This window comes from Scyliorhinus canicula, chromosome 3, assembly GCF_902713615.1.
Source record: "Scyliorhinus canicula chromosome 3, sScyCan1.1, whole genome shotgun sequence".
NCBI classification, from domain to species: domain Eukaryota; kingdom Metazoa; phylum Chordata; class Chondrichthyes; order Carcharhiniformes; family Scyliorhinidae; genus Scyliorhinus; species Scyliorhinus canicula.
The window spans coordinates 75,374,584-75,446,672 of NC_052148.1; the positions used below are offsets into that span (position 1 = coordinate 75,374,584).

At 46.8% G+C, this 72,089-nt stretch overlaps 1 protein-coding gene and 1 non-coding gene across 4 annotated transcripts; one reads left to right on the top strand and one right to left on the bottom strand.

The window, feature by feature from the left end:
• Nucleotides 1-16,309: 16,309 nt before the first annotated feature.
• Nucleotides 16,310-60,018, top strand: taf1c (TATA-box binding protein associated factor, RNA polymerase I subunit C). 3 transcript variants are annotated; one of them, XM_038790755.1, is made up of 14 exons: nt 16,310-16,497; nt 18,826-18,922; nt 31,549-31,658; nt 32,130-32,225; nt 32,818-32,888; nt 33,916-34,163; nt 38,852-38,977; nt 39,844-39,961; nt 42,923-42,994; nt 44,663-44,798; nt 45,726-45,854; nt 51,156-51,333; nt 57,748-57,885; nt 58,313-60,018. In XM_038790755.1, the coding sequence occupies exons 1-14, from the start codon at nt 16,360-16,362 to the stop codon at nt 59,578-59,580; spliced, it is 2,925 nt and encodes a 974-aa protein (XP_038646683.1). In that variant the 5' UTR covers nt 16,310-16,359; the 3' UTR covers nt 59,581-60,018. The 3 variants fall into 3 exon arrangements, with proteins under 3 accessions (XP_038646683.1, XP_038646685.1, XP_038646684.1); XM_038790756.1 differs by lacking the exon at nt 16,310-16,497 and adding an exon at nt 17,914-17,932; XM_038790757.1 differs by lacking the exon at nt 18,826-18,922 and having other exon boundaries at nt 16,425-16,497.
• Nucleotides 56,244-56,350, bottom strand: LOC119963997. The gene has a single exon (XR_005460239.1). It is a non-coding gene; the product is annotated as a U6 spliceosomal RNA (small nuclear RNA).
• Nucleotides 60,019-72,089: the final 12,071 nt, after the last annotated feature.

A 72,089-nucleotide genomic window follows, 5' to 3' on the forward strand; every position in this document is an offset into this window, starting at 1 on the left:
CCGGCACGACTCCTGGAAGGGGCCGCTCTCGATCTTGTGGCAACAAAGACCTTAGCGCTCACAATGATGGCCGCTTCCCGTAATGTGCAATCCTACCCCGCCAGCCGCGCGACCCACCCATCCTACCCCTCGTGGACCCTGCAACCGACCCCCCCGACTGGGGCCGCCCCCGCGCAGTATACCTGTGCTGCTCGCCGCACCGCGCACCCTGGGGTCCCCGCTGCTACTTCTGCGGTCAGCAGAAGCACCCCCGCCAGCGCTGCCCGGCCTGCACCGCGACCTGCAAATCTTGTGGCAAGAAAGGCCACTTTGTGTGTCAGTCCCGCGCAGTTGCCGCTATCGCGCCTGAACTCCCCCCGTCGCCTCAGCTGATCGCGCAATGGGCCCTGCCGTCCGCTGCCCCCGGGGCCACGTGCGATCAGTGGGCACCTCCATCTTCCTTCTCCGACTCCACGTGCGATCAGTGGGCGCCGCCATCTTTTGCCGCCCCGCCATATGTGCGCCATGGGCGCCACCATTGTAGAAGTGGATTTCATTTGGAACTTCGCTGATAGGGTTAATATAACAGTTCTGAAAAGCTCTGTGAAAAAGATGTCAACAGGTCATGGGATGGAAAAAGGGGAGTGTGGCTTTAGTACTATTTAATGTTCTGACCGGCATCTGTGAAAGCAGAGATGTCAGAAGGTCATGGGATGGAAAAAGGGGAGTGTGGCTTTAGTACTATTTAATGTTCTGACCCGCATCTGTGAAAGCAGAGAGGTCAAAAAGTCAAAGAATGGAATGAATGGGAAGCGTTACTTTATTGCGGAGATAGCGCAATTAAGCTCGTTTGACCAGTTGAAACAAATAAACATTGAAATGTAAAAGGAATGGGCTTTGGAATGAGTTAGGCCACATGGCCATGGGATAAGAAAAACCTTTGTAATAGCATTAATAGTGACTTGTGCTAATGATTATGTCAAAAATAACCTCCCGACCTCGAAGAATAATTCCATATATGTACATGTTCTGGATCCTTGCCAAATCATAGGTGTATCTAGGAATTTAAGGGGACCACCCCTAAGCTGTAAAATGTATAAAAATACAGTCCTTATTCTGGGATTTTGGCACTTCTCGAAGGTGGTTACCCGACTGCTTAGAGATTTGTCCCGGCCGTGAATAAACGAATATTCGTTACTGACGTGTTCGAGTGTTTTACTTCTGGACTGACGATCAGATACGTGAAAGCGCAATTCACACCATCTTCATCCCCCGACTCCATGTGCGTTCCATGGTCGCCGCCATCTTGCCCCGCCCCCACAACGTGCGCTCCATGGTCGTCGCCATCTTGCCCTGCCCCCGCAACGTGCGCTGCATGGGCGCCGCCATCTTCTTCCCCGCAGGTACTCCAGACACCGCCATTTTGTCCTACCCTCGGAACGGGACCCGGGTCGCTGCCGCTACTCATCGGACGCTTCGGTCGATCGCCCGCTACTCACCTCCATGACGCTCGACCAATCCCGTCCTCGCAACCTGGCCACCGCCTCTACGACGGTGCTTGTCAACGGCCACGCGACCTGCCTCATCGACTCCGGGATCACGGACAGTGTCATCCATCCGGACACGGTAAGGCGCTACTCCCTCGCGGTCCATCCCTCCAACCAGCGATCTCCCTGGCCTCCGGAACCCACTCTGTCCCGATCCGGGGCTTCTGTCTGGTTGAACGCATCGTACAGGGCGTTGACTTCCACCGTTTCCGCCTGTACGTTCTCCCCAACCTCTGTGCGACACTTTTACTGGGCCTGGACTTCCAATTTAACCTCCAGAGCCTCACCCTCAAATTCGGCGGACCCCTACCTCCCCTCACCGTTTGCGGCCTCACGACCCTCAAGGTTGACCCTCCCTCCCTCTTTGCCAATCTGACTGCAGATTGCAAGCCCATTGCCACCAGGAGCAGACGGTACAGCACCCAGGACAAGACCTTCATCAGGTCCGAGGTCCAGCGGCTGCTTTGGGAGGATATTATAGAGGCCAGCAACAGTCCCTGGAGAGCCTAAGTGGTGGTGGTTAAAACTGGGGAGAAACACAGGATGGTCTGGACTACAGCCAGACCATCAACCGGTAAACGCAGCTCGACGCGTACCCCCTCCCTCTCATATCTGATATGGTCAATCAGATTGCACAGCACCGGGTCTTCTCAACAATTGACCTGAAATCCGCCTACCACCAGCTCCCCATCTGTAAATTGGACCGTCCCTACACTGCCTTCGAGGCGGACGGTCGACTGTATCAATTTCTTAGGGTTCCCTTCGGCGTCACTAACGGGTCTCGGTATTTCAGCGAGAAATGGACCAAATGGTTGACCAGTACGGACTGTGGGCCACGTTTCCGTACTTAGACAATGTCACCATCTGCGGCCACGACCAGCAGGACCATGACGCCAACCTTGCTAAATTTCTCCATCGCATCTCTCCTCAACCTCACTTATAACAAGAAGTGTGTGTTCAGCACAGACCGCTTAGCCATCCTCGGCTACGTAGTGCAAAACGGAGTACTGGGGCCCGATCCCGACCGCATGCACCCCCTCATGGAGTTTCCCATCCCCCACGGCCCCAAGGCTCTCAAACGATGCCTGGGGTTCTTTTCTTACTACGCCCAGTGGGTCCCACAAGACGCGGACAAGGCCCGCCCACTGATCCAGTCCACACAATTTCCCCTCACGGCCGAGGCACAACAGGCCTTCACTCGTATTCGCTCAGACATAGCCAAGGCCGGGATCCACGCAGTAGACGAGACACTGCCATTCCAAGTAAAGAGCGATGCTTCAGATGTCGCCCTTGCTGCCACTCTAAACCAGGCAGACAGACCCGTGGCATTCTTTTCCTGCACCCTCCATGCCTCCGAAATCCGACATTCCTCTGTTGAGAAGGAGGCCCAGGCAATCGTTGAAGCGGTGCGGCACTGGAGGCATTACCTGGCCGGCAAGAGATTCACTCTCCTCACTGACCAACGGTCGGTAGCCTTCATGTTTAATAACATGCAGCGGGGCAAGATCAAAAACGACAAAATCTTGCGGTGGAGAATCGAGCTCTCCACCTATAATTACGAGATCTTGTATCGCCCCGGCAAGCTCAACGAACCCCCAGACGCCCTCTCCCGAGGTACATGTGCCAGCGCACAAGTGAACCAGCTCCGTGCCTTGCACGAGAGCCTTTGCCATCCGGGGGTCACTCGGTTGTACCACCTTATCAAAGCTCGTAATCTGCCATACTCCGTCGAGGAAGTATGGACAGTGACCAGAGACTGTCAGGTCTGTGCGGAGTGCAAGCACTTCTACCAGCCAGACCGCGCGCCTGGTGAAAGCGTCCCACCCCTTTGAACGCCTCAGCGTGGATTTCAAAGGGCCCCTCCCCTCCACCTACATCCTTAGTGTGGTCGATGAATTCTCTAGGTTCCCCTTTGCCATCCCATGCCCGGATATGACGTCTGCCACTGTCATCGAGGCCCTTGATTCCATATTCGCTCTGTTTGGTTTCCCCGACTATATCCGCAGTGACAAGGGATCCTCGTTCATGAGTGATGAGCTGCGTCAGTTCCTGCTCAGCAGGGGTATCGCCTCCAGCAGGACGACCAGCTACAAACCACGGGGAAACAGGCAGGTGGAGAGGGAGAACGGGATGGTATGGAGGGCCGTCCAGCTGGCCCTACGGCCCAGGAACCTCCCAGCCGCTCGCTGGCAGCAGGTCCTTCCTGACGCATTCCATTCCATTCGGTCACTGCTGTGCACCGCAACCAACAACACACCCCATGAACGTGTTTTTGCCTTCCCTAGGAAGTCTACATCCGGGGTGTCCCTCCTGACTTGGCTCGCAGCTCCAGGGCCAGTCCTTCTTCGTAGGCATGTCAGGCTCCACAAGGCAGACCCTCTGGTGGACAAGGTACACCTGCTCCACGCGAACCCCCAATATGCCTACGTGGAGTTCCCCGACGGCCACCAGGATACAGTCTCGCTCAGGGATCTGGCTCCCTCGGGTGCCGATCCCATGCCCACACTCCTCCCTACCCATGCGCCACCCTTTTCCCCGGCGCCCCCGACTTAAGCCCCACCAACTCCATCCCTCGTTCCCCTGCCCACACTAGAAGACATGGAAGACTTTGGCTCGCTCCCGGAGTCATCCTGCCACTGGCCAGCACTTAGGCCGTCGACACCGCCTGTGCAGACGTCGCCACCACTGCTGCGTCGCTCACAACGGAACGTCCGACCGCCGGTCCGACTCAAAATGTGACGGGCACCAGGTTGCCCGATGGACACTTCGTTCCTTTTTCCCCCCCCCCCCCCTCTGTAAATAGATCACATTTATGTATTATAGTTTCACGTCACCCCCGCCGGACTCATTTTTTACAGGGGTGTAGCCATGCTGGCCACGCAAAATGGACACTGAGCCAAACTAAAATGGAAGACAGCAGGGAAAGCCTGTTTAGTGAGAACAGACAGCCTGCTCTCAACTAATTAGCATTTTGCAAGCAGCAAACCAGTTTTCTGGCCAGGTGCAGATCTCCAAGCCAAAGGTGTTAATGGCAAAGCGCTTAACATTCTGATGAGGCGGCCCAGATCCAGGCACAAACAATGGCAAAATTTCCATCTCAATGTAGCACTTAATTGGTGGAGTAGACAGGATGGCACCAGAGTAACGAATATCGAAACCACCCCCCAACATCGAGGAAAGCCCCGCATTGGAGGATTTCGAAGGTAGCCGTTTGGAAACGTTCCAATCGGTACCGAAAGGTAGAGCCCGCCTAGAAGGGGGCAAGGACATGAGAGAGGGGTATAAAAGCAAATTCCCCACAGAGCCCGGTCTGTTAAACCCGTGCTCCGGCTCTGACTGACATCTTGCATCCTGACTCCAGCCGTTGAGCACCAGCCGCCGAAACCGTAAGTTCAACGCTCGCTACGCGATCCAAGCCCACTAGACTCCCAAGTACCAGAACGCTTGCTGAAGGCTGCAGTGCCAGACCAGGACGAAGGCCTCGTTCTCTGACCTTGCCTGTTCCTGTTAGATAAGTATTCTGTTCGCTTAAAGTTTAGTTATAGCTTAGTCTCTTAGTGTGTGCATGAGTATTTATTATAACTGTATAATAAATATTGATCGTTTGAACTTTACTAATCGGTGTATCGTCTTTATTACTTTGAACTTGACCTTGGAATACTTGTGACGTTGCCTATACGGCAACTGGCGACTCCAGAGCTAAATAATTACATAGAACAGAGCCTAGTAGTGTTAAGCACACGTCGAACTCGGAGGCGTGTTAATACACTCCAATAAACGCGTTTTACGCCCATAGTAAAACGTGCAACATTTAGTGGCGACATCCGCCGGGACCCTGTTGTAAGTGGAAACACCACAGTGACCAGGACCCTGAAATTTGAATTAGAACTCCAAATTGCAGAGAAAGAAAGAGATCACAAGTATTCAAGGTGTTCAAAATAATAAGCGAAATTCGGAAGTGTGTTTAGTGCATGCGTACTAACAGGGCTGTAAGGTAAAACTGAAAGCTTTTTGTTGCGACAAACTTTCGGTAGTTTTGTGATCGGAAAATAGCGTAAGCCGTACCCTTTTCTCGAAACACCACCCCAGCAACCCCCTGTTCCAAATTATAAAAAGAGAGTCAGAGGAAATGGCCATGCAGGCAATGGAACGTCTGATGGATCCAGCAAAGTTTGTGGTCGCAGCGACCAGCAGCAGTAGCAGAGTAGGCCAGTGTCCCACGTGGGAGCTGGAACTCCGCAAATATTTACAAGGAAAGGGATGGCCCCTTTGGAAAGAGTTTTGTGCAAATGAGGAGACAGGTCCCGGGAGTATAGGTCATACTTGGTGGGAGAACCTCTCTCAAATACACAAAAAGAGTTTAGGTAAAGCACGCAAGCCGATGGCGATTGTGTCCTGTTTGGCACAGTTGCGAGGCGCAGAGGAGGTCATCAGGACGCTCCGGACAGATTTAGAAGAGAGGAATAGGCTGAGTAAGGTCGATGTCAGGGACATCGAGAAAGAAAACCTGGAATTAAAAGGGAAGTTGGCAGAGAAGGATAGAGAGGTGGATGATGCCAAGAGGGCTCATCAGTCTTGTCTAGCTCATCTGAGCAGTTCCCAGACCCAGTATGAGAAAGCCTATCAGGACGTGCAACGTGCCGTTCTGATAAGACAGGAATCGGAAAAGCAGGTGGAGGCATTGCAGAGGCAATGTTCTGATCTCAAAGCAGCTTTGAGAGCACTCCATGCTGCAACGACCGAACAAAGACAAAGCACAGTTGACCACGCGAAATGCAGGAAACAGATTGCGGAATTGCAATCTCTGCTTTCGGTGCAGAATGGCTTCCAAAGCACCTTTGGAGCTCAGTTAGATGGAGAAAACGCCCCAGATTGGCAGGAATTAAGCGAGACAGCGCAGCGTTATGTTCAGGGAACATGTGCGCCCGCAGCTCAGCAGAAACGACAGGCACCCCAACCCCCCACAGCTCAGACCATAACCTCACCCATGAATCCCGTAACCACGCAGAGAAAAGCCGAATCAGAAGGCGCCCCAGACATAACTTACACCACCCCTTTAACAGTAACCCAGCTAAGGGACGCTTGTGAAAAGATCACTCCGTTCCTCCCCACCGCAGACCCCCACCAGTTTTTCGCTAAAGTAAAGCAGCAGGCTACCATGTACGGCCTGGATGAGAGAGAGCAGGTTAAGCTCACCGTGCTGAGCTTAGACCAGAGCGTAGTAGCAGCCCTCCCCGACCCACAAAACGTGGCAGGAGGCAGCCTAGAGGAGATGCACACTGCCATTTTAGATGCCATCGGGTACAATAGAGGTGACCCCGTAGAAGGATTGAATAAGTGCAGGCAGAAAAGATCCGAACACCCCACAGCATTCGCAGGAAGGCTGTGGATTCATTTCAGCGCAGTTTTCGGACAGTTAGATAGAGCGCATTTAACCCGCGAAAACATGGTTAAGTGGACGCGCACAATTATCTCACACGCAACAGAAGCAGGACAGAGCGCTTGCAACAGCTATGACCCCTCAGAAGAGGCCCATAACGAAAAATGGGTCCTGAAAAGATTGTCCCGCGCTTGGGAGCAATCGCTTCAGGCAAAAGGAAAAGTTAGATCCCCAGAAGAGGCTCAGGCTGCTGCAGATATCCAAGCAGTCAGAGAGCACCAGAAGCCCGCATGGGTAAATGAAGGCAAGAGCAGCCCTCAACAGAAAGGACAGGAATGCTATAACTGTGGACAGTTAGGGCATTGGGCAAAAGAGTGTAATGCACCCCAGCGATCTCAGAGAGGCCAGCAGACAGGCACTCTGAACCGCAACAAGGCAAAACCCATCCACAATGTAGCAGTACAGTCAGGACCCACCAATGTGGACGAGACGAACTGACCGTGTTCGGGCTTCCCCACTTGGGTCTGTGACACACTATGGGACTCATCAGGGAGGCCCGTAGTCACAGCAAGAGTCAAAGGGAAGCCCATAGAGTTACTGTGGGACACAGGAGGATCCCGCACCACCATTAACTCCACAACCACGGCACACTCAGACACGTGGCCGACCACATCCACCATTACACTTAGCGGGTTCACCGGACACTCGCAGCAGGGACATATCACAGCACCCGTAGCGATCCAGCTAGGGAACATTAGCACAAAGCACCCCGTAGTTCTAGTAAATCTTCCCCGGACAGCAGAGCACATCCTGGGGATAGATTTTATGAACGCTCATAGCTTGTCGTTCAACCCAGTGAACCAGTGTGTCTGGCGAATGGCTAGATCAGACAGAGCACCAGCCACCCTCACAGTAGGAGACTACGCTAATCGGATTAGCGCAGTGGGAGAGTACTCATTCGACCTGACTACACTCCACACCGACCGACAAATTAAGGCCCTACTAAACAAACACAGGACAGCATTTGCAAGTCACCGTCATGACTGTGGCAGAATGACTGGACAAGTTCATGTTACCGGACAGGACCCCCGACCGCAAAAGCAATATAGATTTCCCCTCGAGGCAGAGGTGGAAATAGAAAAGGTTATAGGTAGCTTGTTGGACCAAGGTGTACTGAGAACGGTAGCCTCCACCAACAATGCCCCTATTTGGCCAGTGAGGAAGCCCAATGGATCATGGCGTCTGACCATCGATTATCGGGAACTCAACAAAGTAACCCCCGCAGTAGCCCCAACGGTAGCTACTAGTCCCGAGACCATGCTCAAGCAGGGTCTCAACGCCAAGTACTTCACGGTATTGGACATCAGTAACGGATTCTGGTCCATACCATTGGCAAAAGCGTGCCAATACAAATTCGCATTCACTTTTAAAACTCAGCAGTACACGTGGACATGCCTCCCACAAGGATTCCACAATTCCCCCTCCATTTTCCACCGACAGCTGGCAAGTGGATTAGAAAAATTTTCCCGACCCGAATGTCTGGTACAGTATGTAGACGACCTACTACTGCAGACAGACACAAAGGCAGAGCACATTTCGCTTCTGGCCGAACTCCTGGAACTCTTAACTGAAATTGGCTGTAAAGTTAACCCGAAAAAGGCCCAAATATTGGACAGTAAAGTGATGTATTTGGGATCAGTCATCACGCACGGCAAACGCGAGATCGAATTCAAAAGAATTGATTCGATTGTCAAATTGCCCCTTCCCCAGAATGTTTCAGCCCTCCGGTCGTTTTTTAGGACTGGTTGGCTATTGTCGGAACCACATAGACGGATTCGCGACAAAAGCCGCCCCACTTTTAGACCTCCTTAAGAAAGGAGCCCCCTGGGAATGGCTTCCGCAGCATACAGGCGCTGTGGAAGAGTTGAAACGAGCCCTTAGTGCAGCACCCGCGCTGCTAGTCCCCGACCAACTTTCCCCGTACGCAATCGAGGTAGCGAGCACCGAACTGACCCTCTTGGCCGTGTTGCTTCAGGAACGGCACGAGCAGCTAAGACCAGTGGCTTATGCCTCCCGACTGTTAGACCCGGTAGAACAAGGATTTTCAGCCTGTGAGAGGCACCTCCTTGCTGTCTTCTGGGCAGTACAGTATTTTTCATACATAACCGGACTAAACCCCATCACCATTCTAACCGAACACACACCCACACAGCTACTACTAGACGGTCGACTGAAGGACGGTTCAGTTAGCCAGATTAGGGCAGCTAGGTGGACCCTACTTTTACAAGGACGGGACATTACAGTTAAACGGACACGCACCCACACATATTTAGCAGACAACCTCCAATACCCCGGACAGCCCCATGACTGTGAAATTGTAGCTCCCCTGCATAACACAGGACCCTTTTTAGCAAAAACACCCCCCAGGAAGATAGGGAGCCCAAAACAAAGCCCCCAGCCCACAGACACGTGTGGACCCTTGAGGATTTATGTAGACGGTTCCTCCACAGTTTTAAATGGTGAGCGTATCACAGGATGCGGCATCTATGTAGAGGACGCGCAGGGGCGCGCTCTCGAAGAGATAGCTCTTAAGTTACCAGGTCACTTAGGCGCGCAGGCAGCAGAGCTAGCAGCCATAGCGTACATAGTGGACCACCCCGATTCTTTCCCCAGCCCAGCAGACATATATTCAGACAGCTTATATGTATGCAATAGCCTAACAGATTTTCTGCCCCTGTGGAGGACACGAGGTTTTGTCTCCGCAGACGGAAAACCCCTTCCATCAGCCCCCTTACTCCAGCATATCCTAGAGAAAGCGAAGGACAGGACCTTCGGCATTATAAAAGTTCGCAGCCACCATAGGTCATCACCCCCTGGGAATGTAAAAGCCGACGCATTGGCTAAGGCAGGTTCCAGGAGAGGACACTTATGGACCCCCCCAGCTAGCGCACCAGCTAGCGCCCCTGTGAGCGCAGTACAAGTCTCACAAACAGAGGTTAAAGATCTCGTGGCAGCACAGAAACAGGACGGAGACCTCAGGGAGGTTTTCAAGGGAAACTTTGTGCCTGCGTACGAGCACTTTAAACACACACTGACCACACATGAGGGTGTGATCATTAAGGACCAACTTTATGTGGTCCCACAGCAGGACAGGAATCAGATGATTGCCTTGTTCCATGACGGACACGGGCATCAGGGAATTGATGCAACAACGAGGCACCTCAGGCAACTCTGTTGGTGGCCTAATCTCAGGAATGATGTCACACACTACATTGAGAATTGCCTGATTTGTGCTCAGAATAACCCGGAGCGGTATTCTAAGAAAGCACAACTTCGGCATACTCGCCCAGTTAACGGCCCTTGGACAAACCTCCAGATCGATTTTATAGGTCCATTGCCCCCTTGTAGGAATGGCTATAAATACGTTCTGGTGGTCATCGACACCTTTACCAAATGGGTAGAGGTATTTCCCTCACGAACAAACACAGCTAAGACAGCTGCAAAGATCCTGACCCACCACATCTTCACGAGATGGGGTTTACCCCGAAGTATCGATTCGGACCAGGGATCTCACTTTACAGGACGGGTCATGAGGAACGTCCTGACAATATTCGGAATCAAACAGAACTTCCATATTGCGTATCATCCACAGTCCAGCGGGATTGTGGAGCGCATGAATCGGACCCTAAAAACTACCCTTAGGAAAATGGTTCAAGAGAATAATTCCACATGGGATTCAGTGCTCCCCTTTGCACTTATGTTCATAAGGAACACTGTCTCCACATCTACAGGATACACACCACATACACTCATGACCGGACGCCCTATGAAAGGTACAGAATTCCTTTTAGGACTGGACATGACAAGCCCCGAAGTGACGGCCCTCACACATGAAAAGGCAGTTAAAGATCTAGTTGAGACTGTGAGGTCTGCACAGCTCGCAGCCGCAGTCCAGCTAGGGAAACGCCGACAGCAACGGACTGCCTGTTTCAATAAGACCGTACACACCACAGAATTCCAGGTTGGGCAACAGGTAATGTTATCTGTTTATAACCCCAGCAGTTTTTTGGCTCCAAAATATTCCGGTCCCTACTCAATTTCGGACAAAATTAGCCCCTCCGTTTACAGGATAAAGTATCCTAATGGGAAGACCGCGTGGTTCCATATAAACCAGTTAAAGGCATATGGAACACAGGCCAACCATGCTCACCATGTCCTGCTGGATGCAGCAGAACACTTCACCCCGCCCACCAGAGACACTTTTCCACCATCCCCCTCACAGACCAGTTCATCAACGGACTCGCCCACGACTCCGCCCACAGACCACTACAGACCACGCCCCGACACGCCCACAAGCTGCCACAGCAGAGACAGCAGGACTGACACTGACTCTGAAGACAGCGACAGCACACAGCCATACAGCCCACACTGCACCAACTACGACCCCGACTCCAGTGACCCCATGGAAGTCACTTACCTCAAATATCCAGAACCACCACCCGACCCCGACTACCCCGACAACACACTCGACACTACACAATGGCACAGGGACAATTCCTACAGACTTGTCCGCAATGATGAAAGTGACCCCCGGTCACACAATTCCAAAGTTTCATGCCTGATCCACACAAGGGTGTGGGATCCGGGAGAGCAGGACGACACGGTGTCTGACTCCCGACACGGCAACCCCTTTGTGACCCTGTTCACAGAGGCAGAATCAAAGTGAGGTGTCCAGATGATGTAAGATAGGAATCGTTTGAGGGAAACGATGTCCTTTCTGATGGAACCTGCACGTATGTTTGTCTTCGTTTTATGTTTGTTTGTCTCAGGATTGTACATTGTTCAGCTGGAGGATGGACATCTTCTTTTCAGCTGAAAAGATTGTGACCACCTCACATACACGTTAGCTTGTCCGCAGATACTTTTGAGAACTTCGGTTTGATTGGAGATCCTTTCCAAAGTTGTAAGGCCACACGTCAAATAGCTTGTCCGCAGATATCTCTGAGAACTTCAGTGATGTCCTCAGTTGGAGCATCTTGGCTCCCTTGGTTTTTTTAGGTGCCCCTCTATTCGGCGAAATAGAGGCTGCAAGTCATGGTCAATACATTCGTACCCGTTTCTTTCCAGGTTACTCAGGCAGTGGACAAACGGCACTGAGGACCCGCCCTGTCTGAGAACCAACCCTTGGTCAGCCAAGCTCGGGTATGGCACAGCACGCCCTACCCGGGGATCCCATCCAACTCGTACCCGTCGCGGCCCATACGCAACTCATTCGGATGTTTGTTTCAAAGTTTGTTTTCATTTTACGTTAGGTAGCCCTTCGGCCACCATCCCACATGCTATTTACATCCGGGAACATTCGGATGGTAAATCAGCAAAGCCTGCGAGACGGCTCGCAGAAGGAAGGATTGTTAGGTGTATGCTGGTCTTTAAATTCGCTTTTTGAAAAAAAAAATGAGGGGAGTCACAGGGTGTGACTTAGCCAGTCATTTTAAAGGGTCAATTGGGTTTTGAAAGACAGATGCACTAACAAGTAAAGGTCTTAAACTGTGTATTGACAGATACTGTGCTTGATCCCAAAGGTTTCAAAGGACGAGACAGAGGTCGAAGCCAGGATTGTCAATACCGGAGGAAGAAGGAAGAGAAAGAAGAACAACAAAAGATGATGGAAGCCCACTTATTACTGTTTAATGTCATATGTATATGTGTGGAAACAAGACACGTTTCCCCCACAACCCCCACCGTAAATGCTTCAATTACAGCAAACCCCCAGTGCTCAGCTCTGATCAGCGAGGTTCAGACCTGGTGTACTAAATTCATGACGTGGTACTCCATGTCCTATATAATCGAATCACTGTTGGTGATCGCGATCCTCATCATACTAGTGCAGACCCTCAGGTTGAGGAAATGGAAGAGGAGAGCCTCTCGTTCCAGCACCTCACCCATCTATAGAGTTCAATCCCCCATCTTCGGATTCCACCAAACCCCTCAACCCCTCACTGATTACAACACTCTGTAAATAAAAATTCAGCCATGTATTATATTGTTCCATACTCGACTGCCGAGTTGGGAAGTGTGATGTTGTGGTGTGAATGGTTAAGGTTTTAGAGTGATTAAATGTTTAAGTTAAGGTTAAGGTTAATAGTGATAGGTAGAGGTTCCCAGTTGTAGTAATGCATGTCCCTTTGACATAGGGCCAAGTAGAAATGTTAGTTAAAAAATTTTTTTCTCTTCTTCCCATAGTTTAAGATAGAGTAGAACAGGAACTGGCAAGAGGTCAAAACACAAGGAAGGCAAAGTACATAGGTGATCCTTCACAATAGTATGATTGTGAGGATCACAAGGAGGGAATGTAGCCATGCTGGCCACGCAAAATGGACACTGAGCCAAACTAAAATGGAAGACAGCAGGGAAAGCCTGTTTAGTGAGAACAGACAGCCTGCTCTCAACTAATTAGCATTTTGCAAGCAGCAAACCAGTTTTCTGGCCAGGTGCAGATCTCCAAGCCAAAGGTGTTAATGGCAAAGCGCTTAACATTCTGATGAGGCGGCCCAGATCCAGGCACAAACAATGGCAACATTTCCATCTCAATGTAGCACTTAATTGGTGGAGTAGACAGGATGGCACCAGAGTAACGAATATCGAAACCACCCCCCAACATCGAGGAAAGCCCCGCATTGGAGGATTTCGAAGGTAGCCGTTTGGAAACGTTCCAATCGGTACCGAAAGGTAGAGCCCGCCTAGAAGGGGGCAAGGACATGAGAGAGGGGTATAAAAGCAAATTCCCCACAGAGCCCGGTCTGTTAAACCCGTGCTCCGGCTCTGACTGACATCTTGCATCCTGACTCCAGCCGTTGAGCACCAGCCGCCGAAACCGTAAGTTCAACGCTCGCTACGCGATCCAAGCCCACTAGACTCCCAAGTACCAGAACGCTTGCTGAAGGCTGCAGTGCCAGACCAGGACGAAGGCCTCGTTCTCTGACCTTGCCTGTTCCTGTTAGATAAGTATTCTGTTTGCTTAAGTTTAGTTATAGCTTAGTCTCTTAGTGTGCATGAGTATTTATTATAACTGTATAATAAATATTGATCGTTTGAACTTTACTAATCGGTGTATCGTCTTTATTACTTTGAACTTGACCTTGGAATACTTGCGACGTTGCCTATACGGCAACTGGCGACTCCAGAGCTAAATAATTACATAGAACAGAGCCTAGTAGTGTTAAGCACACGTCGAACTCGGAGGCGTGTTAATACACTCCAATAAACGCGTTTTACGCCCATAGTAAAACGTGCAACAGGGGGTGAATGTGGTGATCTACCACTGTATATATGTGTGTGCTTGCATTAGGGGATGTATGACAGTACCTGTATTACAGGTTTTCCGGTAAGCCCCTGCCGGCTAGCTCCACGCACAGGGAGCAGTATAAATATTCATAAGTTTCCCTGAGATGCCATTCTACAGCTGCAGCCGAAGAAATAGCATCTCACTGTAATAAAGCCTCTCTTGTACCGAATCGAGTCTTTGTGTGCAATTGTTAGCCCCACACACTGGTATTGAGGACTATTGTGGAGGAGGTGTTGGTGTTCATTCTTACTGATTGTGGTCTGTTGGTCAGAAAATCGAGGATCCAGTTGCAGAGTGGAGAGCCAAGTCCTAGGTTTTGCAGCTTTGATATGAGCTTGGCTGGGATTAGGGTGTTGAAGGCGGAGCTGTAGTCAATAAATAGGAGTCCTTGTTTTCGAGATGTTCTAGGGATGAATGTAGGGCCAGGGAAATGGCGTCTGATGTCGACCGGTTGCGACGGTATGCGAATTGAAGTGGGTCAAGGCGTTCCGGGAGTATGGAGGTGATGCGCTTCATGATCAGCCTCTCGAAGCACTTCATTACAACTGGCGTCAGGGCCACCGGGCGGTAGTCATTGAGGCACGTTGCCTGGTTCTTCTTTGGTACCGGTATGATGGTGGTCTTCTTGAAGCAGGTGGGGACCTCGGAGTGGAGTCGGGACAGGTTAAAGATGTCTGTGAATACCTCTGCCAGCTGGTCCGTGCAGACTCTGAGTGCACGACCAGGGATCACGTCCGGGCCCGTCGCCTTCGCGGGTTCACTTTCAGTAAAGCCGATCTGACTTCGGAAGCTGTGATGGTGGGTATGGGTGAATTATGGGCTGCTGGGGCACTCGACAGCGGACTGTTGGTTACCTGCTCGAACCGAGCATAGAATGCATTAAGTTCATCGGGGAGGGATGCGCTGCTGCCAGAGATACTGCTCGGCTTCGCTTTGTAGACCGTTATGTTGTTTAGTCCTTGCCACAACCGTCGAGTGTGTGTCTGTGTCATATCCTGCAACTGTAGAAACTGATCATCAGTCACTCATAACTGTCCTAAAAAAGCCTCTTCATGGACTTTGTGACTTCGGAAGACGCACTTGGAGTGGCTCCCACTGGAAATCTGACCATTTTACTGGTGCCACGGGTCTTTAACTTTGCTTGCTCCTTAAGAGGGACAAGGACCCGACTGAGCGCATTTAAAACCAACCCATCTCGCTCTTAAACTTGAACTGCTCACTGAGATTGGAGCCTTGCCCTCCAAATACAATTTTAGAGGGTCAAACGGGCTTTGTAAAGAGCCGTCAATTGTCAAGCAATATACATCGCCTTTTAAATGTTATCCTTTCCCCCTCCCCTGAGCCAGAGGTGATAGTATCTCTCGACGCTGAGAAAGCATTTGAGAGTGGAATGAGAATATTTATGTGAGATTCTCGGGAGATTTAGATTCAACCATAAATTCGCCTCGGATCTGTTTGTTATCAATGCCCCGACAGCCAGTATCCATAAGAACACTTTATATTTAGACTACTTCACCTTGAATAGGCGCACTGGATATGCCTGCGCACTTTCTCCACTTTTATTCACCCTGGCAATAGGATCTGAACAATACTTTTCACCCGTACCTCCGTACAGGTGACAATAAACAAATCCAAATCCAGATCTGGCAGCATTCGTGGAGAGGGCAAGTTACCACATCCACACTGCCACACCTGCTGCTGAGCTTTCCCAGCAGTTTCCTACTTTTATTTCAGATTTCCAGCATTGAGCTTTATCTTGACTCTAAACAAACCCGGCAGTCCCGCCCCCGCGCATTCATGCCAATGCAGATCGAGGCCACCCCACTGACGGAATAAGGTCAAAGATCCCGCTCTCGAGCAGGTTTCCCTGGTAACCCTGTTGTTTCCCGGCCTTCATCAACATGGCGCTTGCAACGATCCTCCCTTGAGGTCACGGCCCGGGATCCGCTGCGATTGGGCCAAATCCCGTCCACAGGCCCCGCCTCTCATTGGCTCGTCAGAGGGGCGCTGGTCGAGTCCGCCTCGTTCTTGCGGCATGCGCAGTAGCGCCGCCGTAAGCGTGTGCGGCGGCTCAGGGACGGGTGCCTTTAGGGGTCAGCGCTGCTCACATGGCAAGCGCATTTCCGTATTCCCTGTTTCCCAGTTTTTACAGTCCGGGCCCCTCCGCCAGGAACCCGCGGGACCCAGGGGGCTGGGGCAAGTATGAACAGGTCCAGCCCTTCTGTGTGGAGACCGGGGAGCAACAGGTGAGATGTTTGGACACAGGGTGAATCCTTTTCAGGATGACAGAAAATGCTGCAAAGTACTAAGCAGGTCAGACAGCATCTGCGAAGAGGAGGGAAACGGAGTTAAACATTTCAATTAAGTATTTGTTTCAATCACTAGCTTTCGGAGCATTGCTCCTTCCTCAGGTGAATGAAGAGGTATGTTTCAGAAACATATATAGGCACTGTGCAGGGTAGCATGGTGGTTAGCATAAATGCTTCACAGCTCCAGGGTCCCAGGCTCGATTCCCGCCTGGGTCACTGTCTGTGTGGAGTCTGCACGTCCTCCCCCTTTGTGCGTGGGTTTCCTCCGGGTGCTCTGGTTTCCTCCCACAGTCCAAAGATGTGCGGGTTAGGTGGATTGGCCATGCTAAATTGCCCGTAGTGTCCTAATAAAAGTAAGGTTAAGGGGGAGGTTGTTGGGTTACGGGTATAGGGTGGATACATGGGTTTGAGTAGGGTGATCATGGCTCGGCACAACATTGAGGGCTGAAGGGCCTGTTCTGTGCTGTACTGTTCTATGTTCTATGTTCTATACCTCTTCATTCACCTGGGGAAGGAGCAGTGCTCTGAAAGCTAGTGATTTGAAACAAACATGTTGGACTTTAACCTGGTGTTGTAAGACTTCTTACTGTGCTCACCCCAGTCCAACACCGGGTGCATCTCCACATCATTTAAGTTAATGTTTGGGGAGGGAGAAGTCAACACCACCAGTACCAACTCCCAAACATGATCAGCAAAACAATCGCCTAGTTTGGTTGAGAAATGAGAGCTGTTTACTAAATTGGAGGAACTGCAATTAACTGCCTAAGCTGGAATAGGTGTTTGGGATCCTGTAGGGTCATCTAGAGAAGCTGAAAGGGCAGCTACATGGGACAATGCCAGGGAAAGGAGAGTAATTGAATGCAGTTTGCATTTTTGGCCTCCCGATTTAAGGAAGGATCTAAATGCTTTGGAAGTGGTTCGGAGGAGGTTTACCAGATTGATACCTGGAATGAGCTAGTTGTCACATGGGGAAAGGAGGGACAGGTTGGGCTTGCTTCCACTGGAGTTTAGAAAAGTGAGGGGTGACTTGATGGAAGTATATAAGATCCTGGACGTTTCGACAAGGTGGACGTGGAAAGGATGTTTTCCTCTTGTGGGCAAATCCAGAACGAGGAGGCCCTGTATTAAAATTAGGGGTGACAGCATCTGGGGAGACAGAAGGGAGCTAATGTTTCGAGTCTGATGACTTTTTCAAAGCTTTGACAAAGAGTCATCCAGACTCGAAACATTAGCTCTCTTCTCCCTCCACAGGTGCTGTCAGAACTGCTGAGATTGTCCAGTATTTTCTGTTTTTGTTTCAGATTCCAGCATCCGCAGCAATTTGCTTTTAAAATTAGGGTTTGGACTGAGATGAGGAGAACTTTTTTCTGAGGTATGTGTGACATTAAAACTCTCTGTCTTGGAAGGTGTTTGAAGTGGGGTTAGTCAATATTTTTAAGGCGGAGATCGATATCTTATTGTTAGGTAAGGGAATCCTAAGATTTCAAGTGTATGGCATGTGGAACTTGAAACACTAACAGATCAGCCATGATCTTACTGAATGACAGGGCAGACTTGAGGGGTTGAATGGCCTACTTATATTTTGTATGTTGGTAAAAGGTGAACCAGGGTGTCCTGAAGCAATTTTTCTTTTAAACTGAATGGGCAAAGGGAAAATCTGCTTCATGGAGAGGATCATGTTAGAATCGGTCAAAGGTGAGTGAAAAGGAGGGGGGCCCTTTTATTCTGAGAAGGGTAGGGAAGGTAAAAGTACTTTATATAGTACAAATATATTGGATATTTGTATACGGTTAATGGAAAATAAGTAGCATTGCTCACAAAATTAAGGTTTTACACAAGGGCATAGTTTTAAATTCTGTGATGCTAAGATGGAAGTTTGCAGTATTGCTGACCGATCCTAAAGGATGCAAAAATAATTAGTGCAGATGAATCTAAATCTTTTTCAAAAGTGAGACATGTTGTTGAATCTTTTCAGCTTGCACTCATCAGGACATACGTAAGAATGCTAAATTTCAAACACTCGCAATTTATATGACCAAAAGATGCTGATTGGTTGTCAAATTGACACTGGCCGGGGTGTTTGTAATGGTGAAGGTAGTGGGGAATGATAGACTCCCCAAACTTGAGTAATTCAAAAAAGGCTTGAACATATTCCTTTTCTTTGCAGAACCAGTACCTGCATATGAATACATACATTGTAGGGTCCATCCTCGAATCATGATGTTTGAATGTTTTATTTATATATGCATATAACCATTGTTCCAGGAAACAGAATTGAAATGGTCAGCCCTGAAAAGCCTGAAGCGAGAAAGTTGGGAACCTTTGGAACCTGTAGCAGTTCCACTACTTCCCGCCAAAACAGGTAACAGAAAATAGGTTTTATGTATTAACTAAAATATTAGTAACATGTGTGAGTAGAAAACAAATAAGAGACTATCGGCGGGATTCTCCGAGCCCGCCCCGGGTCGGAGAATCGGCGGGGGCGCGGGAAATTTCCACTACGCTGCTCCAACGTCGGAACTCGATTCTCCGACGACCGCAGAATCGGTACCAATTGCGCCCGCGTGGTCCTCGTGGCGGCAGACGCTGCTGTGGGCGACTGGCCCAATGTCCACCGAGTCCTGCCGCCGTGGTTCCAACCTGGTACCACACGGACCCGCGGCCGCGGTTGATGTCCTGGTGGGTGGACTTCCACGCGGTCCAGGCCCGTGATCGGGGGCTTCCGATCGGCAGGCGGCTGCGATCTGGAGGGGGCCGACCTCCTTCTGCGCTACCCGCTGTAAGGTCCCCTGCATGTTGCTCCACGCCGGCGCCGGGACGGCAACCACGCACATGCGCCGGCGCGGAGATGGCAACCATGCGCATGTGCTGGCGCGGAGATGGCAACCAGACGTATGTGCCGGTGCGGAGACTTCTGTCGCGCGCATGCGTGGACCCGTGCAGGGCCGCCTTTCGGCGCCGGAGCAATGTGCAGCACTCCGGCGCCATGCTAGCCCCCTGAAGACCGATGGATTGCTGGGCCAAGAGGCCCGTTGATGTCGGTGTAAACCACTCCAGTGTTTAAGCCGGCGTCAACACATCCCGGCCCATGGATGAAATGGATTGTAGTGAAAGCACTTTGTAATTTATCTTGTCTTTTCATTGCCACCACCATTATAACTGCAGAAGTTTATTGTGCAGGTTTCCATCATGTGATAACCCAGGTCAAAACATGTGCTGAAAATCTAAAATAAAAGCAAGAGAGTGATGTAAAATCTCAGCATGTCGGGCAATATCTGGAGCAAGAAGCCAAGTTAACCCTTGAGGTGATGACCTTTCATCAGAGATGGAAACTGAAAGGTCAATAATATGCAATATTAACTTTAAGCATTAAATTGTTTTTTTTCTTGGTTATTCCTGACCTAGAGGCTTTTCACAGTAACTTCATTGCAGTGTTACTTGTGATAATAAAGATTATTATTAAGATGTGCAGGTTAGGAGGATTGGCCATGCAAACTTGTCCCTTAATATCCAGGGATGTGCAGATTAGGTTACGGGATTACGGGGAAAATGCGGTGTGGACACTCGTAAATGGGCAGAGTGCCCATTCGAACGGTTGGTGGCTGAGTGGCCGCCTCCTGACTATAGGGATTAAAAATAGAACATAGAACTGTACAGCACAGTACAGGCCCTTCGGCCCACAATGTTGTTCCGAACTAGTCTGAAACTAAGATCAAATCAACCTACTCCCAATTATTCTAGTGCACTCCATATGCCTATCCAATAACTGCTTGAAAGTTCCTAAAGTGTCCGACTCCACTCCCATAGCTGGGAGTGCGTTCCACATCCCAACCACTCTGAGTAAAGAACCTACCTCTGACATCCCTCTTATATCTTCCACCATCAAACTTATAGTTATGCCCCCTTGTAACAGCTGCATCCACCCAAGGAAAAAGTCGCTGAACGTCCACTCTATCTATCCCTTTCATCATATTATACACCTCAATTCTATGATAATCTTTATAGGCTTGCATTAAGCTACTGTGAAAATTCTCCAGTCGCCACACTACGGCACCTGTTCAGGTACACTAAGGGAGAATTCAGAACGAACAGTTCACCTAATAAGCACATCTTTCAGGACTTGTGGGTGGAAACCGGAGCACCCGCAGGAAACCCATGTAGACACAGGGAGAACGTACAGACTCCGCACAGACGGTGACCCAAGCTGGGAATCGAACCCGGGTCTCTGTGAAGTAACAGTGTTAGCCATTATGCTACCGTGTCACCCCAATTCTATGAAAGAGAAAGAAAAACCCTGAGTAATGAAATTTCTCCTCATCTTGACCCTTTATCCTGGAACTGTGACTGATTCTTCAGCTTGGACAAACAGCCTGTTTATATGTATCAGAGTCAAAGTTTTGAATCCAGTATAACTCTTCAAATAAAGTCATATCGGACTCAACATTAACTTGGTTTCTCTCTCCATAGTTGCTGCCAGATCTGCTGAGGTTTGGCAGCATTCTCTGTTTTTATTGTCAATCAGTTTACTGGTCTGTTAACTCTTTGCATCCTCTTCACACCTTGTTTTCCCAACTGGCTTTGCATTGTCAGCAAATTAAGATTCATTAGACTCAGACCCTTTGTCTAAGCCATTGGTATTGATGAAAAGCAAGAAAGAATTGTCCTTTTTGGCAGGAAAATATAAAAGAAGCATATCATCTAAATGGTGAGATATTGCAGAGCTCTGAAATGCCAATGGATCTGGGTGTCCCTAGTGCATGAATCACAGAAGATTAGTATACAGGTACAGCAAGTAGTTAGGAAAGCTAATAGAATGTTATAATTTATTGCGAGTGGAATTAATGCAAAAGTAGAGAGGTTATGCTGCAGTTATACAGGGCATTGGTGAAACTACATCTGGAGTACTGTCTCTACTATGTAAATGTGTTGGAAGCAATTCAGTGGACGTTTATTTGATCAATATGAGCATTTCAAAAGCCATGACATGCAAGGAGGTTACGGTCCAAGTGCAGAAAAATGGGGTTAGAATAGATGGGTGTTTTGTGACTGACACAGACACAATGGGCTGAAGGGCCTCTATCTGCGCTGTAAAACTCTGACTGTATGACACTGTTAGGAAAATAAAGGTAGTTTTAAAGTATTTGTATTAATAAATGTTAAAAATAAGATATAGTTTTAAGTGGGTTTAATTTAATGTTTCCGTGCCAGGAAGGGTAAAACCTATAATTCGATTAATACTGGGAAAAGGTATTTGTATGCGTGAGGGTTGGTTTGAAATCCAACTGCGGTCCTATTGTGCTTAGAGGGGGTTACGGCATGAAAAGTAAATAGATGCTGGCAGGAGTAGCAGTAATTGCTTAGCAACTGTGAGGTTTGTAAGGTAGAAATGCTTTTGAATTTATTTTTAGCTAGATTTGGCTGCAGTTGAAGCAGGACACCAGGAAGTGAACATTTCTCAACTTTTCCAGGAGAAGGACTTCCGGTGGCGTGGGCGCGCAGGGCGGCTGCAGCGCGAAGAGCTCCTGCCGGTGGCCGCGAGTCGCGGCGATTTCGGGGAAATCCCAGAGTTTCCACGCACCCCCCCCCCCCCCCCCCCCCCCGACTACCGTCGGCCTTTGGGGCCGTCGCGAGCAGCCAGCCAGTTTAAAAACCGGTGAAGAACCCCGCGCGGGTGTTGGGGCGGCGGGGGCTGAGGTCCTGGGCCCAGCGCGGCGTCGGGGCCAGAGTAGTGGGAGTGGAGCTACTAGGAGGCAGGCCCGAGTCCAGGGCACCATGTAAGAGCGGTGTCCCACAACGGATGGCTCCCACTAGGAGGAAGAAAGAAGGCTGGAACCTGGTCCCAGGGGAGTTCTGGATGAGTACAGAGGGGAAAGGAAGAGAGCTGGAAGATTTAAAGAAGTTTGGTGAAGTTTTTTTTTCCTCATTGTCTATTAAAAAAAAGAATAATTCAGATTAATGAAGGACAGAAGGGTGGAGGGGAGAGAGAGAAGAGAAAGAAAGTGAAAAACAATAAGCTGCTAAAGGATGCGAAAAGCAGCGTCGAAGAAAGGAGGAAACGCGGGGTCGCCGCTGAAGGAGAATATGAATAAAAGTGGTGATAGGATGGCGGAAGCCGAACTGCGAAGCGGGGCCGCACTATTTACGGTGGAGAAAATGACCCGAGGTGATGGCGGGGGAGCTGGAAAAACAGTTTGCGAGGCACATGGAGGCCTGGAAAAAGGAGACAGCGGCCGCATTGAAGTTACAGGTGGAGGAGGTAATCGCCCCGTTGAAGGTGGCGGTGGCAAAGGCATTGGCCGAGGTGAGAGAGCAGGGCGAGAAGATGAAGGAAGTGGAGGAAGCCATGTCACGACACAGCGACCAGGTCACCTCGATGGGAGATGAGTTGCGGAGGGCTGTGGAGATTAATAGAGGTCTCCGAGCAAAGCTGGAAGACTTGGAAAACCGCTCAAGGCAGCATAATTTGAGAATTGTGGGCTTGCCCGAAGGGACAGAGGGCCCAAGGCCAACACAATACTTCGCTAAGAAGTTGGTGGAGCTGATGGGGGAGGGTGAGAGCTCCTCCCAGTACGAGCTAGACCGAGCCCATCGGTCATTAAGGCCGAAGCCCAAAGTGAACGAGCCGCCAAGGGCAGTAATTATCTGCTTCCATAAGTTTTGCATGAAGGAGAAGGTGTTAAACTGGGCGAAGCAGAAGCGGGAGATACTATGGGATGGTACTACGGTCCGGATCTACCAGGACTTGACGGCAGAGTTGGCAAAAAGAAGAGCGGCGTTTGGGCGAGTGAAGGCGACGTTGTACACGAAGGGGGTACGGTTTGGTATGGTGTACCCAGCGAGGTTGAGGGTAACGTACAACGGCAAAGACTTTTATTTTGAGAGGCGTTCGTGAAGGCAGAAGGCTTGGGACAGACATGAAGAGCGGAGCTGGAAGAGAGACTGTGGACTGTGTTTGAACAGCCGGAAAATGTATAAATGTTATAACTTTCTTTTTACGGATTTGTATTGTAATCTACTTCTCTTTGTATTGTTATAGAGTTTAAGTTAATGGTGGGTTGATGGGCGCTCTGTGTTGCGACGATTAAATGTTATGTTAGTGAATTGTATGGGTTGGATTGTTGGGTTTGGGTTTTTTTTTCTCTGGGACTGGGTGGAAGGGGATGGTATGTCTTGGCGGGGGGGGGAGCCACCCGCACTAGCTAGCTAAAGTCAGTCAGCTAGTGAACGGAGGTGAGAGGAGGGCTGCGGACATTGGAGTCTGGATAGCAGGCGTCAATGGGCCTAGGAGGCGAGCGAGAGGGGGGGGGGGAGAAGGGTTGGATGCTGGGGGATGTTGTTTCTGGGGGAAAGGTAGGGGGGGGAAGGGGTTCGATGTTAACCATGGACAGGGGCGGGTCAGGCTTATGGGGCAGGGCCCGGCGGTATGTTGATGGTGGATAAGAAAGGTGGGGGGGGGAGGGGGCGGGGGGGCGGTGAGAGACCCCCAGTAAGGATAGTTAGGTGGATCGTGAGGGGGCTAGGAGGTTCGGTCAAGGGTGCTTGTGCATCTAAAAGTCTGAAAACCGATGTGGCAATGCTGCAGGAGACTCACTTGAGGGTGAAGGACCAGGTGAGACTTAAAAAGGGTTGGGTTAGCCAAGTGTTTCACTCTGGATTTGATGGAAGAGCTCGAGGGGTAGCAGTGTTGGTCAGCAAAAGGGTACGCTTCCAGATGGAGAAGATAGTGACAGATCAGGGGGGTAGATATGTGATTGTGGCCGGGGTGCTGGACGGGAGATTAGTGGCGCTGGTAAGTGTATACGGTCCCAACTGGAACGATGCGGGATTTGCAAGGAAGGTGTTTGGAGCCATTCCTGACTTGGACACACACAAGCTGATTGTGGGGGGGGAGGGGGGGGACTGGAACCTGGTGCAGGAGCCAAGGCTGGACAGATCACGGCCGCGCTCGCTGGTCCCATCAGGGGGGGGGGGCGGGGCAAAGGCGCTAGCTAGGCTAATGATGGAAATGGGAGGGGTGGACCCTTGTAGGTTCCTGCACCCAGGGGAATGGGAGTACTCGTTTTTCTCAGCAGTCCATAGGGTATACTCGCGGATTGACTTTTTTGTGGTGGGAAAGGCTTTGCTGGCTGGAGTCAAGGGGTCGGAATACTCTGCAATTGCTGTGTCAGATCACTCCCCACATTGGGTGGATATGGTGCTGGAGAAGGGGGTAGTGCAGAGGCCGGGGTGGAAACTGGATGTGGGGCTTTTGGGGAACCAAGTATTCCTGTGAAAAAATTGAAAAGGTAATTATGGAATATGTAAGATTCAACTGTACGGGTGAGGTGTCAATGGCAGTCGTCTGGGAGGCTCTAAAGGCGGTAGTGAGGGGTGAGGTAATTTTGTTTAAGGTCAGGGCGGACAAAGAGGAGAGGTTGGAGCGGCAGAGGCTAATAGATGAGATGTTGAAGGCAGATAGGAGTTATGCGGAGGATGGGGACCCAGCGATGCTGGGAAAGAGGAAGGAACTACAGGCGAGCTTCGACTGACTATCCACCAGGAAGGCGGTGCGCCAACCGAGGCGAGCGAGGGGTGCAGTTTATGAACATGGAGACAAGGCAGGCTAGCAGGTCAGCTCCGGAGGGAGACAGCAGCAAGGGAAATTCTTCAGGTAAGGGATAGGATCGGGAAGTTGGTGATGGCTCCGGAGCTGATTAACAAGGTTTTTGAGGAATTCTACGAGAGGTTGTACAGGTCAGAGCCACCTGGGGGAGACCGTGAGATGCTGGAATTTCTGGATGGGTTGGAGTACCCGAGGCTAGGGCAGGGAGACAAGGCTGCATTAGAAGGAGCAATACTGGAGCAGGAGATAAAAGACGCGATTGGGGGGATGCAGTCGGGGAAGATGGCATGGCCGGATGGGTTTCCGGTGGAATATTATAAAAAATTTAAGGATAAGTTGGCACCCCTGATGGTAGGGATGTTTGAAGAGGCGATAGGGAAGGGAGTGCTGCCTGAAACCTTGGGGCAGGCACCGATTTCACTGTTGCTTAAAAAGTATAAGGATCCGACAGAGTGTGGGTCGTATAGGCCCATTTCACTTCTTAATGTGAACGCAAAGGTACTGGCAAAGGTACTGGTGGGTAGGCTGGAGGGGTGCCTCCCGAAGATGATAGGTGAGGATCAGACAGGGTTCGTGAAAGAGAGGCAGCTGTTTTCGAATATTAGGAGAGTCTTGAACGTCGTTATGGCACTGGCGGAAGTTTAGGAAACAGAGGTGGTGGTGGCACTGGACGCCGAGAAGGCGTTTGATCGGGTGGAATTGGCGTACCTGATGGCAGTGCTGGAACGGTTTGGGATTGGACCAAGATTTGTGAACTGGGTAAAGTTATATAAGGAGCCGAAGGCGAGTGTCCGCACGAACAATATCAGTTTGAGATATTTCTCTCTCCACCGTGGGACGAGGCAGGGATGTCCTATGTCCCCCCCTGCTGTTTGCGCTTGCGATTGAGCTGTTGGCCATCGCATTAAGAAGTTTGGGAGCATAGAAAGGAATAGTGCGGGAGGGCATAGAAAGGAATAGTGCGGGGGGGGGGGGGGGAATAGAGCATAAGTGTCCTTGTATGCCGACGACTTGCTGCTGGATGTGTCGGAGCCAAGTGCGTCGATAGGAGGAATATTGGAGTTGCTGCAGGTATTTGGGTCTTTCTCTGGGTGCAAGCTGAACTTGGACAAGAGTGAGTATTTCATGGTGCTTCAACCGGGGGTGGGGGCAGGGGTGGTGGGGCTGCCATTCCGTAGGGCAGGGACTCCCTTTAGGTATTTGGGGGTGCAGTTTGCCCGGGAGTGGGGAAGGCTTCGCAGATACAGCGTCACTAGTTTGGCGGGGAGAGTGAAAGCCGACCTGGCGAGGTGGGATGGTCTCCCTCTGTCACTGGCAGGTCGGGTGCAGGCGGTTAAAATGAATGTGTTGCCGCGATTTCTGTTTATTTTTCAATGCCTACCGATTTTCCTGCCAAAGTCTTTTTTCAGGGAGATTGAGGAGAGGATTACCTCGTTTATATGGGGAGGGAAGGTGGCCAGAGTGAGGAAGGTGCTGCTACAGAGGGGAAGGCAGGCAGGGGGTTTGAGTCTCCCGAACCTGATGTACTACTACTGGGCGGCGAATGTGGAGAAGGTGTGGGGCAGGGGCAGAGAGGTTGAATCCCAGTGGGTCAGTGTAGAAGAGAGTTTGTGCAGGGGGTCGGGACTGAAAGCACTAGCAACGGCCCCTGCTCCCGATAGCTCCGGTAGTAATAGCTTCATTGAAAACCTGGAGGCAGTTTCGCCAACACTTCAGGTTGGGGGCAGGGTCGAGGGAAATGCCGATCCGGGAGAACCACAGATTTGAGCCAGGGAGGTGGGACAGAAGTTTTCAGAACTGGGAAGGGAAGGGGATTAAGACTCTGAAGGATTTGTTTCCTCGGGGTCGATTTGCAGGATTGGGGGAGCTGGAAGCGAAGTATGGGCTGGAGCAGGGAGAAGTGTTCAGGTATATGCAGGCTCGGGACTTTGCCAGGAAGGAGATACAGAGCTTCCCGGAGGAAGCGGCCTCCACATTGTTGGAGGAGGTGCTGGCGGCAAGTGGACTGGAGAAGGGGACAGTGTCAGCGGTATACAGAGCTATGTTAGAAAAGGATAAGGCACCACTGGAGGGGATCAAAGCGAAGTGGGAGGAAGAATTGGGAGAGGTTATAGAGGAGGGGGTCTGGTGTGAGGTGCTCCGGAGAGTGAATGCCTCCACCTCGTGTGCGAGGTTGGGGCTGATACAGCTGAAGGTGGTGCACAGGGCACACCTCACGAGGGCAAGGATGAGCGATTCTTTGAAGGGGTAGATGATGTGTGTGAACGTTGCGGGGGGGCCCCCGCTAATCACGTTCATATGTTTTGGTGCTGTCCATAGCTTGGGGAGTACTGGAAGGAGGTGTTTAGGGTAATTTCCAAGGTGGTGCATGTGAAGCTGGACCCGGGTCCCCGGGAGGCCATATTCGGGGTGTCGGTTCAGCCAGGGTTGGAAACGGGTGCGGAGGCAGATATCATAGCCTTCGCCTCGTTGATCGCCTGAAGGCAGATCCTGCTGTGATGGAGAGCGGCCTCTCCACCCTGTGCCCTGGCGTGGCGGGGGGACCTGTTGGAATACTTAACCCTTGAGAATGTTAAGTTCGAACTGAGGGGAAGCTCGGAGGGGTTCTACAAGTCATGGGCACTATTTATTATGCACTTTCAAGAACTGGATAACATCGAACATTAGTTGGGCGGGGGGGGGGAGGGGGGCTGTGAATGTTGAAATGTTGAAGATGGCTATGGGTAATCCCTGATTCCTTTTTTTTCTTTGTCATTTGTTTATGTTAAAATGCGGGCTGATGTCTGGGCATCGTGGGAGGAAGGGATCGTTGTTACTGTTATGGGGTTTGAGATATTTGTTGTTGGTTATTTATTGTTGTTGGGTGTAAATTCGGGAGAAAAATTGTGAAAAAGGAGAATAAAATTTTTTTAAAAAACGTTTCCAGGAGAAGTCGGACAGACAAGGGAGCTGCAAAGAGGCAGACTTCAGGCTTCTTAAGACATTCTTTAAGAGAACAGCGACCAAGGTATTGTTCAGGAAAATTCAAGGGGAAAAGTAAACAAAATGGTCTGAGTTAAACAGACAGTTGGAGTAACCAGATGCAAAGTGGAAAAGTAGACTGCAGAGGTAAATTAAACATTTGGTGCCATCTTAATAGAGACTGAGAATCGATGGTTAAAGCAACTGTGAACAATTTATACAACAGTCAAGGCAAAGAAATCTGGAAGGGGCAATTGTAAAGCCTTGATGCTGGATTCTTTGTTGAAAGTGGAGCGGAAGCTTTGAAAGAGTAATTTAGAAAACCTGGAATGCAAACTGCTGATTAAAGCAGTCATTGTGAAAGAAGATTTTAAAGTGTGTTTTTCTGGCAGTGGAGTTTGGAAACGCTCATGTTGACCATCCATGGAGGGGTGGAGTTGGGTGCCGAGGAGAAATCCACAGACACTAACTTGGGTTCAGAATGGGGTGTATATTTTGACACAGCCAGTCTGTGTTTCAAGGGACTTTGTGTTGCACCGCTATAGCTTAAGATATGCTTTATAATCCATGTTAAGCTTAAAATCTGTGTATATTTCTGAAGCTAAATGCGGAGTGTCAGGTGGATGTACCTTTAAGAAATGAGTGTTTATCAAATAGCTGCAGTGATATCATTGTGTGGGTGGAGCTGAGCTCTGGCTCTGCTTTTTTGAGCTGGCAACTGCAGTGTGTTTAGTTTTGCTTTCAGAGTTGGAGAGCTGCATTCAAAGCAAGCAGCTGTGTTATGATCTCTCTCTACAAGCTAAAGAATGTCTTCAGCTCATTGATGATTTCACAGTAATACCTGTATCTGTAGAGAATTTAAACCTGCTGTCATTATTTAAAAAAGGTTTAACTTATGGATATTGTTTGGGAAGTCATTAAGGGTTACCTATAGAGTTCTGTATCTTTTTGGGGGGGTTATCAGGGTGGGTAGTTGATAATCTGTTTACTGTACATTTATAAAATGCAAACTGGATTCATAGAATAAACATTGTTTTTTAAAAGAATACTTTAGATCTCTGTTGCATCACACCTGTAAAGGGGGCCCTTGTGCTCCCCATAACCAAAATCTATTAAAAGTTGTGAGTCAGGTGAACTCCATGATATACTTTGGGGTTCTCTAAACCCTGGCCCATAATAGGAGTAAAGGAGTAATGTATCATAATCCAACCTGTCATGTTTAATAAAATGTTTTTACTTGTTAAAACTAATTAGCGGCCCTGTGACTCTGTTCCTCCACTTTTTCTGAAAAATATTAAACCTTACGGTTTTTTGAGCCAGGGTTTCATTTTGGGATCTTCCCCTCCTGTTATAACTTCTATTAACAACTCTCATATCTGGAATGGGAGGCGTGTCTTATAAGGAAAGGTTGGACAGGCCAGGCGTCTATTCACTGGAGTAAGAGGAAGCTAATGAAATGAAAATCTGATTGAAACCTTTTGAATCTTGGGGGGGGTTTGACAGTCAAAGTGGAGAGGATATTTCCTCTTGTGGGAGAATTGACTACTAGGCGTCAGTTTTTTAAAAATAGGTGGTCACCCATTTTAGACTGAGATGAGTAGAATTTGTTTTTCCTCCTAAGGGTATTGAGTCTTTGGAACGCTCCTCAAAAAGCCGAGAAAGCAGTCATTGAATGTCTTTAAGGCAGTGGTAGATAGATTCTTGATAAGCAAGGAGTGAAAGTTATCGGGGTAACCTGGAACTTAGAGTTGAGCTAACAATCAGGTTAGCCATGATCTTATAGAATGACGGAGTAGACGCGATGGGTCGGGTAGCCAGCTCCTGCTTCTGATTGAAATGTTTGCATTTCTATTCTTGGAGCACATTTCATAATCACCAAACATCCCTAAGTGCTTTACAGCCAAAGAAGTACTGGTCAAAGTGTCAACACTGTTGTAATGGCGTGTTCGTGGTCTTAGCCAGGATAGTAGAGGAGGAGGTGGACCTTTGGTGGCGATATTTGGGGTTTCAGAGAAGCTGAAGCCCATGGAGAGGAGGATGGCCGATGTTGTGGCCTTCGCCTCTCTGATTGCACAGTGGCAATTTTTACTGGAGTGGCGGTCAGCATCGCCACCAGGGGTAGTGGCTCGGTTGAGTGATCTGTACAACTTCCTGAGGTTAGAGAAGATAAAGTATGAGTTAAGGGGCTCAGCAGGGGGGGGTTTGAGAAAAGATTGGGGATGTTTGTGACCGTGTTTAAGGAGCTGTTCGTCGTGTGGTTGGGGGGGGGGGGGGGGGGGGGTGGAAATGGGGGGAGATCTGTACAGACTGTATAGTTGATTGTTGGGAAGTATGTCTCCCAGGGTGTTTATTTGTTGTAATCTGTTTTGATATATGTTTGTAATAAATATATTTTTAAGATACCACTGTTGTAATGTAGAAAATACAGCAGCCAATTTACTGACAACATTGTGATAATAACCTTATGATCTATTGTGATGTTGATTGAGGGATAAATATTAGGCAGGACACTCGAGATAGTTCCCCAGTTCTTTGAAATAATGTTATGTGACCTTTTGTGCCAATCTGTGAGGGGTGCAGTTAATTATTGCATCGCATCCAAAAGATGGCACCTCTGAAGATGCAGCGCTGTCTCAGTACTGTGCTGGAGTGTGAACCTTGAATTTCTTTACTCAAGTCCTGGACTAGGAATTAAACCCACATCGACCAACTAAGCCATGGCTGATACTTAATGGCTGAAACCCAAGCACAGATTCTTGTGGCTCACTACTAACCTTTCTGCAATCCTGAAAATTATTACTTTATTCCTTGTACCCAATTCCATGAGCCCTAATTTTGCACAATAACCTATTTTGTGGCAACTTAGCAAAAGCCTTCTGAAAATCCAAATATATCATTGACTTCCCCCTTATCTACCCTACTCGTTACATCATCAAAACTCTTAAAAAATTATTGTAATGAACTCCAATTGGCTTTATGGTTGGCCAATTGGAGTATGAGCTCCCTCAATGATAGCTCATTGAGGGGGCCCATATAATCACCTGTGTAGGCTTTGTGAGCAGTCTTAAGTTGACTGGACTGCTAGCAGCACTGTTTGTAGCTGCTCCTGTAATATCGTTATTGTAAATAAATATTGGTGTGGTGACGGAACTCCTGCCTCCCGTGGATTACTACAATTATCAAACACAATTTCCCTTTGATAGAACTGCGTTGACTCTACAATATATTATTATCTATGAAATATGTGCCTTGGTGAATAAAACATATTTTCAAAGTTTTCCTACTTGTTCATTCCATTAAAAAATATTTTGTTGAGAATCTGGCCTTTATTGGAAAATCTAATTTTTGTGTGTTTATCATCTATCTTAATTTTCCCTTCAATTTTGTTTGTTCCTGAATTATTTTTTTTTCTCTTTCTTATTAAGTCTTCAAGTTCCTTCCATTAAGCCTGGAAGATCTTTCTTATACCGGGAGGATAATGACAGCTGGAGGAAGGGATGACATGACAATGCGTCCACTTAACTTCACGGAACAGGCATGTTGGGTGAAACATTTTATTTCTCATTTCATGATTACATGTTGACATATAGATCACGACTTAAAGAATATATTATGTATAAATTCATTATCAAAATTGTGATTCAGGCCCCATAGTTATTAAGCAGTGCTAGTTTTAAATTAAATGTACTTCTGCTTAAATTATTTTACTGAGGAGGGGGGGTTATGGGTTTTTTTTCTACAAGCACTGGCTTTAATATTATCTTTGAGTTGCGTTTTTTTCAATAATCAAACTTGATATTCAATTTTGTGAAAATCTTTTTAATATAAGGGTCAGTTTTCTTTTTAACTGGAATTTGGTCTGATAGTTGCAATGTGCTAAGTTATGGCATAATGTAAAATACATTTCGAAGATATTCCTTGACCTGGAGAGATGTAACTATTTGCATTGCTTCTTTCTTCTTGTATATTTGTTATCTGTCACTGATGCTTTTTCATAATTTTAAAGATGGCTAACTTCTTTCTTGATCAACCTACTGATGCCTTCAGTTCAATGGGCAAACTTCTAGAGGAGAACTTTTATTTTGGAGAATCAGCCCTCAGGGTAAGGATGGTTTTTGTTTTCATTAAAAAGATTACAAAAATCCCATAAAAATTATAACAATTAAATTATATGATCTAGGTGAATTGTATGAATTATTATTGTTTGAAATGGTTGTAGTTGGATGCTCATATTTTATTAACAAAATAATTAATACACAATAAATGGGAGGATTTTGAGAGGTGTAGAGGCAGTGAAGGACCTTGGAGTGAATGTCCACAGATCCCTGAAGGTAATAGGACCGGTCAATAAGGAGGACAAGAAGGCCCTCCCCTTTTTGTTCCGTTGACGGTAGATCCCAGCAAATCTTGACTGTCCCCCCCCAGCACTCCTTCCCTACTTTCCCCAATACAACTTATGACAATAGTTGTACATCATAATCAATATTGTATATGACCAATCTAGCTGTCTGGTTTAGCCAGCCTGAGCATTTCTGCCTTCCACCACCAAATTCCTTTCTTATTCCAGAGTTATCCTGTGCTACCGGACCACTACAAATTCAGATTGTATAATGTAGGTCTTCAATGTTTAATATTGTAAGTACAGAGACCTTTGGGTACTAAAAGGTTCACGACTAAAATGCTCTTTCTTCAAGGGAAAGGCAAGAGACACAGCAATAAGTGTAAACCATACGAGGACATTTACAGAGCAAGTACAACAGAAGGAGTAAGTGACATCAGAATTTACAATAATTGCTCTCTCCAATGGGATCCCTCGAACAGATGAATAATTTGTCCAGGTCACATTTCACTTGTGACATCATGATTTATTGAAACAAAATATATTCAATAACTATACATTAGCCCAGCGAATGCAGTTCAGGGTTTAGCACTTAACGTGGAAAATGTAATACTCAATGGCTGTCACTTAGAGCTATTCGTTCATGAAATGAAGGCATTGCTGACAAGGCCAGCATTTATTCCCATCCCTAATTTCCCTTGAGCAATACCGGCATCTCATGAATGAATTTTAAAAAGCTCTAAGTGACATCCGTTGAGTATCAAATTTTCAATGTTAATGACTGCATGACGAAAACCTGAATTGCATTTGCTGGGTTATCGGACTAGATTTTGCAAATATTAAACACCATCTTTAGAATTGCCTCAGATCCATGTCCTGTGGAGAATCCAACGAGGTTATTCTAGGAAGTAATGTAGTTATTGGCAAGTATAATTCTTCTTCAGTTCTCTGGCCAAAGGCAGATCCAACCCAATGCATCAGGACCTCCATCTTGTTTGGGCAAGGAGGCAAGTCCTGAATCCACCCCAGTACAAGGATCGAACCATGATCGAACATGGCACCATGTACATGGATATTATTGTCCGGAACCATCAATAATGTTGGTAGATGCTCTAATTTTCTTTCCAATACATAGCTGATCAGGAATCTCTCCCACTCTAACCCACTACCATTGCTGTAAGTTGGAGAGGCTTGCAAGCTTGTTTGGCTACGTTATGTATGCACCTTCCCTGACCATCAAGTTCTGGAGTGGGACTTGAACCTGGAACTTCCGGTTCAGAGGCAGGGACACTACCATTGTGCCAGAAAGCCTTCCAAGTATAATTATACCAAGTGATTTGTGACGTTACATCAGATGTAGCCCTGCATAAAAATGTTGATAAGGCCTACCAAAGAGTGCAGATGACTGTCCGTTTAGCATTCCACTGATGTATATTCTTCATTAATTTAATAGATGCCCACTTTCTACTTGGAGTAAGCGAACAAGACTTCTAAGTCTGTTGTTGCGAGAGTCTATTTTTGATATTCCACCAAACCTGCTGGCAGAAAATATCCATGAAGAAATGAAGATCCAAAGAAACAAACTTTTATTTGATCCTTCTGCCACTGGAGGTGCCCTGGTGTACTGTCCTTTCTCCAAAGAAGCCCGTTTAGAAGAAGGATGTCTGATCTATCCTGGCAGCGAGTCTATGAACTCACTCAGTATCCTTTGGGTAAACCTGCCTCATTTGTTTTGGAATACCTTGTTAATTATTTGCATTTTTGCACTTTTTTTTAAGTTCAAATCTATCCAACAATGAGACAACCTGGTTGTAAAGTAGCCTGTCTTCGCTTCCCCACAACTCCGTATTTCTCCACAAACAAAGTAATTAAAAAGTGTTTATCGAGCAGCACAGTGGCGCAGTGGGTTAGCCCTGCTGCCTCACTGGCGCTGAGGTCCCAGGTTCGATCCCGGCTCTGGGTCACTGCCGTGTGGAGTTTGCACATTCTCCCTGTGTTTGCGTAGGTTTCACCCCCACAACCCAAAGATGTGCAGGCTAGGTGAATTGGCCATGCTAAATTGCCCCTTAATTGGAAAAATGAATTGGGTACTCTAAATTTATTTAAAAAAAGAAAAGAAAAAAAAGTGTTTATAATGAGAGAAAATGTAGTCTGAATTCTTGTGACCTCTATCACCTGGAAGAACAAGAGGAGCAGATACATGGGAACAGGTTCCTCTTCAGACTACACACCATACTGATCTGGAACTGGATTATTGCTCTTTCACTGTCTCTGAGTCAAAGACGTGGAATTCGTTCCCAAACAGTCCTATCGGTGTATTGATATTTCACACTCATCCTCCTTCATTATAATGCCAGCTTTGTCCGCCTCTCTTGTTAAAACAGAAACAAAGTATTCAGTAAGAACCATTTCCCATGTCTTTCACCTCCACGCACCTTGGGCAGGATTCTCCATTTCTGAGACTAAGTGTTGACGCCAACGGAGAATCCATAAACTTTTACGACAGAAAAGCCGGCACCAATTCTGGACCAATTTCGCTGCTATTAAGGGGCTAGCATGGTGCTGTGTGGAACACAATCGATTCCAATGAAAAACGGTGGAGGATTCATCGGGTCTGTGATCGATAATCAGGAGGCTGGCAAGCTGCAGCCCCACATACACATTACACTCCCTACACACACTTATCCTAGACAAAAATATGGCACTGGTCGTGCTGGCACACGTCCATACAGCTGATTGATCATCTGGGGCCAGAGGGCACATAGCCTTGGGGGGGGGGGGGGGGGGGGAAAAGACCTGTGGCACCAGGTTTAAAGTGGGCTGCTAGCGGTGTGTGCAGCTGCATGGCTGCCTTGCCAGCTGCGGCAATAGTGCTCCGTGCTGGTCTACCCCACAGCCCACCTCCTGGCCACTTAACACCCCCCCCCCCCCCTGTCCCCCAGCCCAGGCAGAAGCCCCCACTGGCCAGATGCGCAGTCTATGTCGATGTTGGACACCTTCCGTACCCCTTCTCTCTTCCTCAGCAGCCGCCACGTCCCTTTCACGATTTTTAAAAGCACAAGTGAACCACGCTGTCAGAAACTCGGCCCATCGGAGGCGGAGAATCATGGAGGCCCTGGAGAGTACCGAGTTGGACCGGCTAATGATATGCAAACGGTACCTACTGTATGTGCGGAGTGAAACGCATTGACGCCATTTTCAAGGTGGGCGAGCATCGCAATTTGGATTCAAATCGCCGCCTGATGCGATTTTGCTGTCGGAAGCTATTCTCCGCCCAATCACATTTCATATTTCGGCCTCGGCTGACAGAGAATCCCACCCCTTACCTTTTTTGTCTCTAAATCAGTGTTCTTCAAACTTTTTTTCCGGGGACCCATTTTTACCAGCCGGCCGACCTTTGCGACCCACGCCGGCCGACCTGCGTGACCCACCATTTTCTTTTACCTTGTTTGCTGCTGGCAAAAATGGAGGAAATGGTTTTGGGTCCCTTTGGCCCTCGTAACCGCCCCTCCAATGGAACCTGTTGGATGAAGGTGAAGCCTTCCGGTGTCGGAAAGTATGGAGTCTCCATCTGTCCAAAGTTCTGAATTTTTTTCCTGTAAAATTTTATCAAATAAGCCCCTCCCCTGAACTTGTAAAAAAAAATAAAATGAATAAATGAATAAAAACCACTACAGAACTTGTAAAACAAAAAGCTGCAACCGTTTAAATAAATTGCGGCTGCACTGAGCATGCGTGCCCGATTTGCGCATGCGCACCGATCATCGTATACACAAGCGGGCAAATTTTCTTTTTACATGTTCCTGGCCGCTTGCAGCCGGCATTATGAAAAGCCGGCTGCTGCACAGGGATTTGCGCGATCGGGAGCACCGCGGACAACGGCTCCGCGACCTTCCCGACAACCGCCCACGACCCACCCGCAGGTCGCGCCTCCGACTTTGAAGAACACTGCTCTAAATGATCCTACTCTTTCCTTGCAAACCCTTTTGCTCTTTGTGTTTATAAAACATCTTTGGGTTTTCCTTTATTTTGATTGCTTTTTCATACCCTCTTCTTTGCTTTCTTAATTTCCTTTTAACTTGTACGCCTGTACTTTCTATACTCTTCCAGGCTTTCTGCAGTAGTGCGTTCTTGGCATCTGTCAAATATTTCCCTTTTTGCATTCTACTACTTATGCACTCGCCATGTTCTTGAATGCCTCCCAATCCTCTGACTGCTTCATTTTTGGACCACGGCAGGCTATGTGATGTGGGTTCACCCACAGTGCTGTTAGGGAGGGAGTTCCATAATTTTGACTTGTTACAGTGAAGGAACAGTGATATATTTCCAAGTCAGGATGGTGTGCGGCTTGGAAGGGAACTTGAAGGTGGTGGTGTTCCCAATCATCTGCTGCCTTTGTCCTAGGTTGCAGAAGTCGCAGATTTCGAAGTATAGAATCTCCGCAGAGTGAATACATGTGGAATGGTTGGCAGTATGCAACGATATAGATTTCTTTGAACGACACAATAACTCTCCACTCCCCGAAGGGTCTCCCTCGTCGACCTGCACCCAGCTCGCGGTTTCTATTCTATGAGGGCTTCCCTTATTAAGGGGAGGCCCCGCCACCGGGGAAGTTCATATTACTCTGACCTCCGTGGGGGTTATAACAGGAAGGTGCTGTCAAAGGAGCCATGGTGAGTACTGCAGTTTATCTTTAGATGTATACGTGCTGCCACTGTGCATTGGTGGTCAAGGAAGTTAATGTTGAAGGTGGTGGATGTGGTGCCAATCAAATGGCTGCTTTGTCTTGGGTGGTGTCAAGTTTCCAGAGTGTTGTCGGGGCTGTAGTCTTCTTGGAAAATGGAGAGTTTTACATCACACTCCTGACATGTGCCTTGTAGATGGTGGGCAGGCTTTGGGGAGTCAGGAGATGCGTTACTCTTTGTAGTATTCCCAGATTATGACCTGCTGTTGTCACAGTATTTATTTGGTTGGCCCAGTTCAGTTTCTGATCAATGGCAATGACCAGGATATTGATAGTGGGGGCTTCAGCGATGATCCACCACTTCTGCTAGGTCTGTTCTGCCGGTGGAACAAAGCATGCCCCAAAGGTGGCAATAGGACATGTCTATAATTCTGTGGGTATGACTGTCATGGTGTTGCTTGACTGGTTTGAAGGACAACTCTCCAAATTTTGCCACACGTCCGCAGATGTTAGTCAGGAGGATGTTGCAGGGTCGACACAGGTGGATGTGCCAGTATTGTTTCAGCTGCCTGAGTCTCAAGTTTAGTGTCTCAACTAAAAGCGATCACTCCTTCATACAACATAGAACAGTACAGCACAGAACAGGCCCTTCGGCCCTCGATGTTGTGCCGAGCAATGATCACCCTACTCAAACCCACGTATCCACCCTATACCCGTAACCCAACAACCCCCCCTCCCCTTAACCTTACTTTTTAGGACACTACGGGCAATTTAGCATGGCCAATCCACCTAACCCGCACATCTTTGGACTGTGGGAGGAAACCGGAGCACCCGGAGGAAACCCACGCACACACGGGGAGGACGTGCAGACTCCACACAGACATTGACCCAGCCGGGAATCGAACCTGGGACCCTGGAGCTGTGAAGCATTTATGCTAACCACCATGCTACCGTGCTGCCCCCAAAAAAAATAAAGAGCAACATGCCATGGTGGGATTTGAACCTGGAACCCCAGAACATGACTATGGATCTCTGGCTTACTAGTCCAGTGACAATACCACTGCACCATCACCTCCCCCATTCAGTAATGCAGTATGCTGTAATTTGACAATTTAAAAGCATAACCTGGGCCGAAAGGGGCAAGAATATTACACTGAGTCAAGCTGATACCTTTAAACTCTTCAGTTTGTCTCTTTTGAGCACAGAAAGAATCTTTATTCAGAGATTCCTGCTCCTTTACTTTGGAATCTTAACAGCTAAAATTTGTGATTACTAAATAATTTATAATACACCAGTGAAACATGTGTTTCTCTTTAATCAGCATTTATTTATTAGAAATGTAAAGAGTTTTAAAACTGAGATATTAAACTTGTCACTGCTGGAGTTTTGATTTTTAAAATTCAAATTGAGGGGAAGACGCGGATCTGTTTATGCAAGGCACCAGCAAAGTTCCAATGAGTGACTGTTGTGAGTTTTGAAGAAATATTATTCCGGGAGTAAAAAAAAAGAACCAACACCCAAGTTTACTCTCGTTATTCCAAAATTCTGTGGCTTTAATAACCCGTAGCTCACAAATGTCAAAGGCATTTTTGTCGCTGTTGTAAAGCCAAAAATACCTCAATAAAATGTTTATTAAAAAAAAACAAATGTCAAAGGCTACATTTTATCAATACTTTGTTGAAGTTCCTTAATACATTGGTATCAGATTTTCGCAAAATCAGGTTGGATTTTGATGATAAAATGCCAAAATTGAATGTGAAGTTTAAACCAGTGAAGTTTAACTTGAATGGTAGAATCCATCAAATAGATTCCAGTACTGTGGAAGAAGAAGGTAACTGCTTATGTAAACAACTGATATCTGTAGTATTGCTTATATAAATAGAAATGGTTTGCATTTATGTAGCACCTTGCACAGCCTCAGGACGTCCCAAAGCACTTCACGGTAAAGTAGTCATTGCTATAATGCAGGGCCTGGGCATAGTGACTGCCGATTTACACAACAAAGTTCCACAAACAACAATCTCAATATTTTGTTCCAGTGGTGCTGGTGAGAAATTGATATTGGCCAAGATATCAGGGATCCTGTCCTGCTTTTCTCTGAAAAGTGCGGGTGGTGGGATAATTTGGGTTTGTCAGAGAGTTTGGATAAATATCTCCTCTGAAAGATAATACCCGTGGAAAGTGCAACATTGTTGACGCTGTAACTGGTGGAGCTCCACAAGGATCTGTGCAGGGTTGATGGCTGTTACTTTCCAGCCGTTCACGTGGATCCCGCTGATGGCGGTGTGATACTGAATAGGCACTGGAAGTTAATTTAGCAAGGCTCCATTTTAATTGATTAATTTTCAATCTTTGAGAGGTCCACTTAAAGGAACCAGTGTCTGTCAAATCCCGTATTTTTTGCTCAACTGCATATTTTGAAGATTTTTGTTGAACCATTTCTTTAGATATTTTTTGCCTGCGGTTATAACTGGGTAAAGCCACTCTTCCCTCAGGTTGAGAGTATTCCGTGGGCCTGAGTGGCTAAAAGGAACAAGGACAGGATCATGTTCAGGTGTTCCTAAAGCTGCTGATGAAATGATGAAAGATATTTGAGCTCTCAGTGATGGTTTCTTTATTCAATTTTAAAACTTATTAAGTAGTTTAGTGTATATTATTAACAGACTGTTTTATTCTCCAATTTTTCCCGGGTGACAGTTTTTGTCGGAGTTCGATCCGACTATTATTGTGGAATATGGAAACTATCGCAGGAAATGAATCCGTCTATCCTACAGGTAGTTCAGGTGGACAATATGGCTACCTGCATTAATGTTAGGTAAGGACTGAGTTTTTAATGCTCCATTTAGTAGACTCATAATACTCTGGGTGTTATAACTGTCAGGAGCACCAAGGGGGATTGCTGGTAGATCTCCCCTGGGCTTCGTAGAGTAAGAGTTCCCATGGTGACATGGTGAGCGGGATATACCCTCCCTCCGCCCTCCACCCCATGTGATGAATAGACTAGCAATGTCAAATGGGCACATGAACACAGCATTGCTATTGATATGCAAGTCCTGTATGGTGTTCGCAAAAGTGAAGGTATGTAGAAAAATTGCTCAAATCTGGTTGGAAAACTTTTCACAACCGTTTGCCCAATTTGTGCTGTTTTGGACCAATCATAAATAAGGAAGGGTGTAAAGGGAAATCTTGGACAGACTATGCAGACGAGGCCGAGAGGACGAAACCTGTCACACATGTCAATTCCAGCAAGCATTTCATTAGCTGTCATTCGAGCAAGGTTATCTGGTCATATTGAATGATAGGTCCAATAGATAACAAATTTGGACTCATCATTAAGAATGGTGTGCATTTTGTTGATAGTCATATTTGTTTAAGGATGACTATTCCCGTCCCTTTTTCAGGTTTACTGATGTGCATATGCAGGTTGGTCTTAAGGCCCGGCAACACTCAGATATTTGCGTTGCATGTGAAAATTTTCTCAGAATCTTTACGTGCGCTAGATCAGCTAGGCGCGCTTTCAAGGATTAAGCATAGTCAGTTGATGCTGGTTTGGGACAGAATGGCTGCAAGTAGAGGAGTTTGGACTCAACGATTACCTCTTGTTTGATTTGGGATGAAGGCACACAAAATTGAAACCATGCAAAGAACAAACTCCTCGCTTTCTGGAGTATATGGTCAGAGATGTTTTTCTGTGTTTAGTGGCGTTATTAATTGTGTGTGCTAAAAATTACACTGACAATCAATTTAAGATTGCCTGTCAGTCAGGCTCATAGTGTGGCACATTTGCATGCACTGGAAGCTATGTATATTAATGCTGACGTTATTCATGAAGGTTATTCACAACCTCGTCTGAGGTGTGGTGACCCTCGGGTTAAATCATTATCAGTCAGCTCGTTCTCAAAAGGAGAGAACAGCCTATGGTACTTAGGGAACTATGGAGACTTTCACTTTTTCACTTAATAATAATCTTTATTGTTACAAGTAGGCTTACATTAACATTGTAATGAATTTACTGTGAAAAGCCCCTAGTCGCCACATTCCGGCGCCTGTTCGGGTACACAGAGGGAGAATTCAGAATGTCCATTTCACCTGTGGCCATCTACAATAGCCGCCCGTAAAGGACAATGGGAATTATGGTTAGGTTGGGACACAGACAGGACGTAATTTGTGTATATTGCAAACAACAACTCAGACTTATACTGAAACTCGGGATTTCCCGGGACAAATACTTCAGATTGAAACTTACCATAAGCAGCAGACTCGGGATGTCTGCTTGCCTTATTTGGGAGTGCCTACGTTCCTTGGACAATAACGACTAAGACCTGCCCAGCCATCAAGGTATCCGCCCCTAATTGGCTAGGATTGATTAGGGTGATTGAAATCCTAGCGATCCATTGGATCCTTGCCTCGAACCGCCCAAAAGAGCACAAAAGATTTGAGGATAAGAAGAACTGCACAACCAACGTTCTGACTCTTTTGGGGGACCGGCTTCTGTCATCCAACTGGAGCACATCGACCAGCCAAGTTCAAAGGACCCATGATCTCCACCTGAAAGACGATACTCAGCCTAGCCGAACCAGACAACCTCCAGCCGCCACATGTGGGGAACCAGATAAAGGCCTTATCTAACCTGCACAGAGTTGGTCACTTGGAAGTTAAGTAAAGGTCGTTTCAACTGCTAGATATAGTTTAATGTGTAATTTATTAAGTATAGAATTAATCCTATGTTCAATAATAAACTGATTATACTAAATACTTGTTTGGTCATTTGTCCAATACACGGAACACACTCGCACATTGTGGTTATTAATAATAGAAGTCAACACATCTAACAGCACGTCTTTCAGGATTTGTGGAAGGCAACCGGAGGAAACCCACGCAGACACGGGGAGAACGTGCTGACTCCGCATAGACAGTGACTCAAGCCGGGAATCAAACCTGGGATCCTGCGCTGTGAAGCAACAGTGCCACTCACTGTGCTACCCTGCTGCCCAAAAATACACACGGCATTGTTTTTGGTAGACAGAAAGACGGTGTCCACACATTGCACCTGTTTCAGCTAAACAAAATAAGTGATAACGATTGACTGACTCAGTCCCCAGGGCAATGCCTTGACCAATCAGGGTCAAACTGCCTGTTTTAAATTCCAAACAATGCTTTGTACATACCCTACCATTTATTCTATTTTATTTTTTATTGTTTTTTTTTTATTATTCACCATTTTCTTTTCTTTGGTATGTTGGAGGTGCCCTTCTCTTCTATAAATGTGTGTGTATATGTTTCTTATCCTGTGTACATAATGGTAAATATACTTTGTTCAAAACCCAATATGAAACATTTATTAAAAAAAACAATGCTTTGCAGTCACCTGGTGAATTCTCCATGGCAATGCCTCCCTCAGTCAGAGTCTACGTGCCAACCAATCAGCACTTTGGCAATGCCTCCACCAGTAAGAGTCTACTTGCCAACCAATCAGCACTTTCTTCTCGTACGGTATAAATTGTTGTTTTCCCCTTCCAGCACTGTTCTTGAAAAGTGTTCTGATGAGTGCAAGATGAAAATCCTCAACATGTCTCTTTTTTTCAGCAATTTATACCTATGCTGTTTTCTGGTTCGCACGTTTTTGTTAGACATTCTACGGCCATTCCATAATCCAAAACATTTTGAAATGCAGAAATGACTTGGTCTTAAGCATGCGGACTGGAGTGGTTATATATAAAAGGTTCAGAAAAAAGTACTGAAATAATTTAGTGATAATCTGTCCTTTTTACCTCAGCCCTCATGTTCCTGGAGAGGTGGTGATTGCCAATGAGAGTGGAGCTGCCTATCTCTGGATCCTGGACAAAGGGTAAATTGCAATTGTGCTCTTTCTCAAAAATCCCTGTGTAGGTGAAAATGAAATCATTCTAAATGATAAGCGAAACTTAATTGAATTGTAGTTACAGTATCCTTTCATACTTAACCATCGAGTGATGACATATCAAGTTAAACTTTTACTAGCCAAAACTATTTTGGCAGGAAACAACAAAGAGTTAAACAAAGCGTAAACCCAGAGTTTTACTATCTTAGTCAAATTTTACATAATTTTATTTAGTGGGAGTGAAGGGTAATGTTGGTTACTGATGTACAGAAGAGGTTATTGAAAATGAATTTAGTTCTGCATCTGGGTTATAATCTGCCAACACAAACGTTTAAGCACCATTTTTTATTTGCCAAAGATTATTTGTGCACCTTTTGACAGCAATTATCTTATCCCAACAATGTTTGGTTATAAATCAAAATTGCCACTTGTGCTTTTTTTTGTTGCATCAAGCATTTCACTTGTTTATATAACTCTATGTTTATCCTGTAAAAAGAGTAATGTGCTCTCTTTAGATGAAAGGAATTTGAAAAGGTTGTTATTTCATGCTATGATATATTTTATTTGTCGTGGTATTTAAAAGAAAAAGCCCATTGTGCACATTGAACAACATGGCGTAGGAGAAACTTTAGGGCATTATAACTCAGTGAACTAACTTCCCAGCCTGACAGTATCAGCTGTTGCACACAAGATACTCTCGAGTAAACTATTAGCTCCGTGAAGTCTTGATTTAGGCTAACATTGAAACAAAATAACATTTGAAACAGGTAGTGTGTCGTAGAAACATAGACAAAATAGGAAGAAATGTCAGCCAGAAGTCCATTTTTTTTTTTTAAATTTACATCAATTACCATCTTACATTTCTAGAAATATTTAATTCGACCTGACCATGAAGGGGAGGTCTTGTGGCCCAATGGGTAATGCCCCTGCCTCTGAGCCATAGTTTCTGCTTCAAGCACCATTCCAGGACTTGTTGACCACAGAAGGGGTATTCATGATGCAGCCAAAGAGGTTGATAATTTATCTGCTAATCCTTCAACTCAACCACGGAAGGCAGGAAGAGTGGGAGAGATTCCTAGTCAGTGATGCTTAATGCAGAGTGGAACCCTCTAGCAATAACCACTTGCCTCTCTATGAAATAGAGAGGGATGCCTACCGTCCCTTGTGGATTCTGACTAATTACAGACAGGACAGATCTTGAAAGAGAACCCAAAATTGTGCCCACCTCTTCTACTGCTCATGCCTTCTCCTCTGATATAAACTGTGTCTTTACTGCCATCCATAGAGCCAGATTCTTGATCCTGACCTCGTATACTGATCCCAAGGAAGTTTAAAAAGTGCAGTGGTCGAGGGTACATGTGTGTGTGCACAGTGTGTCTTGTCCTTCCCTTTGATTCAATGTCCAATTGAGCCAATGTCCAACAGCCTGACCAATCAAGAGGAGACATGTTCCTTGCTGAATCCGATGTTTTTATAGGGCCTTGAACCTCCAGTTTGTGGAATCTTTTGGGACTTGTAAAATTTGACACTGCACTGGCTGTGGCGAAACTACTAAATGTAACTTGTTTTGATAGACTAATATTTTCTATCTATGTTAGTCGAAAGAATAGTTTGTTGTTCATTTTTATTTTCTGTCTTGTTAAAATGCTATCTTAGCCTTCAGAAAATACGAAAGGAAAGTGACAACCTCTATTTCAATGCTCAGTTGCCTTGGAGATGGTGCGATTTCACAGCTCACCCAAGGGTCTATATGTATGCTGACAGAACTGGGCTTGATTTAACCGACACGAGGGTAAGTTAATTTTCAAACTGTTGTAGAACTTGTGGGACTCCAGTTCAGGAATATTCTGTAATCTTTAGGAAGTTCTGATTCTTGTTTGCTCTTTCCCCATCTCACTCATTTCCAATAAAAATGGTAATAAATGTATCAATATTGGTGTTCGGCTGTGTTGCGAAAATGAGTTTTTAATGCCCATGCAATAGACACCTTTGTGGTGTGTGTAACTGTATTCCTGCATTTTCTGGGACGTTTTGTATGGAAGTAATTCAAACACTTACTAGAATATTTGCAGATGGGCATGTTAGTATAACACTGGACATTGGCAATTGGTAGCACCAATTGAAATATTAGGCAAAAAAACAGTTGTTGCGCAGTTGTTGGGAAATTGAGTTTGCCTTGGATGCTTTCTTGGCTTCAGTGACTTAAGTCACTGCTCTAACCGGTTTAAGTGTTATATATTTATGGGAGCTGGTTCATTCCTGCCTTATACCTACCCGCACAATAACAAAACGCAGGAGCGGGAGTGGATATTAGTGTCTTTCACACGTGTGCTTCTTCACTCTCTTCAGAAGTGAACTTGGTGAGGCGTGGCCAGATGCAACTCATTAAAATGTTTCATATCACAGAACAAGAGATGTGATCAGATTTGCTTAATTCAGTCAGTCTATTTGCTTTTCTTATACAAAATGGTAAATGTGAGCATACTCTGCTTTAGGAACACAATATTAGAAGTATTTTTTTCTAAACCTTCTGCGGAAATTTTACTTTTTAAATGCTGAGACATGGCCACCGTGCACCATCTTTCATCGTAGCCACAGTATTTTTTTTTGCTATTTGTGCGGTAATGCCACTGCTGGATAATGCACAAGTATATTGCACGTCATTCTTGTCTGAATATTATTTTCTGATTCTAAACTTTTAAAATAATGTAACTTTTAGGCTGGCGAGACCTGTAACCAAACATTGTTTAAGATCGGAGCGGTTGCTGACTGCCAGAGAGGGGAACGTGTGATTCTTCCCAAACATCTACGGGATGTAAATCCGTGCCATCATCTTATTACTACACAGGTTTGTGCCTTTTAATATTTTTGGGTTTGCAATGACCTGATTTTCTTTGCTTCTTTGGTAGTCCATTAGTGAAATGAGTAAGTAAGTCAGTGCACCTAGGCATGAGAACATTATCTTTGATTCATCACCATGTGGATGAGACTTTAAACCAAACTCCTGTTCAACTAAGATACCACAGCTAAATTCATGTAGTACACTGGTTTGCACTGTGGCCTCACAGCTCCAGGGTCCCAGGTTCGATTCCTGGCTTGGGTCACATCTGTGCCGAGTCTGCACATTCTCCTCGTGTCTGCGTGGGTTTCCTCCGGGTGCTCTGGTTTCCTCCCACAAGTCTCGAAAGTCGTGCTATTAGGTGAATTGGGTGTTCTGAATTCACCCTCAATGTACTCAAACAGGCGCCGGTGTGTGGCGACTAGGGGAATTTCACAGTAATATAATTTCAGTGTTAATGTAAGTCTACTTGTGACACGAAAGATTATAAAGATTATAAAAAGAGGAAAAATTCATTCTAATGCCCTGACCAAAAATTCCTCCCTCCCCATTCAGAACAAATTGACTGGCTATTTATCTAATTTGATATGGGTGAACTTTTCATTGTGCAAATTGGCTGCTGTTTTGCCTACAAAAGAGTAACTGTATGTTAAAATTAATTCATTGGTTGTGAAGCACTTTCGAATAACCTGAGGCTGTCCTCGGACGCTATAAATATTTCCCTTCCTTTTTTTCTTTAGCTCATTCATTGAGCATACTCCGAACAGAAATCGATAGATAATGACATCAAGGATAAGATAGTATGGGGAAGTGGTAATGAGATAAATTATCAGCCATGATCCAATTGAATGGCAGAGCAGGCTCGATGGGCCAAATGGCCTACTCCAGTTCTTATTTCTCTCACTCACGTACATGCACACGCTTTTCTCCCCTTTTGCTCCCTGTATTTTGCACTTCGAGCTTAGGGATATTGCCGAATATTCTTGAAGTTGGGGGGGGGGGGATAGAAGGCGGGTTGTCTTCTTGCACATCAACTCGAGAAGCAGGCAGCCTCCTGAGAAATTCCTCAGATTCAGAGCAAAGAAGGGAATCTAGTCTCAGCCCCTCTCCAGGTAAATGCGGCTTTCAGTATGTTTTACTGTGAGCTATACAAGTCTGAGCCTCCTCCAGGTACCTCAGACATGATGACGTTTCTAGATGGTTTACACATTCCAACCATTGAGGAAGGCAGGAAACGGAAACTGTAATCCCCCTTAAGCTCAGAAGAAATCATTCGGCTGCCAACTGGCAAAGCTCCGAGTCCTGGCAGCAACTCGCACAAATTTTGAGGTTCTCAGAGCAACTAATACCTTTAATTTTCAACATGCTCAATGATTCACTGTCTAGGGGATTGTTACCCACAACCTTGACCCAAGCCACAATCTAGATGCTCCAGAAAGAGGGTAAGGATCCAATGGAGTGTGGGTCATACCGAGGCATTTCACTCCTCAACACTGAGTCTTAGCAATCCGGATGGAGCCATGTCTTCCGGGTATAATTTTGGAGGATCAGACAGGCTTTATCAAGCATGTGGGCAGCATGGTAGTATTGTGGTTAGCACAATTGCTTCACAGCTCCAGGGTCCCAGGTTCGAATCCCGGCTTGGGTCACTGTCTGTGCGGAGTCTGCACATTCTCCCCGTGTGTGCTTGGGTTTCCTCCAGGTGCTCCGGTTTCCTCCCACAGTCCAAAGATGTGCAGGTTAGGTGGATTGGCCATGATAAATTGCCCTTAGTGTACAAAATTGTCCATCGTATTGGGTGGGGTTACTGGGTTATGGGGATAGGGTGGAGGTGTGGGCTTGGGTAGGGTGCTCTTTCCAAGAACTGGTGCAGGCTTGATGGGCTGAATGGCCTCCCTCCTTCTGCACTTGAAATTCGATGAAATCAAAGGAAACAGTATCGGCCAATATCTGATATTTCTTGAACATTGCCCTAACTCCCTCTCCTGCTCAGGAACCCGAAGTTATAGTGTCTTTGGATGCAGAAAAGGCGTTTGATAGTGTGGAGTGGAACTACCTTTTTGAGGCCTTGGGATAGATTTGTTTTTTGCCCCAAATTCTCCTCCTGGGTTGTTTGATGTACAATTCCCCGAAAGCCAACATCCGCATGAATATGACTTCCTCCGAATACTTTTTGTTGGGCAGGGCCACTAGACAAGGCTGCCCCCTTTCTCCATTGCTCTTCACAGTGGCTATTGTACCTCTGACGATAGCATTGAGATCATCAGAGGGATGGAAGGGAATACATCGAAAGGGGAGGAGCACCGGATCTCACTATACGCAGATGACCTACTTTTATATATTACGGATCCAGTCTCCTCAATAGAAAACATCATGAAGATACTCAGAAGATTTGGCACATTCTCAGGCTATAAAGTAAACATCAGTAAAGTGAGTGTTTTTGCCAGTAAACTCAATGGCCAGAGGGGCTCAGCTTGTTTCACTGGCGTTTCGCCCCTCGCCCTCTAATATCTAGGGATCCGTGTGGCCCATAACTAGGCCTTACTTGACAAACTGAACTTGTCAAACCTCATCAGCAAGATCAAAATGGTCTTACAGAGGTGGAATAACCTTCCCCGACTCTATCGGGCAGGATCCAAACCGTTAAAATGAATCTGCTGCCTAGGTTTCTGTTCTTATTTCATAGTATCCCCATTTTTTTGTCCAAAGCATTTTTTATTACGATCAACAAATTAATATTGGCGTTTGTCTGGGCAGGTAAGAGTCCCAGAGTTTGCAGCGCTCTATTTCAGAGAGACAGAGGATCGAGTGGTTTAGCCCACCTGAATGTCCTGTTTAATTACTGGGCTGCCAAAATGCAGAAAATTCTACAATGGTTAACTGAACCAAAGTCGAACTGGAGTAGATTGGAGGCATAGACTTGTGCTGCAGTCTCCTCCATAATTATTACACCACTGCCCTTTTCTCCAATAGGCCTTTCCTTGAACCCTGTGGTGATTTCCTCCTTCAGTATTTGGAAGCGGTTTTGGCAGCACTTCAGACTTCTCTCACTGTCCTCACTTGCCTCAATATGTGATAACCACCTTATTGTGCCTTCGAGCTTGGATCCATCGTTCAGGTCTTGGAAAATGGGAGGTCTGGTACACTTTGGGGATTTATTCCTAGATGGAAGCTTTTCCACCCTTGAAAAATTGCATTCTGTCTGGTCCCAACCTTTTTTGTTTATTTCAAATTCGGGATTTGATGCAAGTTATTTTCCTCCTTCCCCCTGGCCCCCCCTTCTTCCCTGCTGGAAAAGGTATTGGCCTTGGCACAGCAGGAGAGAGGGTCAATTTCAAATCTGTACAGCCTCATTCTACTTTTGGATCCTGCCTCTTTGAATAGAGTATATGAGAAATGGGGGAGGAACTAAGCTCTGTGCTTACTGAGGAGGTTTGGACAGAAACCTTCTAGAGTGTGATCTCCACTTCATCTTGTGCCAGACTGAGTTTGGTTCAGTTCAAAGTGCTACATAGAACGCATTGGACAAAGGCAAGGATGAGTGGATTCTTTCAAGATGCGGAGAACGAGTGTTACTGCTGTTCACTTACACAGGCTAACCATACGCATGCGTTTTGTCCTAAACTTGCTGGATTTTGGGCCTCCTATTTTGACACAATATCTAAGATTTTGCAGACTACTTTTGAACCTTGCCCACTGGTTGCAATATTTGGTTTTCAGAATCCCTGTCTTCTCAGGAGTGAGGCAGATGTTCTTGCCTTCGCCTCCTTAATAACCAGGAAGTGTATATTGCTCAACTGGAGATCCCCCTCCCCACCCAGGGCATTGGCCTGGATGGAGACTTTATATCGGTCTTAAATCTGGGGAAAGTGAAGTATACCATCAAAGGCCCGGTGATGAGGTTCTACCAGAGATGGCGGCATTTCATTTCTTTCTTTAAGGACCTGGACTCGTTAGAAGGATGGGGGCCAAGGGGGGTAGGTTTGTATTTGAGAATTTATTAAAGTTATATTGTGTGTATATTTTTGGCTATATCTATAATACGGTATATATTTGGAAACTCAATGAAATTTATTTTTTTTAAGTTGGAGGAGGGGTGAAGAGGAACAAAAGTTATTTTTCAGAATTCCAGGTTGTGCTCCAGGTATTGTTTTTTTAAAATTTAGAGTACCCAATTCATTTTTTCCAATTAGGGGGCAATTTAGCATGGCCAATCCACCTACCCTGCGCATCTTTGGGTTGTGGGGACGAAACCCATGCAAACACGGGGAGAATGTGCAAACACCACATGAACAGTGACCCAGAGCTGGGATCGAACCTGGGACCTCGTGAAGCAGCAATGTTAACCACTGCGCCATTGTGCTGCCCTTGCTATCGGTTCTAATCAATACCGTCATTCAACTTCAGTTCATTTTTGAATTTGAACCAATTCCCCTTTGTTTGAATGTACTGATCAAGTTTTGTACAGCTCTTCCAGCATTTAATAAATATTAGGTTTCCCCGATAACATGTTGGTAAATACATCTAAACGACATGATAGAGAGCGGGCAGGTAGTCTGTTGATTCCCTTGTCTGTGAGGTAACTGACTGTATCATTTGGTTTCTGTATCCAAAACTAGGAAAGAGTAAAAATGACCTGTGATTGTGTTTGCGTCAGCTGGGAACAAGAAGAGGTTTCCGTGTGTTATGCTCTGGTAGCACAGTGACACAGTGTTGCTTCACAGCGCCAGAGTCCCAGGTTCGATTCCCAGCTTGGGTCACTGTCTGTGCGAAGTCTCCACGTTCTCCCTGTGTCTGCGTGGGTTTCTTCTGGGTGCTCCGGATTCCTCCCACAAGTCCCGAAAGACATGCTTGTTAGGTGAATTGGACATTCTGAATTCTCCCTCCGTGTACCCGAACAGGTGCCGGAATGTGGAGACCAGGGGCTTTTCACGGTAACTTATTGCAGTGTTAATGTAAGCCTACTTGTGACAATAAAGATTATTATTATAAGTGCCTAACATTTCTAATGGGTTTACCAGTGAAAAACAAGTCACTTTGTCGATGTACTAGAGAGTGGCTGATGCCAGTAGACTTTATCCCAAGATGAACCAGTAGTGGGGAGAAAATGAGTGCCACGCCGTCCAAAACATATGTTTTTATGGTCCTTCGAGGACCATACAGGTGTGGCAATTACGGGGTCATGATCTAAATGTTTTAAAACTTTGTATCTAATTGTGAAATCTTTGAAAGATTGAAATTAATGTTTAATAGTGACTGGTTCTTGTGGTTACTTGAATACTAAATCAATATTTAACTTTTCAAATATAGTATTCTGCCTACATTGTAGACGAACGATTTCCTACTGTACCTGTCCTAAAGTGGGCCCACATGCTGGAATCACCACCAATGTTTGCGCAAGTTGCATGTGGGGCAGCCAAGAACAGAACAAACAAGATCGTCCTGGGGACGCAACGGACACAGGAGGTGTTACTACTGCAATATTCAGGTGGCTGGTAAACTTCTCACTGCTCTGATTAGTTAGTGAGATTGTGTGGTTTGTCTGCTCCATAATAATGAGGCGCTGACGATTCAGGAGACATAAAACATGTTTTTGGAGGATATAGCTGCGAATGTCTGAAAGTCGTGTGTTTGTTTGTTACTGCCTCTGCTGCTTCTGTGGCCTGGAGTGAGGAATTGGAGGATGTAAGATGACCTGCCAGTTCTGGAAAGGGGGAGTGGAGCTCTCTCGCTTCTGATAAAGGAAGATATAGACGGGATGGTCAAATGGGGAGATAAATAGAAGATGTAATTGAACCCTGAAAAAGTGTGAGATGAAACACTTTGGAAGGAGAAATTTGATAAGGAATTATCCAATGAATGGCATGACACTAGGAAGTTCTGGGGAACAAAGGAACCTTGGCGTGTATTCCCAAAGGTCTCTGAAGGTGGAAAAGGCAGGCTATTAGGGTGGTGAAGCAGGCGTAAGGGCCACTTGCCTTTATCAATCAAGCATAGATTACAAAAGAGGGAGGGCCTTTGTCACCAAATTTAACTAAAGTTCTGGCTGGAGGAGGAGCAAAGTTTAGTCTGTTAGTAAACTGAATACCTCACTCTTAACGTACAAGGTTTTGAGGGTTCTTTAAATGTTGATCTCCAGAATACCATTGATAAATCTTTTTGAAACTGATCACCAATTTGCCAATCATTGTGCAAGTTGCAAATACCAATAGGAGCAAGAGTTGTGCATCTCACATTTGTCATCTCATCTAACTCTCCTACTGTTCCACTTCTGAAAGTGGGAACTCACTCGTGCACCCTCACTCGTGCACCCTCACTCGTGCACCCTCACTCGTGCACCCTCACTCGTGCACCCTCACTCATTTTTTTAAATGTTTTTTTTATTGAGTTTTCATATTTTATATATGACAAATTACAAGTTATTAGAGAGAGAGGAAAAAAAAAGGAAAACACAAAAATTTAACATGAATATTTACAGGTAAGCATCTTCATAACAATAATTGTGGCCGCCCCCTTTAGCCAGCATACATATTTTACATTCCCCAATATGGCCGAGGCACATGTTTATAGGCATTTATTTATAGTTTGGTTTTGGGCCTTGGCTTGCCATCAAACCCCCATACCGAGCCCGTAGCCCCCCCCCCCCCCCCCCTCCCTCCCCCCCGGCTACCTTCCCCCGATTCCCGTCCATTTTCCCCTGGTTCTTGGCCACCCGACTATTCTTCCTCCTATACGTTGGCCACAAACAGGTCCCGGAACAGTTGCATGAATGGCTCCCACGTTCTGTGGAAGCCGTCGTCCGACCCTCGGATGGCGAATTTGATTTTCTCCATTTGGAGAGATTCCGAGAGGTCGGACAGCCAGTCTGCAGCTCTGGGTGGTGCTGCTGACCGCCAGCCAAACAGGATTCTACGGCGGGCAATCAGGGAGGCAAAGGCAAGGGCGTCCGCCCTCCTCCCCAGGAATAGATCTGGCTGGTCTGAAACCCCGAAGACCGCCACTATCGGGCATGGCTCCACCCTCACCCCCACCACTTTGGACATAGCCTCGAAGAAGGCTGTCCAGTACTCCACAAGTCTGGGGCAAGACCAGAACATGTGGGCGTGGTTGGCCGGGCCTCTCTGGCACCGCTCACATTTGTCCTCCACCTCCGGGAAGAACGTACTCATACGGTTTCTCGTTAAGTGGGCTCTATGTACCACTTTTAGTTGCGTCAGGCTGAGCCTTGCGCACGTGGAGGTGGAGTTGACCCTATGCAGTGCTTCGCTCCAGAGTCCCCACCCTATCTCCATCCCCAGGTCGTCCTCCCATTTCCTTCTTGTTGCGTCCAGTACGGTGTCGTCCCTATCTACCAGTCGGTCATACATGTCACTACAGTTCCCTTTCTGTAGGATACTTGCGTCCAGTAGGTCTTCCAGTAGTGTCTGTCGTGGCGGTTGTGGGTATGTCCTTGTCTCCTTTCGTAGGAAGTTTTTGAGCTGCAGGTACCGTAGCTCGTTCCCCCCAGCTAGCTGAAATTTCTCTGTCAGTTCGTCCAGTGTTGCGATCCTGTCGTCCGTGTATAGGTCCTTGACTGTCAGTGTCCCCCCGTCCTGCCTCCACCTTTTGAAGGTGGCGTCAGTCAGTGCTGGTGTGAACCTATGGTTGTTGCAGATGGGAGCCTTGTCCGACATTTTGTACAGGCCAAATTGCTGCCGCAGTTGGTTCCAGGATTGGAGGGTGGCCGTCACCACTGGGCTGGTGGAGTGTTTTTTGGGTGGGGATGGGAGTGCTGCCGTGGCGAGGGCCCGGAGGGAGGTTCCCATGCAGGAGGCCTCCTCCGCACGCACCCACTCGGCTTCTGGCTCCTGGATCCATCCCCTTACTCGCTCGGCTGTTGCCGCCCAGTGGTAGAATTGTAGATTCGGGAGGGCTAGCCCCCCCCTGGATTTTGTTTTTTGTATGACCTTCTTTGGGATCCTAGCATTTTTACCCCCCCATACGAACGCCATGATATGTTTGTCCAGCGCTTTGAAAAAGGCCTTGGGGATGTAGATCGGAATGGATCTAAACAGGAAAAGGAACCTGGGCAGTACGTTCATTTTGATCGTCTGGACTCTCCCCGCGAGGGAGAGCGGGAGTGTGTTCCATCTTTGCAGGTCCTTTTTTACTTCCTCCGTCAGGCTGGTGAGGTTCCATTTGTGGATCCCTTTCCAGTCATGGGCTATTTGGATCCCCAGGTAGCGGAATTTATTTCGGGCTTGTTTGAACGGCAGGCCCTTTAGTGCTGCCCCCCCCCCCCCCTTGCGGGTGTACTGGGAAGATCTCACTTTTGCTCATGTTGAGTTTCTAGCCCGAGAAGGCTCCAAACTCTTTCAGGAGCGCTATGATTCCGTCCATGCTGCTTTGTGGGTCCGAGATATAGAGGAGCAGATCATCCGCATAGAGTGAGACTCTGTGCTCTCTACCTCCCCTTCGGATCCCCCTCCAATTTTTTGCTGCCCTGAGCGCGATTGCTAGCGGTTCGATTGCTAGTGCGAACAGCAGCGGGGACAGTGGGCATCCTTGTCTGGTGCCCCTGTGCAGCTGGAAGTATTGGGAGTTGGTATTGTTGGTCCGTACACTCGCCATGGGGGCGTTGTATAGGAGCTTTACCCAAGCGGTGAACCCTGTTCCAAGCCCGAACCGCTCCAGTACCTCTATGAGGTATTTCCATTCGACTCTGTCGAAGGCCTTTTCTGCGTCCAGGGAGACGATCACCTCTTGTGTTCTCTCCCCGGAGGGGGTCATTATCACGTTCAGCAGGCGCCTGATGTTCGCGGTAAGCTGTCTACCTTTGACGAAGCCCGTCTGGTCCTCTGTGACCACCTCAGGTACACAGTCTTCTAGCCTTTTGGCTAGGATTTTGGCCAGTATTTTGGCGTCTGCGTTCAGCAGAGATATGGGTCTGTATGACCCACATTCCGTTGGGTCTTTGTCTTTCTTAGGTATCAGCGAGATTGAGGCCTGTGCTAACGTGGGTGGCAGTGTGCCCCTAGCTAGCGAGTCTGTGAACATCTCCCGCAGGTGCGGGGCCAGCGCTGTCGCGAATTTTTTGTAGAAGTCCGCCGGGAATCCGTCCGGTCCCGGCGCCTTCCCCGTCTGCATGGAGCTAATGCTCTCCATGATCTCTCCCAGTGCTAGTGGTGCTTCCAGATCCCGTTTTCTGCCCTCTCCCACGACTGGTATGTCCAGTCCATCAAGAAACCGGTTCATCCCAGCCTTCCCCGTTGGGGGCTCCGAGGTGTATAGCTCTTGGTAGAAGGCCTTGAAGGTTTTGTTAATCTTCTCTGGTTCTGTTTCCAACGTGCCTCTGGTACCTCTGATTTGCGCAATTTCCCTGCTGGCTGCCTGCTTTCTCAGCTGGTGTGCCAACAGGCGGCTGGCTTTGTCTCCGTGTTCGTACAGGGCCCCGCGTGCCTGGCGGAGTTGGTGTACTGCTTTCCTGGTGGAGAGCAGGTCAAAGTTCCTTTGTAATTCTTTTCTCTCCGCCAGGAGCTCTACGGTCGGGGCCTCGGAGTATTTACGGTCTACCTCCAGTATGGAGTCGACCAGCTTCTGCCTAGCCACCCTTTCCTCCCTATCTCTTTGCGCTTTGTAGGCAATGATTTCCCCTCTTAGTACGGCCTTAAGCGCTTCCCAGAACGTGGAGGATGAGACCTCCCCGTTTTGGTTGTTCTCCGTGTATTCCACTATGGCCCGCGCTATCCTTTCGCTGAAGGCCTTGTCAGCTAGTAAGGCACCGTCCAGCCTCCATGTGGGGCGCTGGGCCCTTCCCGTCTCCAGCCGCACGTCCATGTAGTGTGGGGCGTGGTCTGATATCACAATTGCGGAATATTCCACCTTGTCTATCCCTGGAAGCACCGTTTTCCCCACCACAAAGAAGTCAATTCTGGTGTACACATTGTGTACTGGGGAGAAGAAAGAGAATTCTTTCTCCCCCGGGTGGGCGAATCTCCAGGGGTCCACTGCTCCCATCTGCTCCATATAGTGACTGAGTTCCCTTGCCATGTTTGAGGTTTTCCCCGTTCTGGGGTTTGATCTGTCCGTCTTTGGGTCCTGTACACAGTTGAAGTCCCCCCCCATGATTAGTCGCTGCGTCGCTATGTCCGGGATTTCTGCCATGGTCTTTTGGATGAAGCTTGTGTCGTCCCAGTTGGGCGCGTACACGTTAACTAGAACTAACGGCGCCCCATCCAGGGCCCCGCTGACCATGACATACCGTCCCCCTGGGTCCGTAACCGTCTTTGTCGCCCTAAACATTGTCCTCTTGCCAATCAGGATTGCCACCCCCCTGGCCCTTGCCCCATAACAGGAATGATAGGTTTGTCCCACCCAGCCCTTTCTTACCCGCAGTTGGTCCTGCTCCCTCAGGTGCGTAAAAATATGGAACGCTTCACGAATTTGCGTGTCATCCTTGCGCAGGGGCCATGCTAATCTTCTCTGTATCGTTCCAATTTTAGTATATGTGCTGCCGAAGCGAGCACGCACCCTCACTCATGAATGAAATGAAAAAAATGAAAATCGCTTATTGTCACGAGTAGGCTTCAATGAAGTTACTGTGAAAAGCCACATTCCGGCGCCTGTCCGAGGAGGCTGGTACAGGAATCGAACCGTGCTGCTGGCCTGCTTGGTCTGCTTTAAAAGCCAGCGATGTAGCTGAGTGAGCTAAACCAGCCACCTCACTCATTCACCCTCACTCACGATTCTCAAGAGCTGCTCTAAAATTATTTTCTAGGTGTTTAAAGAGTCCAAGATGGAGATTATTGGTCTGAAACCTTCCTGCCCCTGCAACCTTCTGTGAAGAATAGCAATAGCTTTTTAAAACACGCTTCGACCTCTTTCCAGAAATACAAGGAGATCTATTTAATTTTAAAGTGTTTTTACTCTCTCTTTGTGAAACTCTAAAATAAAAGTAAAATACTGCAGATTCTGGAAATCTGAACTAAAATAGAAGATTTTCTTGCAGAAAATGATAAAAGGTGAACTGGTTTAGGTGAACAAACAACAAAGGTAGTGATGTTGGCAGTATGTGCCCCTTTTAACTATTTAAATTTGAGCTATAGGATTATTTGAGTTTATTAAGTATACTGAGAACTAATCGGTTGATTGCCAAGTATCTTATGTGCAGGGTTTGTTTATCACATTGAACTATTGATTGTAGCACAGTTTACTGGAGTTTCAGCAATATCACCAAACTATCCCAAGCAGCCAATCGCATTAAAGAATTCATGACCAACCTGGAAATGAAAAGCACCAATAATGAAATCACTTTTTTATAGAGAATTAAATAAAGGTTGGGACATAGACTCGAGGTTAAACTGGAAGCTGAAATATAGTCGAGCTTTTTAGTTGGGTTCTTTTGAACTTCATGTGCTGCATGCTGTCTCTTTTCACAAATATTGGATTTTTAAAACTATTTCTCAGTGAAGTCAAACTCAATTCCCCTAACTGGTTTTCTGGAAGCTTCTCCAATTAAATTTGTTTGTCTGGGAATATCCACAATTCCACCTCATTGCCAGACTGTGGTATCTTTGCAGGACAGAAAAGAGACGGGTGTGCACCACATGGAGTTCAAAAGTACCCACAAGTGGATGCGTTTGCAATAAACACTTACGAAACAAAGTTTTTCTTTAATGGTTTAACAATCTTGTAATTAATGGAACAACGTAAGAACATTCCCATAACAATCATGGTAGTTGTTTCAAGGCCAGATTGGGTTGATCAGTAATTGTTACCCAGATCACATTGAAACTCCAGTTACACCTCATTGACAGTCCATTGTTAAAAACACCACAATCTCAGGCCAAATGTGTCGTAAAGTAGGAATGTGATTCATTTTAGAAATACTGAATGTCATCAAAACTTTTACAACTTCCGTTAGGTGGGATGCAGCTTCCTTGCCAGTCATTTGGTCCTCCCCAAAAACTCTCCTGTATTTACGATATGATGCAACACCTACCGGTCAGGTTACCTCGACGACGTGAAGTGGTGGCTGAGAGACTTCACTCTGCTGGAGCAGGTGAGATGCGATTTTCTTTTATAGAAGATATTATTGAAACTGTTTGACAATTAGTATATCTGCAGAGCTGCTATGAAGATGCGATGTAATTACCATTTCACAACTTCAGATTGATATAACTTTATATTAAGTATTAAGATGAGAAATATAACATTTATGAAACCCTGGAAGATCTTTGCTTTATAAACATTGCATTGAGATGGCAGAAAGGTATGTTACACTTATTATGTGCCTTGGAAAACAATATAATTTCCATCTGTATCACCGGAGAGGTACCTTATTGAATAAACAGTTCTACAATTGAACATCCCGGAGATGAAGCTTTTTATGCAATTGTGAGGGATAGGCTTGGCTTAAATTTGAAATTTAGTGTGCATAATTCATAATGAATTTGAAAGGAGGAAAAACTCTTGTTTTTATTTTACAGGACTTGCAACACTTTACCATTGTCATGGTAAAAAGTCCCTGTCTGTGTTTCAGCTCTCTGCAGTGGGAGACTTGTTTTACCAGATGCTAATTCCGAAGAGTCCATCAACCAGTAGAAAAAACATGATGAGAGCTAAGGGTGGATATGGTCATGAGCCACATAACTCCGTTTTGAGCGAAGGGATACAATCGTCAAAACATTCCACAGAACCTACAGATGGAAGTGCAGATTTGACACATAGAGAAAGTGAAAGACCAGAAGGAAACACTTCACTAAATGGAGTAGATGAACAAGGATTGCAAAGCCGTAACAAACCTTTAACACCCAGTTGTGCTGCTCTCGCTACATGTCGAAGGTGGATGAACTCATTTTTGAAAACCCAAAAGAAGTTTCAAAGTGATTCCAATATGCTCCACAAACATACCATCTTCAGTACTAAGCGTCTGTTTTCCGTTAAGACGTTTAGGAAGGGCAAAGAATCAACTGATACATGCAGAGAAATGTGGAATAAAATGCATGCGGTTATGGAAAAGAAGCAAGTTCTTTGTGACAGTACTTTTCCAATACTGGACCATGTTCATGTCCCAAATGTTGTGGATCCCTCAGTCTGGAGAGATGAGCTAAGTGAAAGACTTACAGCTGCATGGGAAGGGAAGTGGAGTGAGTGGTGGAAAGAGAAGTTGGGTGTGAACCGGAGCAAGAAAATCCAAGCACTGCGTGCAAAAAGACGACGTGAAAAATTAGCTAGAGCAGGGCAACGGAGAGAGCTCTCTGGGAGCTTCACATCCTCAGTGTCGGACTTGACTGATTTAAGTGAATTTTCGGATTGGAGTAGATCCTCAGTGATGGATTTATCTGGTACCGAAAGTAATGTTGTATCCAATAAATCATCTGATGTAGAACAATCAATTAGGACAGTTACTGAAGAGCCTCGACAAGAAAAGGAAAGTCAGTCCAATGTGTCTGTAGTAGAAGAAAGCCAGGCATCAACACCACTTTTTTCACAAGAAATACAGTTAGTTAGTATTCCTAAGGAACGGAAAAGAATTCTTCAGAATTACTTGGCTGCACTAGAGGACCATTTACCACAACCTTCTCATGAGGATGATGGAATAAACTTTCCATTGCCATTAGCTGTGTCCACGCAGAAGCCTTTTGCAGAATCTTCACAAGTGACATCTACATGTGAAATGTCCTGGCAACCACCCTCCCAGAGTCAACCTGGACAATTTCAGCCAAAGAAGAAAAGGGCCAGGATGGGTTTTTAAGAATTGTAAAAATATTGAACTATCATTTTGGAAAGAATTGGCTTCCATTCATCTTGATCAAAGTGGCCAGTATTTTCAAGATGATAACTCCTGTATCGAAACTTCCAGTCCCACATTGATCTCGGTTTCACCTCAGTGGTGTGTTTTGTTATGTGTTAAATTTCTACTTAAACATATATTTACTTATAAAAGGAATTAATCGTTAAATTGCTCCAGTATTTTTTTAGTTGTATGATTGGCATGCCATCTGAATATTCTATGGCTCATATAGAAACACAAATTTGAAAAATGAGGTATGAAATATTTTGCATCACGTTTTGTAAAATCTGTAAGCAAGTGCAAATGATTTTTCCTACTATTAATGTTTCCTTATTTGCAGTAAAAGCTCAAACTTAAATGAAAAAAATGAGAATTTATTAAAGTTTGATACTTTTGATATATGTGGGTGATGTTCAATGTAAATTTGAAAATTCCTCATTATATTAGTTGCTGATGTGTAGGCCCTTCAACTGAGTGGTTTGTTGTTATTCCAGAAGGAAGTTAGAATCAACCACGTTGGTGTGGTTCTGAAGTCACATATAGGCCAGAACAGGCAAGGATGGCAGATTGCCTTCCTTAAAGGACAATTAGTGAGCTAGGTGTTTTTTTACGACATTGATTAAGGCTACTCTAATCCTTGCTTCTGAAACTAGCTTTCAATTCAATTCCCAATTTATTAACTGAATTCAAAGTCCATGAGATGCCGTGGTGAGATTTGAAGCCATGTCCACAGGGCATTAGCCTGGGCTTCTGGGTTACTAGTCTAGTGACATTACAACTATACCACCATCGCTCCTTCATTACAGAAAACACAATTAGTACCCCAGAAATACTTGTAAATGAAGAGATGATGGAGAAGGAGGAACTCAAAACATTGATGATCACCCAGAAAGGGTACAGAGAAAACTATTAAAGTTAAAGGTCTGACAGCTCCCCAACACCTAAAGGCCTGCATCCTCGGTTCTTAAAAGAAGTGGCTGTAGAGTTAATAGATACATTGATTAAAAATATCCAGAATTCCCTACATTCAGAAATGGTTCCATCAAATTGGAAAATAACAATTGTAACTCTGCTATTCAAGGAAGAAGAGCAAACTACTGGCCTGTAGTTTGCTCTAAACCGCCATGGGCAAAATGCTGTAATCTATTATTGAGGTTATAGTGGGGCGCTTAGAAAATCTTAATGCAATCAAGAAGAGTTGACATGCACTTATCTGTGGGAGATGATTTTGACTAATTTATTAGAGTTATTTGAGGATGTATGCCGCAATGTGGATAAAGGGAAACCTGTCGATGTGGTGTACTTGGATTTCGGTAAGGGATTTGATAAGGTTCTGCAAAATAGTCAATGGTGGGGGGGGGGGGTAACAAAGGGGCTAGCATGGATGGAGGATTCCTTAGCTAATAGGAATGAGAGGGTAGTGATAAATGGGTCATTTTTTGGGTTGTCAACCTGTAACTAATGGAGTGCCACAGGAATCCATGCTGGGGCCTCAACAAGTATAACTTATATAGATGACTTGGGTGAAGGAATGGAATGTACGATGGCTAAATTTGCTGATGACACAGATAGGAGAGAATGTTGTATAGAGGACATAAGGAGTCTGCCAAAGGATATAAATAGGTTAGGTGAGTGGGCAGAAATTTGGCAGATGGAGTATTATGTGGGAAAATATGAACTTGTCCACTTTGGCAAGAAGATTAGAAATGCAACATATTGTTTAAATGAAGAGAGATTGCAGAACTCTACAGTTCAGAGGGATCTGGATATCCTGGCACACAAATCATAAACAAGTTAGTTTTCTGGTAAGCAAGTGATTTAGGAACGCAAATTGAATGTTGGTGTTTGTTGCAAAAGGAATATAATGTAAAATTGAAAAAATTTTGTTCCAGTTGCCCAGGACACTGATTGGTGAAACCACATCTGGACTACTGTGTACAAGTTTTGGTTTCCTTACTTAAGAAATGATACAGTTGCATTGGAAGCAGTTCAGAGAAGTTCACTTGTCTGAAAAAGGGGCTATCTTATGAGGAAAGATTGGGCTTGTAACCAGCGGAGTTGAGAAGAATGAGAGGCAATCTTATTGAAACATGTTAGACCTTGAGGGGACTCGGCAGGGTGGATAATAGAATTAGGGGACACAGTTTAAACGTAAGCGTAAAATGTTTCTCCCAGAGGGACATTAATCTGTGGAATTCTCATCCTCCGAGAGCAATGGAGGTTGGGTTTGTGAATATTTTTAAGATTGAGTTAGATTCTTGATTAACGAGGGAGCCAAAGTTTATAGGGGCTAGACCGGAGAGGTGAGTGAAGCTCACTACCAGATCAACCATGATCTTATCAAATGGTGGAGCAGATTTGAGAGGCTTAATGGCCTATTCCTGCTCCTAATTTGTATGTTCAGATATAGTGCTTCGACCATGTAGTTTAGCATTCTCTTAGCTTGATTGATCTATGTTCTGCATTGATTGGGTGTGTTAAGGCCTGGATCTCGTTCAAAACCATTCATGAAATTGTGTATGACCCATTTTCCTCCTATATTCAGGGTTTTTTTTTATACATCTACATTTATTTTGTCATTAGCTGCCTTCGGTCACGAAACACGCTGATGGTATCTGCGAGGGTATTTCAACATGAAACATTAATTCGTGGAGGTATATAGGTTTGCTTTTGGAATGGTGTGAGGAGTCATGTGGAACCTCAGCAAGAATAACCAGCTCAGCGCCATGTAACAATTATTAAAAGACTACTTAATAAATTGAAGAAAAGACAAATACACACAAACAGGACTACAATACTTTCCAAGATTGATTATTTGATTTATTGTCACATGAACCGAAGTACAGTGAAAAATATTTTTCTGCAGCTGAGTAACATATACAGTACGTACATAGACACAAGAATAATCAACAGAGAACATTGACAAATGGTATATTGACAAAACAGTGATTGGTTACAGTGTGGAACAAGGGGCCAAACAAAGCAAATACATGTGCAAGAGCAGCATAGGGTGTCGTGAATAGTGTTCTTATAGGGAACAGATCAGTCCGAGGGGGAAGTCGTTGAGGAATCTTGTAGCTGTGGGGAAGAAGCTGTCCCTATGTCTGGATGTGCGAGTCTTCAGACTTCTGTGCCTTCTGCCTGATGGAAGGGTCTGGAAGAGGCAATGCCTGGGTTGGAGGGGCCTCTGATAATGCTTTTTGCCTTCCTGAGGCAGCGAGGTGTATACAGAATCAATGTGGGGGTGGCAAGCTTGTGTGATGTGTTGTATATGCCAAGTATATGAATCACTAGACACACAGTTTATGTTCCAAAATATATCAACAAAACCCTGAAAAAGACTCCCCCTTTCCCCAAATAACACGGGCAGCACAGTAGCACAAGTGATTAGCACTGTGGCTTCACAGCGCCAGGGTCCCAGGTTCGATTCCCCGCCGGGTCACTGTCTGCGGAGTCTGCACGTTCTCCCTGTGTCTGCGTGGGTTTCCTCCGGGTGCTCCGGTTTCCTCCCACAGTCGAAAGATGTGCAGGTTAGGTGGATTGGCCATAATAAACTGCCCTTAGTGTCCAAAAAAAAGGTTAGGAGGGGTTATTGGATTACAGAGATAGTGGAAGTGGAGGCTTAAGCGGGTCGGTGCAGACTCGATGGCTCGAATGGTCTGCATTGTGTGTTTTATTTTCTATAAATTTAGAGTACCCAGTTATTCTTTCCAATTAAGGGGCAATTTAGAGTGGTCAATCTACCTACCCTGCACATCTTTGGGTTGTGGGGGTGAAACCCACGCAGACACGGGGAGAATGTGCAAACTCCACACGGACAGTGACCCAGGGCCGGGATTCGAACCCAGGTCCTCAGTGCCGTAGGCAACAATGCTAACCACTGTGCTACCTTCTGCATTGTATGTTCTATGTTCTAACATACAAATTAAATAAATCTATAAGTCAAATCCAGCTTGGAAGGATGGATTGCTGCATTTTGCTTATTGTCACACGTACCTCGGTACAGTGAAAAGTATTGTTTTTTACATAAACAGAAATACATAATAGGGCAAACATAAGGTACACATAATAATAATAGACACAGACATTGGGTGTAGTACTACTCAGTAGAGAAGATGTGTGAAGAGATCTGATTAGTCCATAAGCGGGTCGTTTAGGAGTCTGGTAACAGCGGGCAAGAAGCTTTAAAGTTACCACACAAAACTGGGCTGATGATCAAGTCTGGAGACACTTTTTCCTGGTCCAGTGAAGATATTTAAACTGCCTTTACGAAGGTTTCTGCTCTGCCTTGGCTCTAAGACTTGGATGTGGATCTAGCCTCATGGCTGTGATTTGTTGTCTGGGTCGTGAGCTGTTATATGCAAACTGATTTCTCTGCTTCTGAGGGTGTTGGCAATTCTACCATTCTTCCACTTTAATTCTTCATTCGGTGCATTTGGCTGCCTTTCAAAATTCCTTGACTCTAAAAATTAGAACGTATATACCTCCACTGATCTCAAGGTAAGCTGTTTCTACCTAATAGGGTGATTTACATCTGATTCTGTTGAGATGCCTGCTAATCTCATTGCTGGGAAAGTCACATCTCATCATGCTGTTTGAATGCTGGGTACTGCTGTTGCTAATCAGATTTGTACTGGGCAGTTCACATCCTATCGTGCCTTGTTAAATTTGTATTACTGCTGTTATTAGGCAGATCCGTGACTTCCTGAGTTCAAGGTCGCCATTTTTGTTCAATAATGGTATCAAAGGATTCAAAGGCTGGTGAATGGAGTTGAAGTGCATATCAACTATGATGTAATTGAATGTTGGAACAAGCTTGAGCTGATTATGTAACTATGTTCCATTCAGTTCTTAGTAGTTAGCTATTCGGCTGAAAATATTGGCGTCAATCTGAATGTTTTGTCAATAATGTACAATAGCCACACTGAGGAAGAAATAATCTTAATCTTGTGTGCACATTCTATTTACCAACTATGTACCTTGTCATTAGGTTTGTTCTTTTTTTTTTAAATTTAGAGTACCCAGTTATTCTTTCCAATTAAGGGGCAATTTAGAGTGGTCAATCTACCTACCCTGCACATCTTTGGGTTGTGGGGGTGAAACCCACGCAGACACGGGGAGAATGTGCAAACTCCACATGGACAGTGACCTAGGGCCGGGATTCGAACCCGGGTCCTCAGCGCCGTAGGCAGTAATGCTAACCACTGTGCCACCGTCCTGCCCCGTCATTAGGTTTGTTCATAGTGTCAAAATGTACCAATAGCTTTCTCAGGTATTAATGTAGTTGCAGACTGTGACCACTAGGTGGTATGAAAATATTTCTGTAATCTCCAAACTCATTTATATGTACAGAATCACAGAATAATAGTGCAGAAGAGACCCTTCGGTCCAATGAGTCTGCACCGACACATGAAAAAACCTGACCTGTCTACCTAATCTCATTTGCCAGCACTTGGCTCATAGCCTTGAATGTTATGACATGCCAAGTGCTCATCCAGACCGTCACCACCCTCTGGGTAAAAAAAGGTTTTCCTCAAATCCCCCTTAAACGTCCTGCCCCTCACCTTGAACTTGTGTCTCCTTGTAACTGACCCTTCAACTAAGGGGAATAGCTGCTCTCTATCCACCCTGTCCATGCCCCTTATAACCATAGAAAAGTTACAGCACGTAAGGAGGCCATTGGACTCATCTTGTCCATGCCAGCCCGAGGTCACTCAGATGCCTTTTCTAATCCCACCTTCCTGCACCCAGTCCATAGCCCTGTAGCTTAGAGCACTTAAGGTGCAGATCCAGGGACCTTTTATAAGAGTTTAGCGTCTCTGCCTCCACCACCAACTCGGGCAGCGAATTCCAGAATCCCACTACCCTTGTACATCTGTCTTTATTTTCGTAATGTGTTAACTTATGTTATGAGCCAGGGTTTAGAGAACCCCAAAGTGTATTGTGGAGCTCACTTGGCCCACAACTTTTAATAGATTGTGGTATGGAGACCATCCGGCCCACTCTACAGGCGTGGTACAGCAGAAATGGAAAAGTTTTTTAAAGCAAAACAATGTTTATTATATGAACTCAAGTTAACCTTTTAAAAACATACAGTGAACATCTCAGCAACCATTAATTCAAATACAACCCCCCAAATACAACACTAAGTAATCCTTTAAGCTTTCCTTTTAACATCCATAAGACTTAAAAACACCTTTTTACAGAAAGACATCAGGATTAACTTCACTACTGAGAACAGTTACCACGTTGAAATCAACAAATGGACACTCATAAGCTTGCAGAGATTCACACACATCCTGCTGTGATTGCAGCTTCTCCAAAACTAAAATGAAACCAAACCCACCCTGCAGCAAAAAAAGTCTAAAATGAAAGTAAAAAGCTGATGAACAGCCCAGCCCAACCAACACTCTGACATTACTGCAGTAATAAATATCCATTTCTTAAAGGTACACTCACTACAGATATTTATATACACGCCCATTTATAAACACCCATTTCTTTTTTTTTGGAAATGTTTTTTATTGAGTTGAGTTTTCATATTTTATATCCAACAAATTACAAATTATTAGAAAAAAAACACGCAAAAATTAACATGTATATTTACAAGCAAGCATCTTCATAATAACAACTGTGGCCGCCCCCTTTAACCGGCATACATATTTTACATTCCCCAATATGGCCGAGGCACATGTTTATAGGCATTTATTTACAGTTTGGTTTTGGGCCTTAGCTTGCCCATCAGACTGTTGCTTGCGGCTTTGTCCTTCCTTTTTTTTTGGAATAATTTTTATTCAAGTTTTCAACAACAGATTTTATCACAACAGATAAAAACAGTAACCCCTCCCCTCCAATACAAAAACAATAAATTAACAAGAAAAAGAAATAAGCGTAAAACCATGAGAACAAACCCCCATAACAAACCCGTAGCCTACCTGCCCCCGATTCCCGTCCATTTTCCCCTGATTCTTGGCCACCCGACTATTCTTCCTCTTGTTCGTTGGCCACGAACAGGTCCCGGAACAATTGCATGAATGGCTCCCACATTCTGTGGAAGCCGTCGTCTGAACCCTCGGATGGCGAATTTGATTTTCTCCATTTGGAGAGATTCTGAGAGGTCGGACAGCCAGTCTGCAGCTCTGGGTGGTGCTGCTGACCGCCAGCCAAACAGGATTCTACGGTGGGCGATCAGGGAGGCAATGGCAAGGGCGTCCGCCCTCCTCCCCAGGAATAGATCTGGCTGGTCTGAAACCCTGAAGACCGCCACTATTGGGCATGGCTCCACCCTCACCCCGACCACTTTGGACATAGCCTCGAAGAAGGCTGTCCAGTACTCCACAAGTCTGGGGCAAAACCAGAACATGTGGGCGTGGTTGGCCGGGCCTCTTTGGCACCGTTCACATCTGTCCTCCACCTGGGTCTCGGTATTTCAGCGAGAAATGGTCGAATGGTTGACCAGTATGGACTGCGGGCCACGTTTCCGTACTTAGACAATGTCACCATCTGAGGCCACGACCAGCAGGACCATGACGCCAACCTTGCTAAATTTCTCCACACCGCATCTCTCCTCAACCTCACTTATAACAAGGAGAATTGTGTATTCAGCACAGACCGTTTAGCCATCCTCGGCTACGTAGTCCAAAACGGACTACTGGGGCCCGATCCCGACCGTATGCGCCCCCTCATGGAGCTTCCCCTCCCCCACTGCCCCAAGGCTCTCAAACAATGCCTGGGGTTCTTTTCTTACTAAGCCCAGTGGGTCCCACAATACGCGAACAAGGCCCGCCTACTGATCCAGTCCACACAATTTCCTCTCACGGCCGAGGCACAACAGGCCTTCGATCGTATTCGATCTGACATAGCCAAGGCCGGGTGCATGCAGTAGACGAGACACACGCCCTTCCAAGTAGAGTGCGACGCTTCAGATGTTGCCCTTGCCGCCACTCTAAACCAGGCAGGCAGACCCGTGGCATTCTTTTCCCGCACCCTCCATGCCTCTGAAATCCGTCACTCCTCTGTTGAAAAGGAGGCCCAGGCAATCGTTGAAGCGGTGCGGCACTGGAGGCATTACCTGGCTGGCAGGAGATTCACTCTCCTCACTGACCAACGGTCGGTAGCCTTCATGTTTAACAACACACGGCAGGGCAAGATCAAAAATGACAAAATCTTGCGGTGGAGAATCGAGCTCTCCACCTATAATTACGAGCCCCCGGACGCCCTCTCCTGAGGTACATGTGCCAGTGCACAAGTGAACCAGCTCCATGCCATGCACGAGAGCCTTTGCCATCCGGGGGTCACTCAGTTGTACCATCTGGTCAAAGCCCGCAATCTGCCCTACTCCGTCGTGGACGTACGGACAGTCATCAGAGAATGCCAGGTCTGTGCGGCGTGCAAGCCGCACTTCTACCGGCCAGACCGCATGCGCCTGGTGAAAGTGTCCCGCCCCTTTGAACGCCTCAGCGTGGATTTCAAAGGGCCCCTCCCCTCCACCGACCGCAACACCTACATCCTTAGTGTGGCCGATTAATTCTCTAGGTTCCCCTTCGCCATCCCATGCCCGGATATGACGTCTGTCACGTCATCAAGGCCCTTGATTCCATATTCGCTCTGTTCGGTTTCCCCGACTATATCCACAGTGACAGGGTATCCTCGTTCATGACTGATGAGCTGCGTCAGTTCCTGCTCAGCAGGGGTATCGCCTCCAGCATTACGACCAGCTACAACCCCCGGGGAAACGGGCAGGTAGAGAGGGAGAACGGGACGGTATGGAGGGCCGTCCAGCTGGCCCTACGGTCCAGGAAACCTCCCAGCCGCTCGCTGGCAGCAGGTCCTCCCTGACGCGCTCCATTCCATTCGGTCACTACTGTGCACCGCAACTAACAACACACACCACATGAACGTGTTTTTGCCTTCCCTATGAAGTCTACATCCGGGGTGTCACTCCCGAATTGGCTCGCAGCTCCAGAGCCAGTCCTTCTTCGTAGGCATGTCAGGCTCCACAAGGCAGACCCTCTGGTGGACAGGGTACACCTGCTCCACGCGAACCCCCAATATGCCTACATGGAGTTCCCCGACGGCCGCCAGGATACAGTCTCGCTCAGGGACCTGGCTCCCTCGGGTGCCGATCCCATGCCCACACTCCTCCCTACCCACGCACCACCCTCCTTTTCCCAGGTGCCCCCGACTTCAGCCCCACCAGGTCCATCCCTCGTTCCCCTGCCCACACTAGAGGACATGGAAGATTTTGGCTCGCTCCCAGAGTCATCCAGCCACTGGCCAGCACCAACACCGCCAGAACCTATGCCGATGTGACGGGCACCGGGTTGCCCGATGGACACTTGGTTCCTTTTTCCCCCCCCCTCTGTAAATAGATCACGTTTATGGATTATAGTTTCACGTCACCCCCGCCGGACTTATTTTTTACAGGAGACGAATGTGGTGATCTACTACTGAATATATATGTGTGAGCTTGCATTAGGGGATGTATGACAGTACCTGTATTACAGGTTTTCCGGTAAGCCCCTGCCAGCTAGTTCCACCCACAGGGAGCAGTATAAATATTCATGTTTCCCTGAGATGCCATTCTACAGCTGCAGCTGAAGGAATAGCATCTCACTGTAATAAAGCCTCTCATGTACCGAATCGAGTCTTTGTGTGCAATTGTTAGCGCCACACTGAGCTGATAAAAACACAACCCTGCAAAGAAGGAGGAAACACTTGAAAGCATACTCTTTTCTGGATTTGCGGACTTCCTCAGTCTCCTACTGCAACACCAGTGTGAGACGGGTGGGGCCAGGGATCAACTAATCCATATTTTAAAGGATGTATCCCTCATTTTAACAATTTGTCCCATATTTATTTCTAGGACAGCCTTTAGGATACTGAGCCTGGGAGTCCGAGTGAATCGACTAGCAGAGAGGTGATAAAAGCAAAATTCTGAAATAAAAACAGAAAATGCTGGATGTGGTAAACACAGCAGGTCTGGCAGCATCTGTGGAGAGAAGCAGTTGACGTTATGAATGTAAATTGCATGTGGGTCATACAGACCCATCGCACTGCTGAACGCTAACGCCAAAATACTGGCCAAAATCCTAGCCAAAAGGCTAGAAGACTGTGTACCTGAGGTGGTCACAGAGGACCAGACAGGCTTCGTCAAGGGTAGACAGCCCACCTCGAACATCAGGCGCCTGCTGAACGTGATAATGACCCCCTCCGGGGAGAGAACACAAGAGGTGATCGTCTCCCTGGACGCAGAAAAGGCGTTCAACAGAGTCGAATGGAAATATCGCATAGAGGTACTGGAGCGGTTTGGGCTTGGAACAGGGTTCACCTCCTGGGTAAAGCTCCTAAACAACACTCCTATGGTGAGCGTACAGACCAACAATACCAACTCCCAATACTTCCAACTGCACAGGGGCACCAGACAAGGATGCCCACTGTCCCCGCTTCTGTTCGCCCCAGCGATCGAACCGCTAGCAATCGCGCTCAGGGCAGCAAAAAGCTGGAGGGGGATCCGAAGGGGCGGCAGAGAGCACAGAGTCTCACTCCATGCAGATGACCTGCTCCTCTACATTTTGGACCCACAGAGCAGCATGGACGGAATCATCGTGCTCCGAAAAGAGTTTGGAGCCTTCTCGGGCTACAAACTCAGCATGAGCAAAAGCGAGATCTTCCCAGTACACCCGCAAGTTTGGGGGGGGGGGGGGGGGCAGCACTAAAGGGGCTTCCGTTTAAACAAGCCTGACACAAATTCCGCTACCTGGGGATCCAAATACCCCATGACTGGAAAGGGATCCACAAATGGAACCTCACCAGTGTGGTGAATGTAACATGGTAATTCACACTGTATCTTTGTAAGCGCAGTAGCGTTATCTGACCACTAGGGGGAGTAGCTCTGGGAATGCTCAGGAGCTTGTACAGGGCTCCACTCTTGGCTTCGCCCACGACTCCTCCCCCTTGTGCTGCTGTATAAATACCCTTGTCCAGAGTCAGCCTGCAGTTCACCGAGAGTTCATCAACGTGTAACAGGCTGGCTCTGTAGTAAGTAGATTAAAGCCTATATTCATATCGGAAAACACATGTCTGGTGAATTGATGGTTCCATCAACCAGTCTGACGGAGGATGTAAAAAAGGACCTGCAAAGATGGAACACACTCCCACTCTCCCTCACGGGGAGAGTCCAGACGATCAAAATGAACGTACTGCCCAGGTTCCTCTTCCTGTTTAGATCCATCCCCACGGCCTTTTTCAAAGCGCTGGACAAACTAATCATGGCGTTCGTATGGGGGGGGGGGGGGTAAAAATGCTTGGATCCCAAAGAAAGTCCTACAAAAAACAAAATCCGGGGGGGGGGGCTAGACCTCCCAAATCTACAATTCTACCACTGGGCGGCGACAGCCGAGCGAATAAGGGATGGATCAAGGAGCCAGAGGCCGAGTGGGTGTGCGCGGAGGAGGCCTCCTGCGTGGCGACCTCACTCCGGACCCTCGCCACGGCAGCACTCCCATCCCCACCCAAAAAACACTCCAGCAGCCCGGTGGTGATAGCCACCCTCCAATCCTGGAACCAACTGCGGCAGCAATTTGGCCTGACCAAAATGTCGGACAAAGCTCCCATCTGCAACAACCATAGGTTCACACCAGCACTGACTGACGCCACCTTCAAAATGTGGAGGCAGGACGGAGGGACACTGTCAGTCAGGGACCTATACACGGACGGCAGGGTCGCAACACTGGACGAACTGACAGAGAAATTTCAGCTAGCCAGGGGGAACGAGCTAAGGTATCTGCAGCTCAAAAACTTCTTACGAAAGGAGACAAGGACGTACCCACAACCGCCACGACAGACACTACTGGACGCAAGCATACTAGACAAGGGAAACTGTAGTGACATGTATGACCGACTGACAGACAAGGCCGACACCGTACTGAACGCAACAAGAAAGAAATGGGAGGAGGACCTGGGGATTGAGATAGGGTGGGGACTCTGGAGCGAAGCACTGCATAGGGTCAATTCCACCGCCACATGCGCAAGGCTCAGCCTGATGCAGCTAAATGTGGTACATAGAGCCCACTTAACAAGAACCCGTATGAGTAGGTTCTTCCCAGAGGTGGAGGACAGATGTGAACGGTGCCAAAGAGGCCCGGCCAACCACGCCCACATGTTCTGGTCTTGCCCCAGACTTGTGGATTACTAGACAGCCTTCTTCGAGGCTATGTCCAAAGTGGTGGGGGTGAGGGTGGAGCCATGCCCGAAAGTGGCGGTCTTCGGGGTCTCCGACCGGCCAGATCTATTCCTGGGGAGGGCGGACGGCCTTGCCTTTGCCTCCCTGATCGCCGAATCCTGTAGAATCCTGTTTGGCTGGTGGTCAGCAGCACCACCCAGAGCTGCAGACTGGCTGTCCGACCTCTCGGAATCTCTCCAAATGGAGAAAATCAAATTCGCCATCCGAGGGTCAGACGACGGCTTCC

Coding starts and splice junctions, on each gene's coding strand:
- taf1c (XM_038790755.1), top strand. CDS start 16,360: ATGGCAAGCGCATTTCCGTATTCCCTGTTTCCCAGTTTTTACAGTCCG. Junction 18,923..31,548: donor ACTACTTCCCGCCAAAACAG/GTAACAGAAAAT, acceptor TTTCTTATTAAG/TCTTCAAGTTCCTTCCATTA. Junction 39,962..42,922: donor GCTACCTGCATTAATGTTAG/GTAAGGACTGAG, acceptor TTTTTACCTCAG/CCCTCATGTTCCTGGAGAGG.